At 28.0% G+C, this 72,089-nt stretch overlaps 9 protein-coding genes across 12 annotated transcripts; 4 read left to right on the top strand and 5 right to left on the bottom strand.

Annotated features, from left to right (window-relative positions):
• Window positions 1-4,727: 4,727 nt before the first annotated feature.
• LOC132921484 (tRNA endonuclease ANKZF1-like) lies at window positions 4,728-8,269 on the bottom strand. Its single transcript, XM_060984522.1, has 11 exons — window positions 7,638-8,269; window positions 7,394-7,570; window positions 7,033-7,181; window positions 6,854-6,965; window positions 6,642-6,790; window positions 6,360-6,585; window positions 6,131-6,286; window positions 5,492-5,849; window positions 5,266-5,407; window positions 5,030-5,191; window positions 4,728-4,964 (listed from the first exon to the last, which is right to left on the bottom strand). The coding sequence occupies exons 1-11, from the start codon at window positions 7,771-7,773 to the stop codon at window positions 4,791-4,793; spliced, it is 1,941 nt and encodes a 646-aa protein (XP_060840505.1). The 5' UTR covers window positions 7,774-8,269; the 3' UTR covers window positions 4,728-4,790.
• Window positions 8,270-9,555: 1,286 nt separating this feature from the next.
• LOC132921485 (serine/threonine-protein kinase PLK1-like) lies at window positions 9,556-15,015 on the top strand. Of its 3 annotated transcripts, none has more exons than XM_060984523.1 (10): window positions 9,556-9,892; window positions 10,447-10,676; window positions 11,942-12,186; window positions 12,383-12,580; window positions 12,703-12,798; window positions 12,851-13,152; window positions 13,220-13,423; window positions 13,792-13,945; window positions 14,006-14,252; window positions 14,327-15,015. In XM_060984523.1, exons 2-10 carry the CDS (start codon window positions 10,581-10,583, stop codon window positions 14,513-14,515), a joined length of 1,731 nt encoding a protein of 576 aa, XP_060840506.1. In that variant the 5' UTR covers window positions 9,556-9,892; window positions 10,447-10,580; the 3' UTR covers window positions 14,516-15,015. The 3 variants fall into 3 exon arrangements, with proteins under 3 accessions (XP_060840506.1, XP_060840508.1, XP_060840507.1); XM_060984525.1 differs by lacking the exon at window positions 9,556-9,892 and adding an exon at window positions 9,912-10,166; XM_060984524.1 differs by lacking the exon at window positions 9,556-9,892 and adding an exon at window positions 10,173-10,312.
• A 2,162-nt stretch (window positions 15,016-17,177) lies between these two features.
• On the top strand, window positions 17,178-20,649 carry LOC132921578 (U4/U6 small nuclear ribonucleoprotein Prp3). The gene is made up of 11 exons (XM_060984673.1): window positions 17,178-17,483; window positions 17,594-17,805; window positions 17,875-18,033; window positions 18,116-18,478; window positions 18,593-18,753; window positions 18,826-18,911; window positions 19,194-19,336; window positions 19,424-19,638; window positions 19,702-19,848; window positions 19,938-20,034; window positions 20,361-20,649. The coding sequence occupies exons 1-11, from the start codon at window positions 17,333-17,335 to the stop codon at window positions 20,496-20,498; spliced, it is 1,872 nt and encodes a 623-aa protein (XP_060840656.1). The 5' UTR covers window positions 17,178-17,332; the 3' UTR covers window positions 20,499-20,649.
• On the bottom strand, window positions 20,528-23,850 carry LOC132921580 (galactosylceramide sulfotransferase-like). 2 transcript variants are annotated; one of them, XM_060984674.1, is made up of 2 exons: window positions 23,621-23,850; window positions 20,528-21,693 (listed from the first exon to the last, which is right to left on the bottom strand). In XM_060984674.1, the coding sequence occupies exons 1-2, from the start codon at window positions 23,725-23,727 to the stop codon at window positions 20,646-20,648; spliced, it is 1,155 nt and encodes a 384-aa protein (XP_060840657.1). In that variant the 5' UTR covers window positions 23,728-23,850; the 3' UTR covers window positions 20,528-20,645. The 2 variants fall into 2 exon arrangements, with proteins under 2 accessions (XP_060840657.1, XP_060840658.1); XM_060984675.1 differs by having other exon boundaries at window positions 20,528-21,684.
• Window positions 23,851-25,513: 1,663 nt separating this feature from the next.
• On the bottom strand, window positions 25,514-27,516 carry LOC132922657 (cuticle protein 76-like). The gene is made up of 2 exons (XM_060986282.1): window positions 27,358-27,516; window positions 25,514-26,291 (listed from the first exon to the last, which is right to left on the bottom strand). Exons 1-2 carry the CDS (start codon window positions 27,370-27,372, stop codon window positions 25,719-25,721), a joined length of 588 nt encoding a protein of 195 aa, XP_060842265.1. The 5' UTR covers window positions 27,373-27,516; the 3' UTR covers window positions 25,514-25,718.
• Window positions 27,517-30,252: 2,736 nt separating this feature from the next.
• On the bottom strand, window positions 30,253-32,138 carry LOC132920649 (uncharacterized). Its single transcript, XM_060983198.1, has 3 exons — window positions 32,052-32,138; window positions 30,457-30,621; window positions 30,253-30,366 (listed from the first exon to the last, which is right to left on the bottom strand). Exons 1-3 carry the CDS (start codon window positions 32,136-32,138, stop codon window positions 30,253-30,255), a joined length of 366 nt encoding a protein of 121 aa, XP_060839181.1.
• A 1,548-nt stretch (window positions 32,139-33,686) lies between these two features.
• On the top strand, window positions 33,687-40,814 carry LOC132919211 (coatomer subunit beta). Its single transcript, XM_060980601.1, has 15 exons — window positions 33,687-33,931; window positions 34,160-34,389; window positions 34,707-34,876; window positions 34,959-35,166; window positions 35,235-35,372; window positions 35,427-35,619; window positions 35,694-35,842; window positions 35,912-36,187; window positions 36,649-36,991; window positions 37,802-37,971; window positions 38,042-38,339; window positions 38,422-38,583; window positions 38,653-38,798; window positions 38,859-39,095; window positions 40,586-40,814. Exons 1-15 carry the CDS (start codon window positions 33,841-33,843, stop codon window positions 40,655-40,657), a joined length of 2,883 nt encoding a protein of 960 aa, XP_060836584.1. The 5' UTR covers window positions 33,687-33,840; the 3' UTR covers window positions 40,658-40,814.
• A 66-nt stretch (window positions 40,815-40,880) lies between these two features.
• LOC132919213 (uncharacterized) lies at window positions 40,881-45,226 on the top strand. The gene is made up of 4 exons (XM_060980603.1): window positions 40,881-41,061; window positions 41,178-41,451; window positions 44,632-44,706; window positions 44,769-45,226. The coding sequence occupies exons 1-4, from the start codon at window positions 41,020-41,022 to the stop codon at window positions 44,882-44,884; spliced, it is 507 nt and encodes a 168-aa protein (XP_060836586.1). The 5' UTR covers window positions 40,881-41,019; the 3' UTR covers window positions 44,885-45,226.
• LOC132919212 (uncharacterized) lies at window positions 45,223-63,988 on the bottom strand. The gene is made up of 5 exons (XM_060980602.1): window positions 63,830-63,988; window positions 51,277-51,460; window positions 50,287-50,392; window positions 46,783-47,035; window positions 45,223-45,529 (listed from the first exon to the last, which is right to left on the bottom strand). The coding sequence occupies exons 2-5, from the start codon at window positions 51,446-51,448 to the stop codon at window positions 45,428-45,430; spliced, it is 633 nt and encodes a 210-aa protein (XP_060836585.1). The 5' UTR covers window positions 51,449-51,460; window positions 63,830-63,988; the 3' UTR covers window positions 45,223-45,427.
• Between the last annotated feature and the right edge of the window lie 8,101 nt (window positions 63,989-72,089).

The following is a 72,089-nucleotide window of genomic DNA, read 5'->3' as shown; positions in this document are numbered from 1 at the left end:
GCGACAGAGAGGCATGCGTTAGGTACGGCTGCTCGCGCGATATTGGTAAACTTATAAATTTTATTATTTTGCTAAATTTGTGTTTCATATAATAAACAAGTTGACACATGACAATAAGTGATAAGTGACAAGTTAAAAAAAACCTGGAAATTATTACTAAAAAACTTGTTTTTTTTCATAAGCAATCATAACTTGTACAATATATTGAAAATATAATAACAATTTGACTCGTCCCCGAAGTATATTTTTCTTAGTGACAATTGTTATTAATATAATTTTATATTTATTCTTAAACATTTTAAGAATTATTATTATATGAAGTTGGAGCATATTGTCAGTCGTATATATAATTAATCATACAAACAGAAATCATGCATTATCCTTATTCATCAAATACATTAATATTTAATTATGCTTGCATTTTTTGGAAAGTGGTACTCGGTATCAAGCTATCGGTGACATACCTAGTGTATTAAAAGCTACTGTTTGTCGTGTAATAAGAAGTGTGAAAAAAAGCTATAAATGAGGTACTTTTTGCACAATTGATACGACGATGGCCTAATAATATGATAATAACTGATGTTCAACGTTTCCATGGTATAGCTTAAAGCTTCAATTCCTTTAGTCCTAGGTTGTATTGATGAAACTTTAATTAAAATTCATGAACCATTATTGGTAAATGAACCTGCAGTGTTTGTTGGTAGACATGACAACCATTTTATTACGTGTACAGCAGTTTGTAGACCGACTATGCAATTTTACAATGCTATATAATTCTATATTCAAACTGGCCAGTACATGATGCCAGAGTCTTACGCAATGGTAATTAGGTACTACTATCCTAAGAAATTAAGAAACCCAAATTATGCAATATAAGAATCTAGATAAAAGTTTCTTCTATAAAAGTACTCAACTTATTGCGGTGGCATTGTTGGTGAGTCCGTTACGATACGTCCAAAAGCGTATAAATTTAAGTTTGATATATAAATAACCAAACAAATACATAGTTTAGATTCCGAGTAAAGCTATGTATATTGATTTTACATTGACGTGTGTTAGCATATTATTCACGCGTATAATATAACTTTATTTCTCCTCAAACGATTTTTGATGTTTCGTTTTAATTAAAAAACGAATAATCGTAGATACTCGAAAAATTAAAAAATATTTGAAAAATTTGTAAGTTATTTATAGACATTCGATCATATATAATATTTATATATAGTTTATTTTTTAATTTTATTTCTATACATTTCGATAGATACCAATTATTTATTTTGGTTAAAAAGCTTGACAATTTAATTCAAGATCCAACCTAAAATTGTTCTTGTAGGTGAAAAAAATATTTACACTGATATAATTTATTGTTCTACTTTTAAAAACTGACATTTTTGTAAAAATCACAAAATTTTCAAATTTTTTTACTGTTAATAATGTATACAATGTAAAATTTTTATGGCCAAGAATTAAAAATGTAATACAAAATTCCTTATTATAGCAGCTCATGCTGAAACAAAAAATAATAAAATAATAATAGAACAGAATATATTCTAAGCTAAAATTTAGATTAAGTTGCATATTTAAACTATGAATATCGGTATTTATATTTGTGTGTACCTACACCAATTCTACTAGTAAAACCGTTCAGAAAACGGGCGGTGCATTGTTATTTCCTCGCGGCGCTCAGGATATGCATTTTAGTAACACCGCTGAACTGCACTGGCCACTGATTCTACTGTATTGTCGCAAGAACTGCAGTATACCTACAGATTATAATCATTGATATTTTTATAAATATTATAATGTAATTTTGATTATTTTTTTTTTTTTATTTTTTAAAATAGCTATTTATTCATAATATTTAATTTGAATTATGAATATACGAAGCGAAATATTTTTAGAGCATTATCTGGATTTTGTACACATAGATTTATACATAATAAATTATTAACATTTTAATTATTTAATTATAATTTTGTATGATATGCCTTTTCATAATTTGGGCGTTACGTCATTTGATGCTCTGCTTATTATTTTAAAATCATATTTACATTTTACAAAGTATTATCAGTGTTGATAAATTAAAGGGAATTCAGGGAATGTTTTAGCAAATCCATGAAATTAAACTATCAAATGTATTGTGGAATTTTGAACAGTCTATTTTCTAGTATCTATTTCGAGTAGTAAACTTAGAAACTAAAGAAAACTGTGATGGATATTTTTTTTTACTCTCTAATGAAAACCATTAATAATTATACAAACAAAAAATATAAGTTATTTAATATATGTACTAGGAATATACCGAATAAGAAATACAAATATAAAAATTAAAAATTAAAAAAAGAAGAAGATCTATAGTGATTGGAATGGAGGTATGCTCACTAGTGATATTTATATTTCTTACATTCTACTACTGTATTTGTTTAAGTAGGGGGATTCCATTAATGATAATACTATACTTTTTTACTTGTGTTGCTTCTTCAATAGAATTTGTATTGTACGATGTTAATATATTGAATTTATTATATACGTGAACTAGGAAGTGTTTTAAGGAAATTTGAACAATTTTGAAATCAGTAATAATAAAACGAATAAATCAATGATAAATAATATGTGAGAGTGCTTGATGGTTTTATTCCAAAGAAAAGATAACTATATATCTTATACTAAAGCACCAGTGTTAAAATATGCTTTTCGGCTGTTTTTATGAAATATTTGCGGATGGAATATGAATGTTATTTTATTTTAATTATTATGAATTAATTTAAATGAAAAAAAGGGTGGATAAGTGGGTATCGCTCTGCTGTATAGTAGAGATGGAGAGTAGGTCACTAAAGGATGTGTTAAATTTGAATACAACGACAGGTATCATTGAATAGGTACAAAAAACGATTTTGAACGGAGATGATTTGTCAATCTAGAATAATTAGTAGGATATTTCAATTGTAACATATCGTTATTTTACACGATTCCGTAAAAAATTTAATTTCATATACGCTCATAAAAATGTTTCTATATTGATGTTTGAATTTTTTTATAGTTATTTGAAGAAAAATTTATAGAGAACCTTGTATTGGGTTTTTTAACCTTAGGTTAATCACAAAAATGTTATGAATTTTCAACTTTTTTTTCCTTGCAAGTTTTCCCAATTTTGATATATTTCGTAAACATTTGATTAGATGCTTATAAACAAAAATTGTGACTAACGACTTTTGATTTTTTTTTTTTTTTTACTACGATAAGCACAACTTATAATAAATCTTGTATTAAATTTTAAATATTTTTTGGTGTGCCAAATTATTTTTATAGGCATTTCAAAAAATAAAACTTAGAAATATTGAATATTGCAATTGTCAATAAATAGCTTAAAAAATTAAATAGTAAACAGATAACGCTAATATAAACATTTGATGAAAATTTCAAGTATTTACAATGATTTGTTTTTGAGTTACAGCAAAATAAAAAAATCAATTTTGTCAAAAACTGGTTATGTATAAAAATTCCCGTTTTTCCGTTATTTTTTAGATTTTTTCTGACGCTTTAGAAAATTACTGGACATTTTTTACTTATGACCCCCCCTCCCCCAATATACCAACTAAATTAATTATCAGAGTTATATATATTTAAATTTTAGACAAGCGGAGTATTGGACAAACATTTTGCGGGGTAACCCCGTACCACTCCACTCCGCGCATCTAAACTTTAAATACTTATAAGTTATTACTCATAAACTACTCGCCCTAAATTCGATTGTTATGTATCAAAATACTCAGAAAATTATTATGCTTAGGAATATGAAATTAAAACTATGTTGTCCTTTAAAAAAGTATAAAACTTAAAAAAATATAAGGATAAAAAATATTTAAAAATATAATTTTTTTAATAAAAATGTTGTTTTTTAATAACTTGAAACTATGTAAAAATCAAAATTTTAATATATGCATAATTTAATAATAATGGGGTGAGCATGCTTAAAAAATCACTTTGCGTAGGTAATAATAAGAAGATGGCTATTGACACTGTTTGACAGAGACAGATAGAAGAGAATGGTGGTTGCGACGAAGATCAAACCGAAAAATGTTACCCTCATAGATAGTATTTTTGAGTATCAGTACAATACTAAAATCGTTATTCTTCATTTAAATATCTAATTTTTTCGAAATATAAACTTCAAAAGAATAACTCATCAACAGAAGTACATACATACGCTACACATGAGTATATAAAACATTTAATAAAATAATTATTGATATCAAAGATAACTATACTGTTATTTCTATCTTGTGTTAATGTAAATGTAGAAAAACTGACATGGAGCATAATGGCAGATTTTTTTATGTTCTACAATTATTTTTAGGAGCTAAGCAAGAGATCGAGATGAGTAGTGAAAAATAAATGAGCTGGGAGACCAATATGATTCACTATTCACAGATATTTATAGACCTAAGCGGTTGTTACACTCACCAAAGTTTACAATAAATTAGTTTTTTCTTAACACGATAATAAATTAACAGTAGTAATACTTTTAAAAACATGACATTTACAGGAAAAATTTCATAGAATATAATAAATAACTATACTCATGCAAAATAGATTTTTTGTAAGGCCACAGAAAGATAAACTAGCAAATATAAACATAATTCTCAGTGGTTTTAATTTGATATTTTAGTTGGAGTTGCAACGTAAGTAAATATATTTATGGATTTTTGGTAAACACAAATCAGTCATTATAGAAATCATAGAATTAAGCACTTTATTTATTATAATAAAATTTTTATTAAAACGCAATTTTAGTTTACAATATTTTTTTGTCTATGATTTTTGACACATTGAACGCTGCAAAATTTATAGTCCATATATTCAAAAGGATACTTTTCTTCTATATTTTTGCCACAATAGAAGCATCGCAATAATTTAAATGTCCCTTGAACTGCCATCAATCGTTTTTCTGCTGCTATCGCACACTAAAATTTAAAAAAAAAATAGATGATCTTATTCTTATATATATTTCTTTTAAATAAAATATTACTTTCTCCCGATCTGATAATTGAAGAAATTTCTGCTTTTGAATTTCTTCTTCTTTTTTTAATTCTTCAACCACTTTTCTTTCTTTGGCTCGTTTTTGTTTAGCTTTTTTTCTTTCTTTTAATTCCTCTTGTAATTCTTCTGTTAATGGTCCTGGTAAACGGGACTGCATAGAACATAATCAAATATTTCAGTAAATAATAAATCACAATGAAAATATTAAAAATGTGTATAATTTACTTTATCGTAGTCATATTTATCAGGGAATACAGCCATGAATTTCCTAAACACTTTTCTAGTTGACTTATCTGGTGCTAATTCATATGGTGTTTTGGCGTCTTTATTTTTATGAATTGGATTTGATCCATATTGTAAAAGTAAACTATTAAATAAAAAAATAAATTTTATAGTGATAGTAATTAATATTTAACTAAATAAAAATATTGAATAATAATATAGTCTTTACTAAATATGATTGTGCAGACAATAAGTAGAAGCTAAATGAAGTATAGTATTATTTGATTCATCAATAGGTTCATTTAAACTTTTTTCTAGATATTCTTTTGTAATCGAACTATTTGAATCTTCCAATAAAAGGCATTTACTTAAAGCTTCAGAATCTTTTTCTTTAATTGTTTGCAATAAAAGTTTTTTTACTTCTTCAACTTCAGCACATTTCACAGTAATTGTAGTTTTGGGTTTCTTCTTCCTCTTCTTGCGTTTCTTAGTTGTCAAGTCATTTGATAATATGCTACTATTATTTTCAAATATTTTACTTTCCGGAGATTCTACAATTTTATTTTCACTATCATTTTCACTAGAATCTAAAAGCCCAAAGTAAAAGTAAATATATTGACATTACAAAAAAAAAAAAATATTTTTTTTTTTAATAAATTTAAACTAAATATGTTTTTTAATGTATTTATTAAAGGTTTTCTTTTTATGCATATAATGAAATATTTATTTACTCAGAATGTATCAAACATAAAATAGTTTTGATTTGTACTATTTTTGATTAAATTACAAATAAAATAATAATTAACTTCTTATATTATTTTAGATTTTCAATAGTATATAATATAACTAGTATAAAATTATATATTACCTGACATTGAAGATAGTCGAATATTTTCATTTGGATTTTGAATGTCTTTAATGGGTTTCTCAACAATTTTTTTTGTTCTAGATTCTGTATTTTTTCTCTTTTTAAATAGCTTTAATACATAATTTTTAATAGAATTATTAATAATATCTTTGGAATCTGCAAGAAAGTAGATACCATTCAGAATTCTTATTTTATAAATATTAGTTCATAATTCTATCTTTATTATTACCATATACTAAAACTGTTGATAGTTGATTATAAACTTTTTGAACTTCTGCAAAAGTTGCCTTTTTGGTTCCAAATGGTATTTGACATAGTCTACTGTCGTTTTTATTTATTAATGGGTTTGAACCACCAAATAGAATATTTCGATTGTTCGGACCAATTGCTCGATAAAATATAAGGTTACATAATTTTATATGATGTAACCATGATGATAATATTTCTTGAATATGCTAAATAAAAACTTTTTAAATATGTATGACATTTAATTAAATTAAAAATACTTTACTTTTAATTGAGATGCTTCATTATATCTACGTAAACTAGCACCAGCACTTTTACATCCACCTTTTGATCGATCTTGTGTACTTTGAGAACCACCTTGTTTCGCTCTTACAGTATATGAATGAAAAGTTTTATGAACAATTACTTCCTCTCCTTAAATAAATGAAAATTAATAAATCAATCACTAAGTGTAAAGTTAATAATATTCTGGTATACCTTTAAATATGGCTGCTGAAAAACGACCACCGCCTAACATAATAATAAACCACATGGGTTTAGTGCTGATAGATTTCAATGAGTTAACCACAATCTCTTCATTTGGAATGTCCTATTTAACAGAAACCAATAATATATTATTTTTAATTTTTGTTTTGATACTGTAAAGTAATTATTACTTTTTTATTAGTCAATAAACATCTGTACACAGAAAAAGCATTACCAAAATTATTCTCAAAAAATAATTTTGAATCAATTGAAAAATATGAATTGTAAGCATTGATCTCATCATCACTTTCACAACTGGATGAGCTGTCATTAGCTTTATCTAAATTAATATAAATATACAATGTATTTCAAATTATAATATAGAACTATCTTTGATTATAAATACTAGTATTTCTAATCAATGGTACTATTTACTTAATATCCCATAACAAATAATTTAAATATAGATAAATGACTATAAAAAAATAAGATGAAATAAAATGATAGGTAGATTATATTATTATTGTAATTAAAATGGACAATTGTTAATACTTTCTAGAGCAAGAAACTTTGGCTCGTCAATTGTTTGTCTGTTACGTATTTTTTGCTTTAAATTATACCGATGCCAGTCTGATTTATAGTGTGCTTTGTGTTCTTCAGACAGTTCGAATGCTATTTGACACGTAGTACAGTGCATGCCTAACAAATAGTTTTTATCAACATCCAAATCTGAAATGCAAGTTTTCCAATCATTAGTTGAACACGATCCAGGTACTAAGGATGTTTAAAATGTTACTTTTTAACCCGACTGCCGCTGTGTCTTCTTTTCTTGTCAATCCCAAGCTAATGAGTCGCACTCCGTCCAAGAGCGACTGATATTCGGGACGACCTATTAAGACCGTTTTACTAGCAGAGGGTAAAATCGTCGACATTTTAAATACTCGTCGTCTCAACAAAATAGTAAATATTAGAAAAAACCCACTAAGTACTAATTATTTTAGGTTCAAAGACGATGAAACGGACGTATATTGGCCGCTGTCCACGTTTCGCGAATGTAAGATGTAACCCATGCGGCCACTCAGCCGCTAGCCATGCTCGAACTTGTTGATAACAACTACTGAATATTGATAAGTATCTGAACTCTGATCTATGAAGTCAACGTCAACGTCCTCTAAAATCCCGATCATCATGATATCATGAAGAAAAAATATAACGTTTTATTTGTCCTCGGCAATTACGATTTAAGAAAAATATTACCTACGTCGTGTTCGCCATTTTTTTTTCCGAAAATCACGTTTTACAACATTTACTTACATTATTGTCGCTATTACGGAGTCGGGAGCAGTAGGAACTAGGAAATCACATTTGAATATCGAGATAAAAAATATTTTATTATTTCCTTGTGATAAGAGTTACCACCATTTCGCAATGGCAAGAATGAAGAAATTCCAGAAAAGTATTAGACCCCATTAAAATCTGCATAAAAATTCGTTTTTTTCTAATCTTTAATGTTTTTTTTTCATCTTGTCGTAATTTTTTTCTTATCATCAAGACATCAATAATAATAAAAATAATACATATTTGCTGTATGGATTATTCATCAGTATCAAAGTAAAATGCATTAAATGCAACAAGCCTGAATACAAATTAATATTATAATAAAATTTAAAAAAATATATAATAATAATGAAATATACCTATCAATAAAAATAAATCGTCATTTGGTATTTTGCCATTTTGGTGATGATGCCAACACTAAAATTAAAATTAAATTAATTTTTTAAAATATGCTAATTATTACTAGTTTATACTTAAATATTTTTAAATAAAATTACTTCTCTAAGATTTTATTATTAAGAAGAATGGTTTTTAAAAATGTTGTGCACATTGAATTATTTTTCATAATGTTACAATGTTACAAACAAATATTAATCAATTGTTGACAAATTAAAGTGATCAATGAACCCACTCATGATTAGGAACACCGAAATTTACATCAGTTAGTCAATTAGTGTATGAGTGTTTGCAAAGAAAAATGTAAAAGTACTTTTATTTAAAATACTTTTCCTAACGTTCAACAATTAATAATTACATCAAAAGCAGATTATAAATAAGTAATAACACAAGAGCTTGAAAACCATATCAATTAATAGTTTTAAGGAAAAAATATTAAATTTAACAAACTGTTGTTATTGATTTCATTCCATCAATTAAAATATTCTTAAAAAAACCCAAAAATCTCATCACTCTCATGCAAAACTCTTCCTGGAAACCCTACACGTCGGTTGAAACGAAAATGGTGTAGAGACTTACTCAAATAAATCCACAATAAAATAATTCACGTTGGGTTCTATCAATGGATAGCCTCCCTCCTCATGTTAATCATCTCACCTGTAAATTATTATCACATTTACTTATTGTGCTGCATAGCATAGATTGTTTATTTTAAAATAAAAAAAAAAAATTGTTATTTAATATAAGCTAGAAATAAGCAAACTCAATGGCTTAGGAACCATTGAAAAACAATTTTTACTGTTGAAATGAGCAGTTAAACAATATGTACAAACAATTCTTATAACTGTTTTACATTTTTATAGATACAAAATCTGTTTCAGAGTTACCTGCTACCTCGATTATCCAAAATATATTTAAATATTTCCAAGACTTTTGGTTATATCGCAGAAAAATCGACTACCTCGTTACGGAGTACGGAGTAAGATATCTTAAGATAGGTAGATATCTTACTAGCTTAGTCCGTGCACGTCCGTGACCCATGTACTTCATATAGGGAATCTGATTCTGATAACAAACAATAAATGAATAAAATCGTGAATCTATTTTTATAATTTTATATTTCCGCTTTGTAATTATTTGTGTCATCATACAACATATTCTATGGTATCATCAATTTAATTGAAGTCAGAAGTTTGTACAATTTGCTATAGCCACGTATCTTGCCATTAGATCATTAACCAAATATGTCGGTATTTATTTCGTCAGTCAGTCGACACTTGCCACTTGGACAGTCTCCTGAAAAGTGCATCTAAAGTTGTAAGTTTTAACCCTAAATCCTACTCCTATATAGTCACGAACTCATGAATAGGTTCATTCACGAATATTTATTTCTTGACTTCACGTACATTATAATTTGTGGGTTCATTGATCATTTTGTCAGTAGTGCACCAATATAATTGACGTCTGACAGTCCTTTACAATTAAAATGTTATGTCTTATTTCAAACGTGCATGAAGCGACACTGACGCCTGGAGATAATTATAAACTGTCATTTTGTATTAATTTTGACATTTTATTTCGATTTGAGACTGTGAGTACTGACTACTGAGTGAGTAGTAAGTGTAACTTGCCAATTTGTTGGTGTGTATGTCATTGTTCTATTCTATAGAATTCCGATAATATATTTTTATTATTGGTACCTATCAAAAATAAATACAGGATCACATCTGTAATACAGTAATATTCTATTTTGTTACAATTATTATATTTTGTGATGTAAAGGTTTTATCATGCGTTTTCGATTTTTGTGTCATCTATCGTGACAAAACAAATATAGTTATTCTTCTCATTCTGCATTTATACTTGCGTAGATTATAGGTTCTTTCTATGGTCAAATCGCACACGGCATAATAATAAGATTTCATCAATAGCCGTACTCCGAGTTGCAGTTCTAGTTCAACAATAACAACACAGCATAATATAGTAATTGTTATTGATCACTAATATGTCCAAATCAAAGGAAGACGAGGTCAGAATTCCGGACGTGATTATTGACAATAAGAACAACAAAAAGTATCAGAAATGCAGCTTTCTAGGAAAGGTAACAACAGCAAATAACAATCAACGATATATCAAACATACTTTGTGTTGCACTTTTGTTTTGACTCCACTGTGTGATTTTTATACAGCCTTTTTGACAATAATAGTGTGTGAGTTATGTTACTCCTGATTTTTATAGAACTATTTTAAAATGTCTGTAATACTTTCATAGATCTCTTGAAAGTTTAATCCTAACTTGCCTATTTATATAATAATTTCTAGGTATGTTTTGATTGAAAAACAATTAAAACATTATGGGCCGGTTGCACAAAACTATATTGATTTAATAAATTGAGTTATTGAATCAATAAGTTATCAACCGTTAATCACTATTAATTCATTAATTTATAGGCCTGATTTTGGTCCAATAAGTTTTATCGGTTAAATAAAATAAAGTTAATGAAAGTATCAACATAATAATGAGATATTTGTTTTTTATTATTTTTGAATAAAATGTAAATTTGCATATAATTTTATATTCCTAAATATAATATAATATAATAATATAAACAATAATTTGTGCATCGAAATATTTTATCAAATCGATAAAACTTATGGAGCCATTAAATTATCGGATCAATAAAATAAATATTGGATGTTTTTTGTACAACTGGCCATATGTTCATTTTTTGTATTTATGTGTATTTACTATTTCTTAACTATAATTGATTTATAATGTATTAATGTGTAAGATAATAATATATTATTATTTTAAAAATTATTCATGCTAGATAGAAAATATAATGTTAAAACAATATTTATTGGGTCGAGAAAAGGTAAATGGGGGGTATAATATATTATAGTGCTATCATTGGTGATATAGTATCTTATTTTTCTTTGTCTTTCACTTCTAACTATATTATGTCTATATAAAGTTACTTAGTACTTACCATTTTTGCTCTATACCTACATAGGACTCAGTTCTTCACCCCATCATTATTCTCTCAAGCTATTTTTTTTTTGTCATTTTCTCTATCCATTTCTCCAGTTATCCATGTTTTCTTAACATTAATTTTCATAGCAACTCATTGCCTCCAAATCATCTCTCTTCACAACACATCCAAACCATCTCAATCTTTTTTCTTTGTTATGTCTACAATTAGTACCATTCATATACTATCCTTAATGGATTAATTTCTAATTCTATTCTCCTTAGTGAATCCATACATCTACTATAGTATTTTTATCTCTGCTACATCCATTCTTTATTTTGTTTTAATATCTACTGCCCAACACATTTATAATATTCTTAATTAAATGTTATAGGGTGGTTTTGCAAAATGTTATGAAATTATTGATATGAAAACCAAGGAGGTATTTGCAGGAAAAATTGTGTCTAAAAAATACCTTTTGAGACATAATCAAAAAGATAAAATGACTCAAGAAATATTTATTCACAAGATTTTGAAAAACAAAAATATTGTTTCTTTTCATAGTTTTTTTGAGGATAATGATTTTGTTTATATTATCTTGGAACTTTGTCGAAAAAGATCTATGATGGAGCTTCATAAGTGAGTAATTTCAAATTTGGCACTTTGTACACACTATTTAGTTATTTATTAGTTTTAATAAAAATGTATACGAGTAAGTATTTTGGTTTAATTGTTTGTTTAAACTGAAAGTTTAATTACTAGTTAAATTTATGATAGATGTGTATTAAAAATGAATTTACAATCCCTGTTATAGTAACATTATAATTTATAACAGGAGAAGGAAAATACTTACTGAACCTGAAACTCGTTACTATGTGTATCAAATTCTTGAAGGCACATTATATCTACATCAACAAAACATTATTCATCGGGATCTAAAATTAGGAAATTTATTCTTAAACGATGAAATGGAGGTTAAAATAGGGGATTTGGGTTTAGCTGCTAAAATTGAATATGATGGACAACGTAAAAAGTAATTATAGCCATTTTTAGTTTTATATAAATAAAAGATATGTTTATATATTTTTTAAATAAACAATTTGTATAGGTAGCATTAATGTACTTTAAAAAAGTAATGAAAGTATTTATTTTTAGAACATTATGTGGTACTCCAAACTATATTGCTCCAGAGATTCTTAAAAAAACTGGTCATAGTTTTGAAGTGGATGTATGGTCTATTGGGTGTATTATGTATGTAATCTAAAATACTATTTTTCAATATTTACAATAGATTATATTTAAGGTATACACTGTTAGTTGGAAAACCACCATTTGAAACAAACTCTTTGAAAGAAACATATGCTCGAATTACGCGATGTGATTATAACATACCATCTCATTTAAATAAGAATGCCAGTACTCTTATTGAAAAAATGCTTCAATTTGACCCTAAAAAACGTCCTTTAGTTTCTGAAATAATGAAAGCTGACTTCTTTACAACTGGTTATATGCCTAAGAAGTTGCCACCATCTTGCCTAACTATGGCTCCTCGTTTTGATTCTATTAAATATAGAGAATCAATTTCTAATCGTAGACCACTAATTGGTAATTATTAATTTTATAGCCTTTAAAAGTCTTATATACTTTTCAATTTTAATTTATCAAATTTTAGAACTGAATAGTCCAAAAAATATTGTTATTAAAACTGCTTCAAAACCTCAAGACCCAGATTTTAAACCCTTAGTATTAAATTTACCAAGCAGACCTGGAAATGGTGTATCTGCAATTGATTGTAAAGAATACATGATTTCTCTTGAAAAAGAATTGAGAAATGTATTAAAGAGTAAATCATCTAAAACTAGAATGAGAAATATGGGTATGATTTTTTAGATTATGTTTCTTATGTATTAATAATTAATATACTTAACACTGTTGCAATTACCAGGTGTGCAAGGTGTATGCCGTATACAAGTCCCTTCTGTCTTTTAAATTGTATACTTTTATAGCTAACTTTAAGTTACCTATTATCTTTTGTCAATTAATTGTGTTTTATTAATCCGAAAAAAGGAATATTGTTGTACATAATTATAGTTGACAGTAGTTGAAAGTTGATTTTTCTAAGAAGTATTTAAATAATAAAATTGTATTATCATGATAATATATTTTTAATTAACTGTGATTATCAACATGATCACTGAAAAAAATCAAAACAGAAACCTAATAAATTATAATTATTAATTTTAGAAGAAACTACTGATCCTGTTGCTCAACCTTTAATTTGGGTTAGTAAATGGGTAGACTATTCTGATAAGTATGGATTTGGTTATGAATTATCTGATGACTGTGTGGGTGTCATGTTTAACGATTTTACTCGAATTGTACTATTGGCAAATTTAAAGTAAGGTGTTTCTTAAATTGCTATATCATTAAAATGTATTTACAAAACATATTATTTTAGGGATGTTCACTACATAGAAAAAAATGGCTCTGAACAATACTATACTATTGATCATACACCTCCTACACTAGAAAAGAAAATGAAATTGTTGATGTACTTTAGGCGGTACATGAATGATCATCTTGTTAAAGCTGGAGCAGATATATTAGCTAAAGATGCAGATCAATTAAGTCGTACTCCATATTTGTATCAATGGTATAGATCTACTTCATCAGTTATTTTGCAACTCACGAATGGGACTCTACAAGTATATAATGAAGATAATTTATACATGTACTATATAAAAATTAAATATTGAAATTTTATTTTAATTTTTATTAGATAAACTTCACAGATCATACAAAAGTCATATTGTGTCCACTAATGAATGCTGTGACCTTTGTCGAAGAAAATATTTTTCGTACATACCGGTTTAATACAATTGCAGAACATGGCTGTACTCCTGAATTTGAAAAGTGCTTAGTATATGCTCACAAAAAAATTATTTCTATTTTGAAAGATAACCAATAATAATTTAGAAGTATATATTTTTTGAAATTTAAAGTAATATTTATGTTTGAAATTTATAAGTTAAATTTCAAAGGCTTTCTATAGATTGTAAATAATTTTTGTTATAAGATGTATTATACTATAATTTCTAATTATTAAATACTAAATTCATATTTCTTTAACAATAATTTTGTTTTTGTTAAAACTTAATAACACTATGTTTTCAAAAGATATGAAAAAAAAATTATTCAAAAGTTAATATTAATATTGCAACATAGAATCAAAGATATTTTTTAGAATTAATTGTAATAATCAAGTCTCACATAGGGTATTAATGTCTTGAAAATTAATTTTATAAGTTATGATTTATTCTTATGTATAAACTATAAAAAAAAAAAAAGTACTAAATAGTTTTAGGTTTTTGTTTATGAGTTATGACTAGTCCTTATATATTTTTCCCTTATTTGTTATTGTAAATATTATTTTTATTTCAAATCAATAAATTACATTTGGAAAAAGAATTAAGTTGAGGTTAATTTATAAATTTGTTTCTGCTAGGATTTGTTTATAATATTTGTTTAAAACACAATACAATATATTCTTCTCCCTTAGTGACCAACCATATTTTGCATGCACATATCAAAACTGGTTGTAAGAAACTAAAGTAAAATCGTTCTTTTAATTGTCTAGAGAACTATAATTTTGACTTAGTTTACCTCATACGTATATACCTATCCTTTATTTGTCGCAGACATTCTTAACTTAATTTCATTGAGAATGTTGTATTGGTTAATTTTAACTACCTGAATGTGCTTTAAGTCTCACTTACTGAAAGCTATGATTTCTTATGAACCTATGAGGTTTGAGTTTTCCATTGTTTTAGACTAAATTAGTTTAGATTTTTTAATTAAACCATTCGTTATTGTTATTACTTCTATATTCCATTTATCAGTATGACAATATGTCAATATCATCTGCATAACAATATCATCATGAATTAACATAATGTACTAATGTCTATTATACTATTATAAAAAGAATAATGACTATATGTAAGGTTTAATGATTGGGCACCTTCCCCTTTTATATAGTGTAGCCAAGATAGCAGTTGGTTGTAGCCTTGTAGGCATATGTCGAGTGAGGTCAGACCGATACCTATGTGTTTTTTTGATAGAGTTGTCCATAGTTTATTTTATTTTGAGCTATATTGACATATGATTAGATAGGTAGATACCTAAAGTCAATAAAGTATATTGTGTAGACTGTAGACATCTTTCACATAGGTACTTATATTTTTTATATTATTTGTCTGATTGTTAAAATATACTATAATATAGTTAGGAGTAGAAATTGTGGTGGTGAACGGTTATTAGAATACATGGGTACACGGAGTCCAGGTACGAGAGCAAAAACTATATTTAAGCTCGTGTATTTGTTTATCATTACCCTAGTATATTTTATATTAATCCAGACATACTTTAAATATAAATATTTATAACAATATAATGTTACGTATATTCCAATAATAATTAATTGGTCATTAATTAACAACAACAATTGTATAGCTGTTAATTACCTACTTTACTATTCTTTATTGTTTAGAGATATTATAAATAGGTAGTTATTAATTACCTATGCTTAAAAATTAATCAGATCAGTGGCGTATTTAAGGGGGAGGAGTTCCCCCCAGAGATTGATGATTTAACAAATAAGAACAGAAAGATTGATTACATTTTATAATTTGACTATATTTATACATATAAATATATAATGTAGTAATGTACTTAATAAACTTTTCAACCCCCCTCCCCACCAAAAAAGAAAAAAGTTTTAAATAGGTCATTGAATAAAATACATTAGTTTATCGTATTGGTAATATTGTATAGGTATAATGTATAAACTATAAGCATATAATAAAATAATAATATGATTTATTAATATTATTAATTGATAAATGTGATTGCGACATAATATACCTACTATTAGTAGGGACTATAGGACTTATGAGGACATAATATAATATGAAAGTGGAGCAATTTTTCGTCAAAACAGCAAAGTAGTGACATTTGAAATACGATTTTATTTATCTAAATATAATATTCAATAGAGTATTCAAGCATCAAGCATTTTTATTACACGAGCTTTAACCCCTACACCTCGTCATAGGTAAAACACGGGTACCCGTGTAGTTCATTACACGTGTAATCGTGTAAAAACCTTAAATATAGTCGAAATATTTTGAAAATGTTTTGTAAATAGAAAACGATGATATAAACATTTGGTGAACATTTTATGTATTAACTATTATTCGTTTTTGAGTTACATAAAAAAAAAAAACAAAAATGAATTCGTCAAAAATTGTATTAGCGTAAAAATTCCCTTTTTTCCTTAATTTTTATTATTAATCAATTTTAATATTAATTATTATCCCCTAACTACGTCTGGCCAATTCCTAGAAACTTATGTACATATCACAGAGATATAAAACAATATATCTGTGGAGTGTGGACTGTGGACATACTACATTTCTACATTAAATTTGAACAACTTGATTTTGGAACAACTATTTTGTGGAACAAAAGGTAGTGATCCGATTTTTCACATCACCATAATCTCATGGCCCAATAACTTATTTTCCATATATTATTGTTTAATCTTTTCACAGTGATACTGAATACTGATATTCTGTTATCCAACCGCAGGTTTAAGTAGTCTAACGTTTACAAACGTTTCTCACTATTCAATTTTCATTATTCAATAATCGCTGGGGATAAGTTATTTTGTTTCTATTTTATTAGTATAATAATAACATACCATCTTATTTAAACAAAAAAAAACATGGCATTATCAATTAGTAGAAAAGAAGTTGAAGACATCAAGCCGTATTTGGAGAAAACTGTTTCCAAGTTTTTGGGATTCAGAGAACCGTCTCTGGTGACCACATTGATGCATTGCTTGTCGTCTGGATACGACAAGTTTAAAACCGCAGGTAAATATTTTTTTATTAAATTAATTATACAAAATACAAAACTAACACAATTATTTATTATTTGGAACTTTGTTAAAAATAAAATTTAATTTTGCCATAACTTCTTCTAGATAAACTTCGGTCTTCGCTGTTGGATCCAGGTAAGGCATTATCCTTAACTGATAAGGCATTTGATTTGGCTAAGGGAATGACAATGAAGGTTAACAATATTCCTATAACTACTAAGCGTAGTATTAAGACAGAGTATGACGAAAATAATATTAAACGTAAAAAAGAAGATGATACAACTGTAGTCAAAGAAGAGGCACTTTCCATGGGACAGGTACCTAACTATTTTGTTTTTTTTTTAGATTATGTTTTAATCATTTATTATTTTTTTCATCTTAAATAGATCAAAGACATGATGTTGAATGCCCAAAAAATGATTGAAGAACGAAAAAAAGCACTGTCCATACCATCATCAGGTGTTCAAAAAAATACTAATGGCAAAGATAAAAAACCACAAATAACAACTGATTTTGAGAAACAAGCTAAAATTGCTCAATTGCAGGTTATAGTTTGTTTATAAAATATTCTGTCTACATTATAATATTTATGATACATATTAATATTAAATTTTTTGGAATATTTAGGCTCAGATACAAAAAAAGTTAGCTACCGGTATTATAAAGACAGTTCCAAGTGTTCCCAAAACTCTGAGTTCGTCTGCAGAAAAACCAACACCTCTAATTCTTGATAGTGAAGGTCGTACAATAGATATTACTGGTAAAGAAGTTCAGCTAACACAAGTTATACCTACATTAAAAGCCAATATTAGAGCAAAAAAACGTGAAGAATTTAAACAAACATTCAGTGAAAAATCTAATGATGATTCTTCTGAATTAAAGTTTTTTGATCCACGATTAACATTAAAAACAAATATCCGTACAAAACGATCATTAAAGTTTCACGAACCTGGTAAATTTCAACAAATTGCTGATCGTCTACGAATGAAGGTATTTTAAAATACGATTTTCTCATATTTAATTTATAAATTCTTATAAATTAGTTATGTTTTATATTAGTTCTTAATATATATTATACGTATTAATAATAATTTTTGAATATAGGCTCAGTTAGAAAAATTGCAAAATGAAATTTCACAAATTGCTCGTAAAACTGGTATTTCATCTGTAACAAAAATGGCATTGTTAGTGCCCAAAGAAGAACAATTAACTGAACATTGTCCTGATTTTGAATGGTGGGATAGTGTTATTTTGGATGGAGCATCGTAAGTTTGTAATTATTCATAATATATTTTACTTAGATGTTTTACTATAAATGTAAATTACTCAAATTTTAGTTATTTAAATGAGGCTGGCGAAGTTCAGTTTAAAAGAAGTAATATATCACACTTAGTTGAACATCCATTGCAAATGAGACCACCAAGTAAGACTATTAAGTATAAGTATATCACTAAGTTTAAATTTAAGTTTAAAACTTAATTAATTAAAAATGTACATAAACTGATGTACTTAGTTCAGAAAAAAATATTTTTATCCTTAAATGACATAAATTTGATTCAAAATATACTTTAGTTTTAAGCATAAACATAACAATGTATATAATTAATAAAAGAGTAAAACCGTTTACATTTTCTATATCTTCTTATTTAGATCACTGTAATTTCAACATTGTTTAATACATTGTAAAATAATAAATAATTTTCAGCTGATCCATTGAAACCAGTTTTTATGCCAGTATTCTTAACAAAAAAAGAAAGAAAGAAACTACGTCGTCAAAACCGTCGTGAAACATGGAAAGAAGAGCAAGAAAAAATTAGACTTGGTTTAGAACCTCCAGCTGAACCTAAGGTATTTAAATTATAAACTTTATGTCTATGTCTATCTTCATATTATTTTTGTCTTACATGTTCTTAATTGTATGACATTTTAATTTAGCTTCGTATTTCAAACTTAATGAGAGTATTGGGAACAGAAGCAGTTCAAGATCCAACTAAAATGGAATCTCATGTAAGGGCACAAATGGCAAAACGTCAAAAAGCTCATGAAGAAGCTAATGCATCACGCCGATTAAATCCAGAACAAAGACGTGATAAAAAAATGAGAAAGTTACAAGAAGATACTACATTAGGTGTTAACATTGCTATATATAGGTAATTTTGATGTTATTGGAGTTATTGGAACAATTGTATGTAAATTTAATGTATGCATTTTAGAATAAAAGACCTCAGTAATCCATCAAAAAAATATAAAATAGAAACCAATAGCAAACAACTATTTATGACTGGTTGTGTGATTTTATGTAAGGACTGTAATGTTGTTATTGTCGAAGGTGGCCCAAAACAACAAAAAAAATATAAAAGGTAACTAAATCATATTTATTTTATTGTTAAATTGTATTAATAAAAGATTATTAGACAAATTAACAAACAATATTTATGTATATATTTAGATTGATGTTGCATAGAATGAAGTGGGAAGATGATGTTATTAAAACTAAAGATGAATCAGAACCAAAATCAAATAATAAATGTTCTTTAGTATGGGAGGTAATAAAAAAATCATAAAAACTTATAAAGTTACTATTAAATATTAAATAAAATGTAATTAGCATATAGTTACACAACTGTTTATAACTCTATTTTCATGATTCAACAATTATTATCTCTAACTAAATGAATATAATTAATATTTTTTCATTAAATTATTTTATGAGGTAAGACAATATATTATAAACAATATTTTCTTAATTTTCTTACTGAAGAAACCATATTAATTTCTTTACAATTTGTATTGTAATTTAAATGTATATATATTTTCAAAAATGGTATTGTATAATTTCTAATAATTTTTATATTCTGTGATTTCATTTCAGGGTATGTCGAAGCAACGTAATTTTGGTGAAATAAAGTTTAAAGTATGTGCTTCTGAAAAGTTGGCCCGTGAACAATTAAAAAAACATGGAGTGGAACATTATTGGGATCTAGCCTATAGTGATTTGATAATGGACTAAAATATTAGTGTAAGAATAAATGCATTCAATAATTTGTGAGTTTTTACACTCAACTAATTGTATTTATCTTTTATATGTATATATATAAAGATATATTTATAATTCAACAATGTTTTTCAATTTGTATGATAATATATTTTATAATATTTAATTACTATTTATTAATTTATCCAATTCATTATATTTCTTTTGTTTCTCATATTGTATTTCTCTTAGGTATGATGTGTATTTCAATTCATTTATTGCAATATATTTGCATTTTGCATTTGTATTAGCTTTTAATTTGTATGATATTGTTCTAGCATAACCTTTATTTGTCACTGATTGCACACACATTTCTAAGATTTCTTCATTTATGCTCATAAGATGTTTAATTCCTTTTTTTAGCTTTTCTATTCCATATGTTTTTATCGTTTCTTTAAATTTCAGTAAAAACCGTTGGTATAACATGTTATCTGCCATATTGATTTGTTGTAACCGGTGAACATCATCATTTGATAATATTTCTTTGTATGTATTTTTTCTACTGTTGAGAGGTAAGTAAGCCATTTTCTCTAATGGCCATTGCATGAAATGTGCAAACAAAACAAGAGATGCGTCTAAATATTCAAATATCATTACGAAATCAAAATCTCTTTCAATTATATTTATATGTTTATTTATCATATCGACGTTTTCAAAATCGTTTGTAACCATTCCCAAGTCCCAATTCATTTGATTTATTCCTAATTTGTTATTGTAACGTTTTATATGGTTTGCAGATGATTTGTTTGAAATCCTAGTGGTGATAAACTCAGTTAAATTACATTTATATTTTTTATCAAAATGGTAAAACGAGTACAATGATTGAAATAATGCTGTGGGTTCCCGAAGAATAGTGACGTATACTGTACCGGATCTCATGACGGATTTTATTTCTTGGGAATACCTGGTATGATGGACAAACATGTCAAATTTTCCATCCACAGTTAAATATTTATTACTTATCATACTGGTGTTAAAATGCATAGGATTTCCTATGTAATTATTCATAGTTGGTAACAAAAAATCAAGGTTTTCCATATGACCAAAGCGCATCAGTATATTTTGAACAGTAGAGCTTGCACATTTATGTGTTTTCAAAAAAAATATACGTTTCTTCTCGATTACCGTTGCAGGTGATGGTGACTTGGATTCAATGATTGTCCTGAAAAAACTTGTAAAAGTTTTTAAATAATTTGGTTATTTACCTAACATCAAAAGAAAAAATATAATTATTTTTGTGTTTTAATAATTTCATATACCGCACCTGTTGACAACATTAATCAAATTAACTATTGTAAATATATTTTAAGAGTTGAAGTCCCTACTATACTGATTTCCATTAAGTACTTATTTAAATTGTAATTATGTATGTCGCCCAGAAAGCATTTTGAAAATATGTACCCACTTAGAGACCTTAAAATTATTTAGAAAAATTTTAAATTTAAAATGATAATTTTTTTGTTTATTTATTTAGTAGGTATATACATACATATTACGTAACCACTTAATATAACTACCTAATATACATACCAACATCTACTACGTACCTCTACTATTTTGTGAGACTTGTCATCACTAATCACCAATTCCCAACAGTTTAATAATATTATAATCTGTAATATGCCTAATTAGTTTTATGGATTTTTATTAATGGTATTATTTAAATTATTAACGACTAAATACTAAACAGTTGTTTTATATAAAACAGTTAAGAAAAAAAAAACGTCTTAATCAATAATTTAGAATTACCATTTGGAGGGCTACTAAATTATTTAGGCTATCAAGAATACTATTATAGTTATGACAGATGCTTATACTATAATATGTAGGTACCTATACCTATTAGCATATTAAAGAATAAAGGGTACCTATATTATTTTATTATTACACTCACCATATTTCCAATAGCATGCAGACCATATAGGCGCAACTTAGACGTCTAAAACGTGGGGTGCTAAAACTGTTGGCAGTTTACCAATTGATAGTATTTCACTTAAATAATAATTGTTAGGTATAAAAAAAAAACAAGGGGTGCTAAAGACCTTTTTGCATCCCCCTAGTTGCGCCACTGGTGCAGACCAGTATTTCTTAACCTTTTTGATACCACGGAACATCAAACAATGATAATTTTGTATGTGGAACCCCTATGAAAATTATCTTAAAAAAGAGGGGTACACAAAACATGAAAATAAACCCTTAAGTGATCTTTGCGGAACACTGGTGTAGACCATGTAGTATTGTAGTTTGTGTTCGGAATTTTTATATTATTTAAAAATCAATAATATTGTATAGGTAAAACGATTTCAAGTAGTTTTAATAACTAGGTAGGTGGTACCTACCTAACAACACTGTAAGAGTGTGCAGGGAAAAAGGGTTAAGTGATGTAGGACATCAAAGTTACAGACATTTTTCAGCACCAAATTAGAAAAGATACATCTAAAATTTTGTTATTAGTTAGGTAATATTTATTTATTTATTATTGTTTACTATTTTATTTAAAATGTATTTTATATAATATTGAAAAATGTACATTATTTTCATTGCTTATGTAAAATCTGAGCTTCCCTAGAAATAATATATCAAAATATGTCATACTAAATAGAATACTAAATATGATATTGCCCTAGGGCGCTAATAATATAATATAATACATTAGTAGTTAGTACAGTACTGCAGCACTCATCTTAGTGTGAAGAGTAAAGACGTGAAATTCTTGTATATTTTCAACTATTTTGTATATTACGATACAACTTGTTAACTACGTGGAATACACAGTGGTAACTGGTAGTATAATAGTACCTACTTACCTTAACTCTAAAATATTAATTTATTCGTTGATTACAATGATTTGCAGATCTGCAAACATTATATTATCAAAAAATTCAAAAGGACTACCTATATAAGGTACCTAATATTATAATATGTATAAAAATATAGCACAATCGGTATCTAAGTACAATAATTTATTTAAAGTGTGTATAATACACATAAAAGATATAGCTAGGTATAGTCACACATATATAATAACACGAAAACTTGAATTATAGTTTAAACATGAAATTAAGAATTTATAGTTTATTTAACTTATGTATACATACCTATGTTCAAATCCAGTTGGTATGAAATTAAAACTTATTAAAAATGTTATTAGCGTCAGTAAAATTACAATATAGGCAAAACAATATTTTATTTTTATAAACCGCATAGTATTTATTAAAAAAGACCGAATGTAATTAATTGTGTAGGAGTTACTGGATTGTTGACAATGTATTATACATATTATGTGGTAAGTGTGGCATAGGTATTATTATATGTATAAGCTATACAATTCAGATATCTGACCCAATACTATATTATTACTCGATCCATTGGAATTATTGCTATAATTGGTTACCTACCTATGTCTATCTTAATTTCGAAAGATAATTATTTATGCAGTGTTACAGAACTACACACAATACACTTAAATTTTATTAAGTGCTTTTGATTATATATATATATATATATATATATACGTACATGTTATATTGTAAACATATAGTCATTGAGTATTTGACTGTTTCAATAGGTACCATGTTTTAAATTATGATATATTGTCATAATCTTAAATCAACATTGTTTTTTATATCATATGTACATATTTGATATCTATATAGGTAATATATAATAATGACATAATGTATCTAGGTATTCTAGATTATAAGCTACCTTTATAAATGACATTGTATGGGTGTTCAATCAATAGTTTTCCAGCATTACGCACGTGGTTATACAAACGTACATTGTTAGGTTTACCTGTTATTTGAATTTAATTTGATTTTTCATTTTTGCACGGCTGTAAAGTCTAATATAGGGCATAGGCTATTTAGTATACATAGACTTAAAGGGGGACGCAGGGAGACGTAGTCCCTCTCTCTCTCTCTCAAAAAAATAAATATTTATAGTAGTTATCCTTTCTAATTATTATAACCAGATCAATAAGACAATTTAGGTAATACACATTATTTTTTTCTTTTTGCATTATTTTTTTTCCAATTCAAGCACTATATACTTATATTGGGCTTTAAAATAGTTGATCTTATAAATTGTATAAATAATAAAATAATAAATTTAAATAACACCTATAGGTGCTGCAGCCTGCAGGCCGCGGTATTCGGCTATTATATATAGGTATAGTAATGGAGGTATTGCTAGTATTAAAATGTATCTATATTCTATGCGGATATATAATAGGTACATATTATTGAATTACAATTTAATTTTTGTCATCAGCCAATTACAATAATATATCGCGTAAAGTTATTATCTGTTTTACTTGTTTTATATTCTAAGCGGAGCGAGGACTGTCAAGTGTTAATTGTCATTATGATTATTGATTATATTAATATATAATAATATATTGGTTTTACAATGATTAAATGATGTGTTTTTATAAACTATACGTTGTGTAACTATCATCGGGATTCGAGGGTGCTAGAACAGAAAATTAACTCCTGATCATCTGCATTGTGTGTGCGGTCACTGCAGCTGGTAATTTGTATAAGAAATTAAAAAATCCGGTCTTATTGGATAATAAATAGATAACTAGATAACTGTGCTTATATTATTATGCTTCTGACTTATAATTTACAGTCATCGTGACCAGTTGCGTGCTGAATAAATTTCAAACCCGAAGAAAACTACCATCTGACCACCCTTTCACCATAAGCTTTTAATCTGCATTTTTTTTCTACTTATTAGTTAGTTATTATAAATATTATTATAATTAACACATTTTTATCGCACTAAATCCGTTTCCCAGTATTCACCTACCCAGTTCCCACTCACCCATTTTGATCACGTTTTGATTTTTGATTTTTCCTAAATAAAAAGCTCACTTCGGTGCACGTCACTGCAGGTCACGAATTCGTGAAAATGTATCATAAATTCATAATAGAGTAGGTATTGTCTAATAACTGCCACTGAGACGTTATTGTTTTTAAAAACTTCAATTTTCGTAGTGTATTGTTTTTAAATATATTTTTTCGTCACATAATGTTATACAATAAATAAATTGCTTAAATTATAATAAAGAACGTCGGTACAACCATTATCGTCACATTAAGTTAATAATTTAATATACATATTACATGTGTAATAATATTACAGCCCGGCCGAATTGTTCGCGATTTACTAAACAAATACGAATCGCCCAAATCACCGTCTGTACGAGTAGTGGGTTCCGTAGGGTCCGGAGAAACTGGCGTGCGAGACAGAGTGCGGAGTCACGACGGTGGCACCGTGGCCGTACGGTGCAGCTACCAGCCCATGATGACTACCGTACGGGACGGCAGCGGTCGGACCGTAACCGTACGGGACTGCGACCGGTCCGTGGCCGTACGGGACTGCGACAGGTCCGTGGCCGTACGGGACGGCTGCCGGGCCGTAACCGTATGGGATCGCGGCCGGGTGATGGTGATACGGCAGCTGCACGTCGTTGGTGTAGCGCACGTCCGACTTGTGCGCGGACGAGTACGGCGTGTCGACGGTTTTGTGGACGGCGGACACCTGTCCCCCCGGATGGCCGAGCGTCCGGAACACGCTTGTCGACGTGCTGGCCACGGCGCCGTCGTACGGGCTGTTGTAATGCACAGGGCCGCCGACCACGACCACTGGTTTCGGCGGCAAGTACGCGGCCGAGTAAAGCGACGGTTCCGCCACCGGTTCGTCCGCCGCCACTGACAGTATCATCAACGCAGCCACGACGCCGAAGCACTGCACATTCAACACCTGTATGGACGACACAAACACAAATTCGTTTTTTAACTTATTTAAATATTGTACTGTTATACAGTTATATTGCCACTCGTAAGTGTAGTTAATCATTAACAGTGTTTTTTATTTTTTTTAAAAGGTGGACTGATGACCATAAGACATATTAGACATAAAAAGTTTACAGATAATTTATACATCATCATGTTACATCTTAATTCTTACATCTTACTTTCTTACTTTTATACTAGATTTTTATAAGTTTGAGTCTTGTGACTTGTGACGAAAGTAGTCAAAAACACAAAACCGTATAGGTAGCCTCCTAATAGGTAGGATGTATTCAAACGTAAGATAACGATCTTAGTTATTTTATTGTAATTCAAAAATTATATTAATCGCACAATTTTTAAACATTATTCTATATAACTATATTTTGTATTTAATTTGTTTTTTTTAAATTGAGCGCTTCGAGAGTTCATTATAGTTCTATATGCTATGTATTTTATTTTATCGATATAATATGATACACTCTGATAAAATATTAATATGTATGTTTTGCAAATATTTGTTTAGAAAAACTGTATGGGTTAAATTGTTATGAATTATTTTTTTGAGTTAGGTGAATTTTTTTAATTTTTTGTGTATTTACACATTTTTGTAACAGATGGTTTTTTTTTTCATAAAACCTACAATAATTTGCATTATTGTACGATTATAAATAAATAAATTGATAAATATTAAATTTAAATATATTCATACATAATGACCATAATGCCATGCTGGCCGCAGAAATATTATATATTTAACTATTTAGATATATAAAAATATTGAAATACATAATAATATATAATGTGCACCTGCAGAAGTCTAGAAATCTTGATCTACGGTACCTATTATATGGTGTACTTATACTTAACTAATCTTTGCTAACGGTGCACTTTTAAGTCTTTATCGTATCAAATACTTATGTAGTTATGTCCTATTCCCTTAACTTTGAGTGTCCATTATTTTTTATTATTAGTAATATGTATTATGTGTAATATAAATATCAAGTTATATATTATAATTTATAGGTGCAATTTACCTTAAAATTCTGCATGATATGGCGATATAATAGAGTCAGAGTAAACTGAACCAAGTATTGGACACGTTGCTGTAGATATTATATGTACTGGCCGGTTGTTGATATATGGTATTTCAGTCTGTAGATAATATTACATTGAGTCTGAGCGTAATCATTTATGTCTTATATACACCTCGACTTCTATGTAATAATCGGTGGGAAATCATATTACCCCAAGGGGCGAAGTGTTTTTTCAGCTACTCCCTCCTTATACAACAGGCCGATCGCTTTCAAGTTAAAAGGTTCTATTGTTAATATAAAATATTACTATCGATTGTTATACACTATACATGATATAGTTTTGCCATAGCCGTTGTGTGTAAAATTCATGAACAATTTCTAAAAGTGACCTTAAGACTACTTTGCAACGCGTGTAATAAAGTAAAATAAAAATATATATAGGTATATAAAATGCAAATATTTTTATGTAACAATGTTCTTGTTTAGGTTCAAAACAATGCATAGTCTTGCAGAATTGCAGAGGCCAAAGACAAACAAGCAACGATGGTCATATTTTATTAGTTATTAATTATCTATTATATATACCTACTTAGTACTTACCCAGTGACTATTGTACGAAGTTCGTCATGTTTCGAAATGAAAGACCGTTGTCAACAGAGTAAACATTTTCGGATTTTTACTTTTAATTTCTAAAATAATGTATATGTATACCAGTGTCCAGTGGTGCAACTAGAAAAAAATTTCGGGGGAGAGGGGAATTACAATATTACAATATATATATACATAAGATAAGTACATAGGCTATTATACTAGGCCTCGGAGAAGTTTCGGGAGAGGTTACAACCCCTTAACCCCCCCGCAGGTTGCGCTACAAGTAAATACTAATTACTTGTAATTTACTTACGATAGTTACCCACTTAAATAAGAGGCTTTATTTATGCCCTCACCCATTACATACAACCAAATTATATAGTTGATCAAAATACGATTAACTAAAATTCTATGGCGGTTATATAAATTATAAGTATATTATAGTAGGTATATATAGACATAATATATGTAAGATGTAATTGTATTTTTTTAAGTTAAAATGTTAAATAGAAAATTAGAAAGAGTGCATAAAATTTTTAGTATAAAAATGTTTAAATATATATATATATATAATATATAATTTAATGATTAACATGTTTAAATATTATTGTGTGACTTTATAGTTTATATAGATCATAGAATATACTACATACACTATACACTATAACTATATACACGTGACACGTCCTAATTATAATTTAATTGACTGTTAATAAGTATTTGACATACAAAATGTGTATGTTAAATCTTAAGTCGTACCATTATACATTTATATAATTTATTTATACTTATAATACCTATATACTGTAGGGAAAAATGAAAATTCATTGAGCAGTTATCATAATGAATCGTATTCGTATATATTGAAAAGTATTAACTTTTTAAATAACTGATAATTTTCATACTTTTTAACGTTATTTTTTTTTAAACATTATCACACTTCTATTTTAAATATATTCTGTTTTATAATAATACAAATTACCCTGTATAAATAAAGTATATAACAGTGGCTAGGTACTCCGACATTGCGGAGAAATTAAAGTTTAGAATTATTTATTAAACGTTAATACGTTATAGTCATATATAGATACTTATTACCATTTGGCTTTTTCACTATCAAATTATAGTCATATATTAGGTTATGGTAGCCAATTAATATAATTGGTATTATTAGTGAAAATGTTCAAAGTTTGTAGTAATAGTACTCTATACTGGAATTGGAATATAAAAATATAAAAAAGATTGAAAGTCGCTAACCTATAATATAATTATATATAATTATGTATTAATATGTAACATATAGATAATACTAGAATGTAGTTCCCGTTTCATCAAAATAATAGAGATTTTTGTATGGTTTTTTTCTTTTAAAAAAACTTTCCATTGTTCTCCGAAGGTTATTGTGTGTAAGAATCCAGATCGTCCATAGAACACATTTATTTTACGAGTACCTATATAGATCATAGATATGTAGATATACTTACATGCAATTTATATAGAGTTCGTCTATTGTCTCGGAGAACTGTGGACGACTTTGTAATATAATAGTGTGTATGTATTGAAAAACATAACGTGATGATTATTGATTGATGACGTATCCTTCAAGCCTGATTATTTGTGGCCGACTCTTTTTGCAACCTCAAGAAGGTCGTTCAAATAATATATACAAATAAATTTTTAAAATATTTTCTTAACTTCTTTACTTAAGGTTAGATTAGCCAAATTTTCTACCGCAAAACATTTATTCTCAAAAATTGTTGTAGAAATATAACGGATACCAATATTTTTGAATAACATTTTTTTAATAAAACTTCAGAGAGTAATATATTTTTCGTAGTAATGAGAAAAATCTAAATTCTAAATTACGATATATTTATATGATATATAAACATTATAAACTATAAAGGAGTTTATTTGTTTAACATTCGCTCAAAATGCAAAGGTGCATCATGCCACATGAAACTGTGGGTAAAGTTATATTCGAAAAAGAGGGAACATATTATACCTAACAGATTACCTTTTTTATGTTTTTAAATGAACTATGAAAGTTTTTCTCTTTAATATAACTATACGAAAATTTTATTTTTTATTATTACCTTACTTTTATAGTTATCATATGATTTTTGAACTATGTAGGTATAACGACATTTATACTTTTATTATATCTACTAATTATTATTATTATCAATTTATCATGGTCCCTGTTAATGTGTCTGCCAATGCGCGAGTATAAAGACGTTTAACAGCAGAATGTAAAAAATACATTTTTTTTCTTAAATATTATATATTAAAATGTTTTATTTTTTATTTGTTATTTTCTTCCTTACATATGTAGTTGTTTAACAACCGTCCTTCCAGGTTTTTGAGACGATGGCCAATAAAATGAGATGTTACCACAGGCATTGTACGTTGGTCTTCCTACAATAAAATCACAAAACAACGAATATTTAAACTGTTTTATTACATGGATACTTAGGAGCTTTATGTCGTAAGTATATTCATATATACTTCTTTGTAAATATTGTCACGTATTTCTTTTTGACTTCTCCAACTATCTGTTTTTGATTTCGGATCGAACGACTTATTCGAGTTAAAAAGCAATTCGTACTGCAGTTGTTGTACAACTGGTTTCTTGATACCAAAGTAGTTTATTAGATTTTCTTCTGATATGTCCTAAATCACATTATATATACATAAATAGTAGTCTACGAATACTGAATATTAAGGATGCTTAAACGTTAAACATTGAGTAAAATTGATAAATACTTTATCATACAAATAATAATAATAAAACAATTAGATCATATATTTCTTGTATTGATGACAAATTATATATTCGGCTCCGACTAGGTATACTAATATAATACATTAAAAAAGTATAAATAACTGATGGCGTTTTAAAAATAACGAATAACGAGTTGATATAATAATCATATCGTTACATCATACTTATATTATGGTTAAGAGGACGTTATACCTGCATGTATTGTTTCTCTTTTACTAATGTAAATCATAGCAAATTTGCGTTCAGCAGAACACATTTTGTGATGTTAGCTTTAATATTAGAGTAAATTTACATATTATCAAACTTAAAGGTAATAATATTGTCTAGGGCATCTCATAGGTTTTTATTGATATCTTAATTTTTAAGCGAATTACGAGCATTTTAAAGTTTTAATATTTTACATAATTAAAATATATATATATATATGTTAAGGTGTATGACCGCAGTAGGCGAATGTTGACAGTCACCGGTGTATGTCGATATTTACCAAAAATCGTAGTGAATGTTGACAAATGGTCTTAACGCGTTTTTACACTGGTGATTGTTCAAATTTACAATTAATGTTGGCAAATGTTGACCAGTGACCACACATGAAGCACGATGTAAATCACTATACTAAAAGGTATTTTCTTATTATTTTATAGAATTAAGACGTTATTGTCCAGTCACAATATGCGTTGGAGACGTTTTAACGTTAGTATAATGTTATGGCATGATTGGCATGAGATAATCCGAATGATATTAAGGATAAGCTAATCGTCCCGTTGAAACTAAAACTATTCATTATGTAAAGAACGAAGAACTACTCAAAGTTCGTATAAAAAATATGATCAACGAATTGCGGAACCAATTCAAAAATATATTGTAAAAAAATATAATACAAACAAATGTAACTGTATAAGAATGGGGGAATACTCTGTAACAGTAAATGCCACGATAGTTAACCGTGTTGTAATAAATATAACTTAAAAAATTAATACTACTTAATCTATAAGTTAAAAAATTAGTTTGTTAAACTACGAGTATATTTATTTATGAATTTATTACCTATATATTTGATTATATATGTTGTCAGACATGTCAATATTCAGTAAATAACTATTGCGTTTATCAACAAACACTGGTAAAAGTCTACATTCTAAGATATTTGTAAAAATTGATAACATTCACTAAAATGATCGGTAAATGTCAACATACACCGGTGACTGTCAACATTCACTGCCATGCGGTCATACACCTTAACATATATAAGGTATATCTAAAATATTAAAAGTGCAATCTCATAAAATTATTGATTTGGACTATAAATGTATAATACCTTTAATGGTACAGTAGACTTTTCAAGTTTCGTCCACATGGTTGCTAATGCTCTTTGTACCTGTGTCGGTGTATGCCAATCGGCCATAGTGTTCACCTAAGTATATTATGAAGTAATATTATATAAGTAATACGCAATTACATTTAATATTTACGACAAGTCTAAAGACTAATAAAGAGTAGGTACCATTAAAAATTAACTTGATATATGCAGTTGTCTTATATAATATGTGCAGTAGGTAAGACAAGACTATTAATACTCAATAATTTGTAATATGTACACAATTTTACAATGCACATTAACGATAAAATATAGGTACCTAATGTGATGTTGTATTTTGATCAATTTTTACCATAGATACTATTTTATAAATATTTTAATAGATAGGTATATGTTTTTATTTTTTTTGTTATTTTTAAATAAATATTTACAATCTGTATGGAAATATACATATGATACAATGTACGGTTTGAGTGGGGTAGCGTCCTGCTAGTCCTGTAGTAACGCTAGTTCACTGATAGCCGCATATATAGGCGGTACTAGACCCTCTTGGCAGGGGGGCAGAAAATATTTTAACTATATATTATTTTATTTTTTTTTTGGGGGGGGGGGGGTCGTTAATGGGCGACTAAAGCGGCCCGCATATATATTGGTACCTATTTTTTATAGATAAATTATAGAAATGCGTTGTATAATATGTTTATTGTTTTGTTAAATTTTTTTTTTAATAACAATATTACCCATAATTACTATTATTATTTATATAATATCAATTGCGAGATTATTAATGCGACTTCTGTACTATAAGGTTACTGATGATTAGTATTTCATGATTAATAGTGTGACTTTCAGACGATGTATTAAATTAACACGGTGTAACTCGAGTTCTGCAGATTTCTGCTTACAAAATTTTAGAATACAATTTAAGATATTTGGCTATACCTTTATCATTTTATGGTTTATAAATATTAAAATTACGTAGGTTCTAAAGTTTCTTATTAATTATTACTTAGTTATTTAAAGTTTACAAATTGTATTATACAAGTACAAAAAAGCTTTGGGTTACCTTGATTGGGACTTAAAGAAATTATAGAATTTACATGGTAGTATGGTACAGGCTGTTATATTGTAACAGTTAAAAATGTATACAATTTTTATGAACAAATATATCTATTATTATGTACTGACTACTGTGTCTATTGTTTATATTTACGCAGGTACAGAGTGATTGTATAAGAACTGTGCATTTTTAGTAAATATTTCAAACTATTGCCACGCCGCGCGCGATTCAAGAGAAAAATTTCATATTTATGTAAAATAAATTAAATAAATTACGACTGATTTCAATGATTTCATTATCCATTCGAATTTTGTTTCGTTGCCTTTTTAAATCATAGACTTTAGATCATATAGTATAATGTATATGATCTAACTGATCTAAGTCATAGACATATTATATTATTAATATTTTTGATAATATGTCTATGTTTTAATTTTAAACATGCAATATTGCCGCCGGGCGGTAAACTCATTGGTTCTTACCAACACCACGGTAAATGTTCATTGTATGTATCGTTGTTCGTATCATATTATGACGTGTTATCATAATTAAACAATATTGGATTTTATTAAAACTTTGTTATAATATACATTATACAACGATTTTCTGATTTATTAGTTGTAGTGACTTATACTTATTTTTTTACTTACTTTTCGAATGTCAGCGTTTCCAGTTAAATAACCGTTTGGATTGTATTTTATTTGTGAATAGTTTTATTCTCCAGTCACCATGTCAACGATAGAACAGCCTTGCTATACTTTGATCAATATCTCTAGTGACTATGAGATGCCAAACGAAATGCAACTCAAGTCAGATCTTGGTTAGTATTCAGTGTTTATTTCAGGGGGGTGACCGGGAAAAACCGGAGAAATATGTATAACATATTTTTACTTCCTTTAATTATTATTTACTCCTATGTATACCCACTCAAAAATTTACAATACCCTCCTGGGATAGAAGGTCTGAAATTATGTTAGTATTAAACATCCGCCGTGGTTGTGTATTAAATTATTCTTATTAATGATATTTCATTTTGGTATGTGTATAGAAAAAGGTGATAGCAAAACAAAAATCGAAGCATTGAAAAAAGTCATTCATATGATAGCCAATGGAGAACGTTTGCCAGGATTGTTGATGATAATTATCCGTTTCGTTCTACCATTACAAGATCATACAATTAAAAAACTGCTTTTAATATTTTGGGAAATAGTACCAAAAACTACAGCTGATGGAAAATTATTACAGGAAATGATATTGGTCTGCGATGCATATCGTAAGGTAAAAAATAATTTAACTTTTTTTTTATAATTTATTTTACCTATAGTATATTTATCATAAATTAAAATGAAGTGGTATATTTAGTATTTGCCCATGGAAAATTTGCCATGCTGATAAATCAATTTATTATGTTTGAAAATTTCGATTTTTATTTATATAGTAGCTGTTAGGTATGTTACATCATCTTTACTATATTTTATTCACTGATTTTGAGGTTTTATATGTTTTTTAAATATTGATTTTTATTTTTAGTTTCAAATACTAAAAATGTTGATATCAATTTATTGTTCTAAATTTTATTTTATTTTATATTTTAGGATTTACAACATCCTAACGAATACTTGAGAGGGTCAACTCTTCGTTTTTTGTGTAAATTGAAAGAACCAGAATTATTAGAACCACTGATGCCTACTATACGTTCATGTCTTGAACACCGTCATTCATATGTAAGACGTAATGCTGTACTTGCAATATTCACTATTTATAGGTAATTTGAATTTTTATATTCAGTTAAACAAATTATTTTTTATTTTAAATTATAATTATGTTATTAAAAACTTGTTAAATAGGAATTTTGAATTTCTGATACCGGATGCTCCTGAACTCATCGCTAATTTTCTTGACGGAGAGCAAGACATGTCTTGCAAACGTAATGCTTTTATGATGTTACTACACGCTGATCAAGACAGAGCACTTACATATCTGGCTTCTTGTCTGGATCAAGTAGCTTCTTTTGGTGACATTTTGCAACTAGTTATTGTAGAACTCATTTATAAAGTAAGAGAATATTAAATAAATCAAATGATGACTATTAACAAAATATTAAAATGTTTTACTAAAATTAGGTATGTCATGCAAATCCATCAGAACGATCCCGTTTCATACGTTGTATTTACAATTTACTGAATTCTAGTAGTCCAGCTGTTCGTTATGAAGCTGCTGGAACATTGGTAACCTTATCAAATGCACCTACTGCTGTGAAGGTATGTTTTTATTGCATTTATAGATGTAAATATTAAAATAAAAAATGTATATAGGCAGCAGCTTCTTGTTATATTGAATTGATTGTAAAAGAAAGTGATAACAATGTAAAACTCATTGTATTGGACCGTTTAATTGCTCTTAAAGAACACCCTTCACATGAAAGAGTACTTCAGGACTTGGTCATGGATATTCTAAGAGTATTATCTAGCACTGATTTGGAAGTTAGAAAGAAAACATTGAATTTGGGTAATCATTTATGCTATTATTTATATATAATTATGTAATTAAAATATAATAATGCGTTGTATCTATTTGTATAGCTATGGATTTGGTATCATCTCGTAATATCGAGGAAATGGTGTTTGTCCTTAAAAACGAAGTTGAAAAAACCCATAATTTAGCTGAACATGAAGATACTGGAAAGTATAGACAATTATTAGTGCGCACACTTCATACATGCTCTATTAAGGTGTGTTATTATGTTATAAAAATGTGTTAATTTTTTAATTTTATTTTTTACTCATATAATTTTTTATAGTTCCCAGATATAGCTGCAACAGTGATACCTGTACTCATTGAATTCTTGTCAGATAGTATAGAATTGGCTGCCACGGATGTTATGGTATTCTTGCGTGAAGCTATTTACCTCTTTGAGTCATTACGTCCTCTCATAATTCAGCGTCTATTAGAAGTTTTTCAATCTATTAAGTCTGCCAATGTACACAGAGCTGCATTATGGATACTTGGTGAATTTGCCAACTCGCAAGAAGATATCGAAGCAACAATTGAACAAATAAAAACATCACTTGGAGACGTATGTTATTGATTAGATTTATTTTTGAAACTTAAATTGATTATAACTATTATAAAAAATTAGCACATATTCATCAATATAAATTGGGTTAAAATTTGGCAAATGTATTTTAAATTATCAACCAGAAATTTATTCAAATAATTCATTTCAAATAAGGATTGAATTTAAATTTGTTTTAGTATATTCCTGTATAATTTATTTTTCTGGATATTTTTGTTCATTGGTTACATTGATCTCAAAGTTTCCAAGTAAAAGCCGTATATATTTGAATACATTTTTTAAAAATAATATAAATATTATTCATATTATTAAAAAAATAAATATTGTATATTATATTAATGTTTAAAAATATGTTAGTTCTAATTAATGATGAAAATAAATATTTTTGCTTTATAACTTAAAATTGCTGTCATGTATAACAGTTTAATATTTAATAATAAGAATATGTTAATTTATTTTAGATGCCTTTAGTTGAAGATGAGTTAAAGAAAGCGGCTGGAGATTCAGAAAACGTTGAAGAATCTGGATCAAGTGGTTCACAGTTAGTTACATCTGATGGAACATATGCTACTCAATCAGCATTCATTATAAATACTCCTCGTAGTGGTCAGGCAAAACGGCCACCATTACGTCAGTATCTAATTGATGGAGATTTCTATGTAGGTGCTGCATTAGGCACTACATTCACTAAATTGGGCATCAGATTTGCTGAAATCTGGGAAGAACAAGATTCTATAAAAGCTAATCAATTTTGTGTCAAACTAATGTTAATTTTAACTTATATTTTGAAGCTTGGAAAATCGGGTAATTATAATTAAAAGAAAAAAGTACTGGTTTTTAGCCATTCAGGAAGTATTTTGCGGTTTCTCAGATATTGGTAAAGCTACGCCACTTATTTTTCTCATAATTTCAAATGTCTTAATCATTCATTAAAAAATTCATACTTTGATGAATAAAAAAGTAAAAAATAATAATACATATTTAATTATAATGTAAATTGATAGATTATAAAATAAATATATGTACAATTATACATAATTATTATATGTTATAAAAGTGAAAAAAATATATGTGAATAAATACATAAACTCATGAAAATCAATTAAATCATTTACGTTGTCAAAATACGATTTATCTTTCAATATATTTTCTTTTAATAGATAGTATTTATTTGATTTGCTTTGTCATATAAACTGCTTAATATGTATTGAGGATGTTTTTTTTAGTCTCTTCATTTTTTTTGTTCCGCATAGCACTTCTTCACATTCTGTCAAAATTATGTGTGTGAGTTCCACTTATAGTGTTTACAATGTTATATTTCTGATCAACTGTTGAGTGATTTAAATTATCAGTATTGCGGTTATATTATCTCGTAAAATACTATTATTATTTTTATCAATCATTATTTTTAAAATATCTAATAAATGAATTGTATATGAATTTAGTATAAATGATACAAAAAAAAAAATACATTATAAATAAGTGGTGTTACCTTAAACTGAGTGCTGGGAATATACTTCTTGTGGGGTGTTAACTAAACTAATATCAACAATTATATTAATATTTGTAATGTTTACTTATGTATTTTATATATTTGCATGTTTTTTTATCTAGGAATTTGTTCTAAACCAATTGGCATTGACGATGGAGACAAAATTATGGAGAGTATTAAAATATTAAATGATAGGGATAGCGAAATCGAAGAAATTTATACCAAGGAGTGCAGCAAATCATTAAATGAAATGTTGGCTGCTAAAGAAGATGAAGAAAGCAGCAATAAAAAAGTAAGTTAATAATTTATAAAAAAAATTTTTTATCATTATAAAGGTATTATAAATTTATAATATTTTTTAGGCTAAAGAAAAACCAGGACATAAAGTAAATGTCGATGATGCCATTGTATTCTTACGTACCACTAGTAATGGTACAGAAGGTACAGAAAATGTTTTTGAACTTAGCTTAAATCAAGCCGTTGCTGGTGGTGGTTCTATTCACCAAAATAGTGGTGATGGTGCATCAGGACTTTCAACCAATAGTAAACTTAATAAAGTTACACAACTGACTGGATTTTCCGATCCAGTGTATGCTGAGGCTTATGTTCATGTCAATCAGTATGATATCGTTTTAGACGTATTGATTGTTAATCAAACAGGTATAAAATTAATTATAAATTAGACATGAGTACAAGTTATTTATAATCTTAATAACTAACAATATATAATGTAACATATTAGGTGACACATTACAAAATTGTACGCTAGAGTTGGCTACAATGGGAGATCTAAAATTGGTCGAAAAACCACAACCTGTTGTTTTGGCTCCTCATGATTTCTGTAATATTAAAGCTAGTGTTAAAGTTGCATCTACTGAAAATGGCATAATATTTGGAAATATTGGTAAATTAAATAAGTTTCTTTATTGTGACTGGTTATTACTATTTATTATTTATTATTTATTTATACTAGTCTATGATATTGGCGGTGCAATTGGTGATCGAAATGTGGTTGTATTAGATGACATCCGTATAGACATAATGGACTACATAATGCCTGCTGTATGTAACGACTCTGAGTTCCGTCAAATGTGGACTGAATTTGAATGGGAAAACAAAGTATAGTTCTTTTAGTGTATTGTATTTAAGTATTTAGATGTTAACTATAAATTGTTTTAGGTCTCTGTTTCCACTAGTTTGACCGATCTTAATGAATATTTGGCACATTTATTGAAGAGCACTAATATGAAATGCTTAACTCCAGAAAAAGCATTATCAGGACAGTGTGGATTTATGGCTGCAAATTTATATGCTAGGTCAATATTTGGTGAAGATGCTTTGGCTAATTTAAGTATTGAAAAGGGATTAGATAAGCCACAAGTTATTGGTCATATTAGAATTCGGGCTAAAAGTCAGGTAATTACAAAATAGTACTAAAATGTTATTTATATCTCACAATAGTTTATATTTCAGTTTAAACTGAATGTTAAGTAATACATTTCATGGTATTTAATTTTTGTAAAAAATGTCTGGTCAAAACATAACATATTTTATGTTCTGTATGTTGTACAGATTCTTATAGTATTATGTAAACATAATAACTTACCATGTTATGTTATTATGAACTGATAGTGAATGAAGTATTGAAAACAAATAGTTTATTATACATAGAATACTGCTTAAATAATATTCTATTATTGTAAAACTGAGTCATTGGATTTTAAAAATATTCTTATAACTATGGACAAAAATACAAAATTAATCATCACAAACATTTTATTCATAAAAATACATTAGAGATGCATAACAATCGAAATTTGAATGAGAAGTTTAAGAATTATAAGTATTCAATGCTTAGATGAGCGAAGTAGTAAATCAACATTGTGCGGGGTATCTATTCCACTGCTCTCACTTAAACTTTAAATACTTATAACTCATACACTACTCATCTGAATTTAAACAATCCAAAAAATTATTCTGCTTTAGAATATGAAATTAAAAATGTATAATATTGGCATTCAAAAATATAAAATATAAAAATATTGTTTTATTTCGACTGGAAATTATGAAAATATTTTTTAGAACATAAATAGATTTTGAAATGAGTAATAACTAGTATTGTTTGATAAAGGAATTATTCAGCATTGTCATTGTATATCCATTGTTAATTCTCTGATATAATTTGGTAAATAATAATTCATTAATACTAATATTAATCAAATTAAAATGTATAGTGTTAAAATAGCTTGTGAATGATATTTTTTAACATTTTTCTATAGAGAATACTTTTGATATCATTAAAAGAATGCGTGTAAAATATTTGAGAAATAATCCTTTAATAGTAGAATTTAATAACAATGAACATAGAAACTGTAAATGTTAGCCCTAGTTTACTGATAACATCACAATGGTACAACACCACAATGTAATTGAATATAAAACTTAGCAAATTTACATTATACCTGATTTATAACAATATTATAACAATTATTAAATAACTTTTTATTGAATTTGGCATTTCCGCATGTCAGCTACCTATAGTGAATCACAAACATATTTTTAAAATGAAAAACAAATTCATGATTACGTTTTTTTTTTAAGCTGTCTAAGCGAGCAGATTATGAATATTCTTAAACAGTAAAAATGAATTTAAGTCTGGATTATATGAAAAAAAAAAAATGATATTAAATTGTAGAGAACTGTTTATTATCAGTAGTTTAAAAACTGTATTTAATTATATACTTATTATTTTACATAAATAGAAAAATTAAAATTTTTTTTTCATTTACAGTGAAATTTAAATTCATGATCAGTTAAAGTTCTTTCTGTAATTTAATAATGATGACTTTTGTTCAAATTTAATCCATAAGTATATTAATATATTGTGTTATAAAATTTGATTTTAGGGAATGGCACTCAGTCTTGGCGACAAAATAAATATGATGCAAAAACGACCATACAAAGCACTTGCGGCCTAAGCTCTACATTGCAGATTCAAATAAAATCATCAACCTTAAGAGTTTATCTTTATTATTATACATATTATATTTATATTGTGTTTTGAACTACGTATTATCAATAGACATTTATTTAGAAAACGTCTTTTGTTTATAATAAAATATTTTAAAATAACAATGTCATCGTTCGTCTATGGGCAGGAATGTGCTATTTATTTTATTTCTATTTTTGCGTCGTGATTATATCACATTTTTTTGTCGTTTAAAAACACGTCTGAACAATAAAAGAATAGTTCTAACGACACTGATAAAATAGACTAAAAAATGCTATTTAAGGGATTCATCTGTTAGACAGTGTGTCAGTGTTGACGTTTCGTGACTTGATGAGCACTTGTGGCGAAACAGAAAGTAATATGATGAAAATTGTAAGTTTTTTTGACCTATACCTATATACAACTATATTAAAGTATCTCTATTTTAAAACAAACGTCCGTCTACTTCACTTCTATCTGTTGTGTTAACGTTATTTGTGATATTTTAGACGATCGCGACGTTAGTGCAGGTGTCCGTCTTTTTCGTAATGCAGGTATCCGTAGAACCGTGCAACGATAAATACATCAAGGATATGATAGTGAACGTTTGTGGAATGGTTGGATTAAAACGCTCATTCGACGATAACAGCAATCCTGGTTTGTTGTTCGGGTTGAGTATAAGGAGAATGTTGGACGACACCGAACGCGAATTCGAACACCTGTTTGGAGACACCGCCGAAGCAAAGTTTCAACTGAAAAAATCTAACGAGAACAAACCAAAAGGTATTTATTGCGATGTGCTCCGCTAATCGTATGGTAATGTCTGTACGTTCGGGATAGTAATCCTATGAGTTATACAAACTTTCACAAAAAAAAAATCGGAAATAGTTGTTAACTCGCGAAAACACAATTAGGTACGTACCAGATTGTTTAAGTTTCGTGGTTGTTTTTTCGACAGACCAGTAGAAAGATACTACTATAATTGTCGTTATCGATCAGCGTTGATTTTGTTTAAAAAAATGAATCGAATTCGGTTAGCAGCACATTTCATGGGACACGTGCTCGAAATTAGGATTTGGATAGAAATATGTACAATTCCGTCAAAATACGTAATAATTTATTAAGCATTTATAGAATTGTGAACTATTATATATTTTTAAATTTATTACAGCATTACTTCATGTCTGGGCAGTTTTAAAATAATGTACAATATAACGACACGCTTTGCTATAGGTACTTACCTACTCGTATTATTCTTACAGACAATAAAACTAAATCGGCCTCCGGTATTATAGAAAATTCAAAAGTGTAGTCAACTTAATGAATATCGTTTGTACGAAAAATGATAATTTAAATAATGGCGGAAGTCTCAAGATCTTACGAACGATATTTTTTTTAATTATAACAACAAATTAAAATAAATGTTGGAACCTGGGTTTTCGTAAATTTTTTTAAATTCTCAGCAATGAATGTACTTATTAATTTTACCTATTGATGTGAGTGTGTGTTATTATTTTTTTTATTTTTGTGTTTGTTTATTTATCATTACTTTCGGAGGTAGTAAGAATGCTGAGATTTTTAACTTTTGGGTTTGGTTTTCGGTTGTAAATGGTCAAAAGTAAAACATTCTCAGTGTTTTTTAAAATAACTGGAAAAAATTAATGAATTACAGAAATCTTTACGCAAAATTGGAATTTAACAAAATTAATTGGGTTTTTTTTTTTTTTGTGTAACTCAAAACTGAATTATGTATACATATATGAATTTTTGGTACGTTATTTTAGCATCTGTACTTGTAAAATCATACATTTCAATAATGCAATATTATCATACACAGATAAAAAACATTTTAAAACATTTATTTATACGATCAGGATTTAAAATAAATAAAAAAATTTAAATAAATTCAACAATTTTAAGGGTATTTTCTATATTTTCCTAATTTTTTTAGTGTTATTTTTTGTAGAAGCTAAATTTATTTTATTTTCTGGTCCATAAATTAAAGTTATCATGTGAAAACTAACTTAATGTTAAATAAATTGGAATAACTAACTAACTTAATGTTGATAATTTATAAAATAGTGATAATTGATTACGAAAATTGTCGCGAGGGAATACGTATTTGTCATTAATTGTCGTCATCATTATTGAAAATAGATTTGGACGATTTGGTGTAATTAATTTGATTATTTTATCATTTTATCAAAATTTTTTTTTATTTCTGGAAATCTTCGAGTTTAATTCCCGGACAATACTGCCTTTATCTTAGAACACAAGGAGTCAAAGACCTTATACTTAAAACCGGTGCAGTCTCGGCCAAACCGTGACGTATGCCGTCTTAATGCTATTATTAATAACTGTTAATATTTAGTAGCTATCAATTAAAATGAATAACAAGTAGTTTGTAAATTTTATATAATATACATATTATAAGTATCTCCTGGAACTCGTAGGCCTACAATTTGCACCATATCTTAGAAATTATGAATTACTTATTATGGATATATCCATCTCGAAAAACAGTCTGCTTAGATATAATGCATATTTTTCGTGAATTTTGATTTGAATGGATAGCTTTATCCAAGTTTAACTATGTATACAATTTTTTAATTGTATTATGTTATACCCGAGAAACTATTGGCGTTGATTTTACGTAAAATTCACGTTTTTAAATTTTTTTTTTTTGATTATTTTGAAAGTGGTTACTGGTAGTAATTTTTACTATTGACCTTTCCTAAGTACTAACTAAATTAAACTTTTTAACAGAAACTATTTTTAAAATTGAATATTTAAGAATTTACGAGTAGAACAAAAGAATATAAAATAATATTGCTTTGCTCAATAACCAAATTCAAATTCAGAACACGTTTGCATTTCAATTTTTTTTTTACACTGATCAACTATATTAATCAATATTATCAACTATAGTCTATTTTTCTCTACACGCAATACTTTTTTTTAGTGTATGATTACACAATATATTTTCTTATATTCATCTTATAATTTTTAATTATTATAAAGGTCAATGACAGACCCTGGACTGAATACTGGAGTTGAGAGTTTCTAAAAAAATACTACTTACTGAGCAAAAATAAACTTAATAAAAAAAGTGAAAAGGTACATAATATTTTATTAAACAACTTATTAATAAAATGTTGTATCATATTATGTCTACACAACACATTACTATATTTAACATAATATTTAATAATCAAACCAACTGCAGTTATGGTACCTAAAAATTAGAATACTAATAGGTAATACAAATAGCTTTGCATATTCTGAATTATAATTTTATATTACAGTTTTTAGTCAGGGGCTAAAATACTGTGTCCCCTGAAAATCAAACTGTGTTCCAAGTTTTTAGTTTTCATTGCAGAAATAAGTAATAACAAGCATTTAGGAATTTCAACACAATTTAAAATATTTTGAACTTATACTTGTATTTATTTTATGTATCATGAGAAATAATATTAATGTGTAAGGTAAGTGGTACCTAAAAGAGTGGGGATTTTGTGAGTTACCAACTCCACAGGTTTTTTTTGTTATAGAAATCTGTCAAAGCCCAAAGGTCACAGTTAAATTAATAGTGTGTCCCTTGAAATCAGATGTATTTTAGGCCGTGGTATTAGTGTTAATAATAGCTGATATTATTCCCAATCGTTTCAAAAATAAGTGAAATACATTTATTTATTGATAATTTTGCCAAATATCATGAGAAATTAAAAAATTTGGTGGTGATAGGTAATGGTGATGGGGGGGAAGACGTGATCCCTGACTGAGTCTCTTGGATCTGCCGCAGATATACGTATATCCGATATTTTAATAAGTATTTATTAACAGTACTAAATTGAAAAAATTGTAGTTCTTACAAATGTCAATGCTGCAGTAGTGCAGTGATATCGTATTCTTCGTTTGTATAATATATTAATATGTATTAATTTTAATTTGTTTTTTGTTTAGAATTAAACGTTACTCCACTTCAGCTTCCAATTCACTTACCAGGTTTCAAAGACAGATCGAGACACGTGAAAAGACGTATGATTCAAACATTCTAGTATTAATTGCATATTAATCAATTTTTTGAAAATTAATTTCAGGCGATGATGTCGGAAAGGCCACGATTATGAAACGGGAAGTAATGGCCAAGCTCAAAGAGTGTTGCGTCAAGAAGTGTACTCCCAAAGATTTACGTCATATATGCGAGAAAAAATAAACAATATAACCAATAACATTTTAACATACCTTGTTTTATTATTAAATTATGGGTAATAATTATTATCAGTAGTCAGTACGTATACATAAAAATACACAAATAATTTTTTGTATTTTTTTTTTAAATATTATATTATATTTTATGTTCCATATAATGGAGCGAATATATAAATTGCCGTAAAATCACAGACTTGTTTTTATAATAATTTTCTAAAAATCGTTATTTATATTATATTCACCGACAATCGTATATCGTGAACTAAAATCGTGCAAACTTAACACAGGAACTAACGACTTATTATACTTATAAAAATTAAATTAAAATTAACACAGCAGGACTTTAGTCAATATTTTGTTTTTAATTCTTCGGTTTTGCGCGGCGCTTTGTTACAAAGAAAAATAAAACTGTACATGAAACGTTATACACGACATATTGTATACGTATAGTGTAAAACCAAACAGTGATAGAGATTTCGATGAGTGTTGACAATGGAAAGTCAAAATGGAAGACGAGCTGCAGGCGCCGCAGTGTTATTCCCGAGTTTCAGTGTTGCGTGGTTTTAGTAACGATGACCGATGGCATTTTGTCAAAATATGGTGTTACAGTTTTCACTCGTCCTGGCACCGGGTCCTGGACGATCACCGCCTGGAAAAACGAAAAAACAAATAATTATAGATTAAGTATTACTATTATAGAATGAAAGACGGGTCGCGTTGTGAAAAACGAATTTATAGCTAGGCACCTATAACATATGGACGAATAATAATGTATAATATGATTGTATAACGTCGAAACACTATACCCGGCCGTGAGTATAATTAGTTATCATACGTACGGAAGGGTATCTTATATTAATATTATTAATTAGTGTAATAGTGTTACACGCATTCACTTGTGCGTCTAACGGTTTACAGATGCATCTGCATTGTGCATGCATAAAGCATAATAATAATATGCAGAGTGTGTCTCGAGGATTCGACATTTTATGTTGTTCAAGTCTCCCCCCGCACATGTTTAAACGTAAATGTAAATATACAATATTTATAGAGTTTAGAAAATTCACGGGGCTAGATTTTAGTATAATATAGCTGTTTTAGCCTGTTTGTATATGTATATTCGAGTATATTTAGAGTGACCCTCTGCAACGCCGTCTATCACACGGTACACTAGCTGGTACTCACAATTTTATCACGGTACAACTGCAATGACTTAATGTATGGTCGGTTGGTAAATTGATAATTTAATAATATAATTTATACAGGTAAGTGCATTGAAGACGGTTAAATCTATAATGCACTTATTTCACTTGCACTTATGCCGAATGCACTCAGCTCAAATGGTTCCTTTTCTTTAAATATGATTTGATTTCATGGCCTGTAGGCCACGAGTGTTTCATTAAATTTTAGTGAATCATTAAATTAATAATTTTTTTAGAGAGAGTGGTCCTGTATATATTTATGTCTGTTATATTCAGGGCACTGTCTGTATGCATACACATATCTATAACTATAGCCTATAGGATTGTCAACGCGAACATATTACGTGTTTAGCAATATTCCCGTGTAATAGATTCATCAGGTCTTCCCGTTCCCAACACACCCTGCACATCGCAATTTATATATGTATATAATATAATATGTATAGTCCTATAGTATAATATATATATATTATTATTGTTATTATGTTTATACACAAAACAAAAATACATTATACACTTCGTGTACCTATAATAATATTATATTTATAGAGAATCGAGCGCCGCTATTTAGCGATTCTGATTGGTCGCACATTACTTTTAGGTTGGTACATTTATACATATTACTATTATCGTCGTTGTTATATTGTATTATTAGAGAGTGGTTGAATTATGTTATTATTATTATTGTCGTTTGGCTTACTTCTTTCTTTGGGACGTACGAGACCGTGTTGTATTTAATAGTCTTAATGTTGTTTTGCCTACCGAGCTCTCTAGAATTGGGTATAATACTATTAGATTTCGTTTTGGCAGTCGTGTGCTCAGTCTGCAGCAGACTGTTGCTTTGGCTTTGGGACAGTGTGTTACTCGTGGGGTCTTTCTGGGGTTTCACGTTTTTGTCTACCAAGGGTTTCTCTACAGACGCGGACGGTTCCAAAACACTCCGAGTATCAGACCTGTAAATCATCGTAATAAGATATATATGTGTTTTAGAAATGAAGCTATAAATGTATTTGTACAATTGTTCATAGGTCAGACGATAATACAATATTGTATTGTAGGTACAAGACCGCGTTCATTTAGAATTTGTAGATGTACGAAATACGAAGTAAATTAAAAGTAAAATACGTACAAATTTGGACCGTATGAAACGGTTATGTATCTTTGATTTTTGTGTCAATATTTCCACTCGTTCACAAAAGTATATCATGTAATAATAAATTGTATTGTGCATACATAGTGGTGAGTGGTCTATCGACTTATCACGAGGATAAGAATACAAAAATAATATATGATATTTGTGTGATTGTTGATGAGAAATGAGAATGAGTGTAAAACAGAAGCAGACGAAATAAAATAATACAATGTACTTAGGTAGACAATAATATACAGAAATAACAAAAAAAGAAACCGTAAGACTTATATTATCTGACGTGGCATAATTATTATGTGATACATTAATGTATGAGAGTTAATGCGTGGTGCTTAAACATATGTATGTGTGTATTATGTATGGGTATACGTGAACATGAATGTGTTATTATAACAATGTAATTGGGACGATTAAAATATGATTTTAATAATATATAATATATATATATATATATATTAAACAGCCAATCAGAATCCCTTTTATATACGTGACTCCAGATGCTTATATAATAATATATGTTATATACTTAATGGTATATATAGTTGCAGTGATTATATTATAGCGTGTATTCGATAAGACTTGCAATAAGTACCAGGTAGTGTACCTATATACAATAATACAATAGTTTAATATATATAATATAATATTGTCATAAGATTTAATTTTATTCGCTGCTATAACGCAACACTAGATTTTTAACATTTTTATATCTTTACAGAAATGCGTATTGTGGCACGGCAAATTTTTTTTTGTTAAAGAGATTTGCATTTCCGCCACGTGACGCGTTTGATGATAGAGGTGATTATTATTAGGAACACCTACGTAATATAATTTGTCGCGTTCGACTAATGCCGTAAAATCAGTTATCGCGTAGGTATAATAATAGTTGTCAATTTTATCAACGCTGTCCATTAAAATGTATCGACTAACGCGCGTGTCGTTTTTTTAACTGCCGATTTATAGAAGAATAAAAATGATCGCAATCGATTGTTCCCGCAGTGAGTATCCGATTTCATTTCGAACAATTTATTATTTTATAAAAACATAAAAAAAAAAAAAAAACAGTAGCTATTATTATATTTACAACTTAGATGCTATATATGTACGCGTTTAATAACGGTTATACAATATTATAAGCCCTGCAGTTCTATTTCATCGTAATAATATTATATTTACGATGATAACAACCCAGGAAATCGAATGAAAAGATAATGTTATTTTATAGGTATACTATTTGTAATAAGATCTAAATATTGCAACAGCGATGCGTATTAATTCCTACTAAAATACTGTTAAGAGGAAGTGCATTGATGTACTGCAGTAGAGTTGCAAAAACTTCCTGTCTCGATTCAGCGAACAATAATATTATAATACGATGTGCGTGTTTTTTTACTAATTTTTTTCCTTTGGATTATGTTCGGATAACTTTCGTGAATGGTTACATTCGGCTAAATAGAATTTTACGCTTGGGTTCTTATAATACTCGTAGTATGTTATGCCCATTGGTGCCACTAGAAATGAAAATGCGTTAGGATGCCAATAAACTACCAGACTTAATAGTTAATATACTATATAATGTTTATGTCATTCTGATATGATTTGATTTTTTAGAGCGCCTAGTAAAAATTGGTCCCGAATTTTCAAATTGTACGTATACATATGAATAACTTGCAAGTTTGTTTTAAATTATATTTAGTATCATTCAACAATGTCCGCACAAGAGAGCACGATTAGAATATACGATTTCCGCGTTATACCTTCTATAGGTTAGTTTTGTATTCCAAACATATTTTTTTTTTCATCAAATAATTTGTACGATTAAATTATATCAGTTGGAGGATATCTACACACAAACTATTCTTTTGTTTTAGCTATGCATATACTTATTTGTATTTAAACATAATTTATTTTTAAACAATTAGTGTAACCATGTTTATGCCACAAGCAGGTGATATTTATATTGTTAGTTGATATTTTGATATTTTTTAAGCTGAGTTTCTTGCAACATTCCCAGAAAGACGCATACATGACGTTTTCCATTAGGTCAATTCAGATAGTATATTAATATCATGTTATCAATTAAAAAAATGGCATCGTAATGGTGAGGTATTTTTTTTTTTTTATAAATTATTCAATTATATTAAATATTTGCTTACTACGGTATAATAAATAATTATACATGTACCTATAGTATAATATAATACTACATAAGTAATAGTATAATATTTATTTTACCAATTCAAATTTTCAATATTATACTATTACTATAGCTAGGTAGTCTATTCAGAAATTGTCCTTTATATACGGTGTCATATGTTATTGTAATCAGTGGTACGACAGTACGTAGAGTATAGCTAAAGCTGCGCTGAGGGGGCGAAGCCCTTCACCGAAATTTCAGAAAAATTACAATAATTATTTCTATGTTCTGTGAATATACTTACAGATGTTACTGTCTATTTAAGTTGTGATTTGTATGATGGTTACCGAAATAGTCATGCATGTCATCATTAAATTCCAATGTTATGTATAAGGGATTATAGTCAACCCTTTCCTGCATTATAAATTATCACCAACCCCCCTCTAAACAAAATCCTGGCTATGAAACTGATACAAAAACTTATCCCGCTACCCAGCTGCATATTTCAGCCGTGAACGCGTACGCTGCAATTAATTGGAACGACCAAGGTTAGGTTAGGTTAGGTCGAACAGACTTACGCAGTTTCAGCGAACAAGCAAACTTATCAATACATATATATATTATTAAGCGTTGATATTAGTCATGTTTAGACGTTAGTTACAGTATAAATTATGATTTGTGATGATAATATAATGCGATTTTGGTTAGATATTATACAGGCACAGAATATAATACAATATTATAGCCATTCATCGGCGCGCGAGTGGAAACGAGACACGGAAAATACAGTCGACGATAGTGTTATTTTATAACACTATCGTCGCGCCTGTAGGCCGTGTATATTTATATTGATTTATTGATTCGTATTTCGATATCGTGAACAAATGCAGTTAAATGTTTTCTTTAAGTGTAGGTACCTTCGATTTTCCCAGCAGTAGGATTTTAAGTGTTTTGGAGTGCAAGTGTTCTCGCAGCACTCTTCGACTATTACTCTTTTTCGACGGCGGCTTGGGACTGTAACATCTGAAACAAAAAAATAAATAAACAAATGTATCGACTACACTTTGCAAAATTGCAAAGTTTAAAAAATGGAATATTATAACATAATAACTTTATATTATAATGCGATAATCAACAATAACAATATTAACAATGTTCGTTATTGTAACAGGACGTATTATATATAATATATATGTACCTAAACATATTATAGAGGCGCTCGTATATTATAATAATCATATAATAATAACTTAACGTCATCATATCCGATCGTGGTTATAGACTAATTGCTAGATATTAATTTAATATGGTCAACTTTTGCTCTAATTTTTGTCCACGTTGACGAATTTGTTTGAAATTGCACTAATCTCCTGATCGCTAGGTGTTGATTGTTTTCAGCAAGTACGTTACAACACTAACAAAATACGTTTTTATGCATTCCATACAATATGCCGAAATGCATCACGCGTAGCAAGTAAAAAATATGTTATGTTTTTAAGTTTAATTTTGGGTCAAAAATGACCGCAGAAGGTCGTATTGCAGTGCAGGCGAGTATAAAATATTTGCTTAGAAAACTTAGGCTTATAGAATAAAAAATCATTTTTCTAATTAAAAAAAAGGTTGTGTTGTCAAAGAAAAATTCACTGGTTTTATGGAATTGAAATTAGTAACGAATACTAGTATATTAGTCGTACAATATGACGTAAGATGCATTTTTGTGCTCATAGTTAAAAAAAGTTAAAATATGCGAAATAAAAAATAGATCATTTGTACCAATAATAGACGAGTTGTTAACCACATGTCTATTTTGTATGACAGTGTAACAATCTACGGTTCTCGCTGAGAAAACATTAATTTTACGGAATCTACATAGAATTATTATTATATTATAGTGGATTCGGACTTACCATCACTCGCCGGATGGAAATTGTATCCATTGCTGCAGATCAACGCCAATACGTTGGCGAGTTGTGATCCACAAAAATGCCTCGGCGTGTCCCACGAAAAATTTATGATTGGTGAGCTGCTAACGTGGCTGGCCAGCAACATAACTATTACCAATACCACAGCTGAGTTCATTGCAAATCACACCTGAAACACAAAACGGTAAACATATTATTAATATTATATTATATTAAATTGTGTTCCAACTTAACACTCTGTTCGCGCGCATATCGCGCCCTGTTCAAGAAATTTGGAAACTTATGTTATAGTCGTTATAGATAAAAAAGTTGTGGATATAAAACGGTTTCTAAACTTTTTGACCGCCTTTTATATAGGTCGGGTAAAAAAATATACTCATTGGATATGTAAACTTGGTCTATCACCGTGTTGTATATATATGATTTTCGTTACATTTTTGCCGAGTTATATTGGAGCGAGTTGCAGTAGCACGTATTATAGTTGTCGAGCAAATCGTACGCGCTCTGTAGTTGGTTTAAAATAGTTCTGCTGAGACTTGATAAAAATCGTCGATGTAAGAATATGTTGTTATAATAATAAGTAAATTATATTATACTCGTGGATTGGCGTGCAAATTCGAAATAATAATTGTACAATTATACTGTAATAATAATATATTATACATGTCGTCTCGTAAAAATACGATCTGTAAGTACTTGCGAAATAGGAACAGTGATGACAATTATTGCGGGCAAGTACCTTTTATGTAGATATTATTACGAATTCGTGTTCGTTCCCACCGCGCACAGACATAAACTAGATTACAGCTTTATGGTTCCCGCGGAGTAGGAATAATTAATATTTAATAATAAATGGTCGTTACGAATGGGATATTGGTGTTTATTATATATATATGTACAATTTATACGCGGAATTCCGATTAATATTGACCTATGTCCTATTGCTTATATGCGTGGGCTATTTCGTCAACTTTTTAAAAACAATAACAAAACTATGCGTGCCGCGACGACGGTAAAGTCCATTTCGGGCGCGTCTCGGTTGCAGCTTTAACACACATTATGACCAGCAATGACGCATTAAGTGTTGTTTTGACGAAAACGTATTCTCAGACGACAGCGAAAAATCCACAGGTCGACGCTACCTCTAACCTAACCGCCTTAGGTCTTGAGAAGACGTCGTATCCGCATAATGTGATGTCTCCGTCTTACACACGTACGACACGGACAAAACGCGTTTACGCAGTCTGAGTAGAACTCGCTCGATTTCGGTTCCAGACTAAACATACCAATTATAAAATTAAAATATTGCAACATTTTGGAGGGCAAGACGATGATGAGTTTTTTCCATTATTCCCAATATAACGTTCATTATATCGTTTAAAAAAATAGCGAAAATTTCAAAATTTTTAATAATCTTTAACTTTTAAAAATTAAATTTTTTTTTTTTAAAGCTCATCGTCTTGCTCTCCAAAATATTGTCATGTAAACGCGTTTTATCTATGGCATACTTGTGTAAGACGACGACAACACATGCTGGTGCGACGTCCTCTTAAAGTCTTAACGTAACCTATAGGTACTTTCCGCGTGAATACGATAGCTGTTATAAACGTCAGTTTTCCGAAAACCGTACTCATTGATTTGATTTGATATTAGTTTTTGTAGGGGCTAGAAGATACACCTAAAAATATGCTTTTAAATCTTTTGATTGCGGTTATTTATATAATATTATTGCTGAGTACTAAATATAGGCTAATATTAAATTATGTTTATTATTAAGTTTGTATTTGTCGTTAAATGGTATATCGATAAGACCTTCAGCAGTAAAAGAAAATGCCTTAAAAAATCAATTGTTATATTAAAAATATGTAAGTTTATAAATGTTTAATAGCGGGATTCCTCAAATGTAATTTTTACTATTTTTTATAAACATGTAAGCTGTTCTGTCTCTTTTACATGTGTATATGCCACGTAAATGTGTAAAAGTTTTCCGTAATGACCGTAATCGAGATAAAGATAACAGATGTCTGTGTCTTTTTAAGTATAACATACGTATGTACAGCGGAGTGGATATGAAATAAGAAATATTTTCAGGGCCGACTTAAGCCTCTAAAGTTATCATTTAAATGTTCATCAACCTGTATTCTTTTCTTATTTTTCGAAGGGCTTTTAGGTGTAGGGGGCTTAGCCCCCAACACCTCTACTGATTGAGCCTGTGAGCGTATGCAAACCGTATCATAATAAATAAATTAATAATATTATGCGCGTTACATTTTACATAATAACGATACGTACATGTATAACTACTCTTATGTTGACATTGATGATATAAAATCGATCTTTGCTCCTAAGGATACTGCACAATACGAGGTCGTAAGAATTGGTGACATAATATAATAATAATAATGCTATTTTTTGAACAACATAATATAGTGTTGTTTCTATAATAACTTTCACGACAAACACGAATATTATATGATATTATATGATATATTTTTGTTGAGTAATGTGTTTCAAATATTTGACGTATGGAAATCGATAAATTATTGTATAATGCTGATTATGTATAATATATTAATATGTGAGTGGAACAATCGATTTTCCTTTAAGAAAATGTCACAATACAACGGAATATAATCAACGTCGATCAGTGACATTAATTGTATACGAATTGCACGAATATTATTTATTTGTGTTCTTAATTTTTTTACTACACAATCAAGGTCATCAGAACATTATTTTAGTATTGGCTAAGGCTTTCGAAGGTAAAACCAATAGTATGTCAAAAAATAAACCATTCCAAGGACGGATTTGTGGATTATATTTATTATAGCTACTAGTATTGCGGGTTGGCGGGAAGAAATTATTGTTGTTCGGTTAGTCATATCGATTCGTGACATCCCCGCGCCGGTGATGGGGCTGGATCAAACAAAAATCGATGGAAGTATACGCGGAAATACAATATTGAATATAGTTGTAATATTATATTATATTAGGGGTTTTTTTGGGCGGGGGGGAGTTAACGATATTTGCATGCTTGAATTTGAGTCAAATGTGTTTTATATCTGGAGCGAGGAGTTCTTTTGAAATTAGAGATATATTTAGGTAAGATATTTTTTTTATTATGTTTATTTATTGCTATTCGAATGCTTTTCCAACCAAGGAAATAGTTCGTTGCCTCTCGCGAATAATGACAACTTTTGATCGCTGTCGTTCTATTTAAAAATTGTTTGACGGTATAAATAAATAAATATATATTTATATAATATCAAAATGTCCCTCAAAAACCATCTCGCTTCGACGAGATAATGCATTAATACTTAACCGCCGTCTGTATATTGTTATACAATATAATAAAATATAATATAATATACAAATGAACAGAAATTCCGTTTCGTATGGCAATGGCCCGTTCAAGGGCGCTTTAGTTTCAATAAAAATTCGTTTACACGGAGCATTATTTTTATTGTACATCATTTATATATTGTATATGTGCATATAAATGTATAAAGGAATTATATGCGAGGTGCCCATAACGGCCGTAACCACTTGATAGATGAGGATTGATGATTTTTAAATTGTGTTACGCGGAAAGGTGTACCTATACGCGACCACACCGAATATATTAATTAATAATAAACGTACAGCTGCACCGCGGTAATACCGCCAAAAAGACGTCGCTCGTGCCAGCAGGGCGTCAGACGGTCTCGGGCACAAAATAATATAAAGCATAAAACAACCGCGGCGGTAATCATATGATTATTATAATAATATTTTGTTTGTTGTTTTCGCTAATTTTTTGAACCGTAGGGTGCTCTTGCGTTGGCTACTCCGTCACGCACACCGAGCTTCTAAAATTATAAAACCGTAGAGTGAGCATTTATAATAATAACCGAGTTATAAAATACTACAGTAAGATTTGAAATTTTTGGCTTAAAACCGAAGAATCGAAATCAATTTTTATAAAAGCTATTCATCTCGAGTTGTGTTTGACATACGAATTAACCGTTTTATCATGTGTTTCGATATTTGAGATCCAAGTAGGTATACCCTGGAAAGTCGGTCAAACAATTAAGTTCAACTGCAGCCTACAGGATTTTACAATGTATAGATACCTACAATCTTGTACGGGATCACAAGCCGAGTGTAAAAGATTGTTTCGTTCTCAGCGAAGGATAATAACCTGAAAGTGTCGCGATTCGCGTACATTAAAACGTCCGGCGTGATACGCGCGCGGCGGTCCTATTTATCGACGTCCCGTTTATAAATAAAATAATAATTATCAACCGGTTATGTCGGAGGTTATAATATTATCACGATATTATATTTAGAGGCTAATAATTTTATAAATGTTAATTTTTCGAGTACGTAAGTCCGATAAAATGAGCCATGAAATTTGGTAATCGGACTTTCGAAAGGTCATTCAGCTGATAATATTATATCGGTATAGTACTAAACGCGCGTATTATATGGTTTCAAGTTTGTCCTCAATTTAGCTCGGAATCGCATACAACCATTGCCTTTGTATGATGACTGTGCACTATCGTTTGGCGGTCGATAGTGATATTAATTATTTTTAATTCTCGTTCGTTATGCTTTTTGCCACAAATCAACATAGACAGAACGTATAATAAAATATTTAATATTAATCTATATAGTTATTACTGTTAGCGTGGGTCAATAAAAAAAAGTTTTCTTCCTACGACCGAGGTACTTATATAGATCAACGATTGCCGTTGTGTGCATAATGATTAATGAGTAATAATAATTATATGATACGAACGTTTAATAAGGGATGACGTTAAATTATAATATTATTAGCAAACATAGTTTGTATATAATTAAAGTTTCTGTACGTATTTAAACGAGTCGATATGACTGAATGTATACGTATTTAGATGTTGTCGTGCTTGGCTAACACCTAACCAATGAACTGGCCAACTCATCGTTTATAATATGATCGGAGTTGTAAAAATTCACTGAAAAATCTAGAGGAAGAAAAAATCGAGGGAATGTAAGACAGAGATCACCAATCAATATTTTTGGAAGGTCACTTCAGAAATATACAAAGCATTAGGAGCTATTACAACTGAATGTGTATGTTCACTTGAATAAAATAAAGGTAAAATCAAAAATGAAAATATCATTAAATTTGTCATTAAAAAAAAAAATTGTTGTGAGTGACCCAGATTAAGTTTGTCAACGGGCCGACATTTGGTGACCTGATCTATGGTCAACACGCTGTAGAGTGTAGACGAATTTAAGTCGAACATGGATTTATTATATCCTGCGCGGCGACGGTTTTATAATATTATATAACACCCGTAAGCTGTTATAAATTGGAATACAATAATACCAAACTTTTTTCGTATATGACTGAGCAATTCTCATGCTTGTGCAAGTACAATGTATACTAGTATACTCTTGATCACGGTACAATATAAGAATAAGACACACTAACGGCGAAAAATACGCATACAAATTAAACATCAACGTTTTCAAATGATTTATGCGGCAGTAATATTATGAATTTTATAATATATACATTATGAAGTTTTATATAATTTTATTATATATTTCATAAGTCACGAGTAAAATCAGTACCGGTTTTTACTTTAAGGGGGGGGGGGGAGTTAATGTTTTAAATAGGCACAAAAAAGAATGTATTTTTCTATTCTCTTATCGAAGCTTTTCCAAGCGTGAACTTGAATTTTATTCTTGTTATATACATATTAAAACTTTTATAAACATTTATTTTTACTGTAAATAATTGCCATAAATTATTATTTTTAATATTTACCTAGATATCAAAAATAATTAATAAAATTCTAAGAAGGGGAGGGGGTCACTGAGAATGATACAACATTTGACGAACTTTCTATGTCATAATATATGATTGGACATCTGTCGTAATTTGTTTTTCGATAATGGCAAAAAACACAGTTTGGCAATAGTGAATTCAAAATGAAGTCTCGTATAGTACATAATATTATTAATTCCTAATACACCGTATTAAATATTTATGTAATTATATAGATGAATGCTTGTTGAAATTTTAAATTAGTCTTAGTTGGGTCGAACAGCTTTTAGTGTTTCTAAAATTCTAACGGTGGAGTTTAACGAATTGTAAAACTGTGTTAATAATTTTTCAAAATTGTTCGGTTTGAGTAAAAAGAGTTTTTATTATTTAGTCTAATCGAAAATTGTTGAGATACTCAGTTGCATTGTTATTATTATATTTTAAACTTTATTCGACCTGTACCGTATTAAATAAGATCTTGGTTTATATACGGTAGGTATTTAATAGACATAATATAGTATATAGCATAAAAATATTATATTAGTATCAAGATATTATCATATTTAGGTGACGATGACCTCGCAAAATAATAAAATGCTGCAAATTTTTGACAACGTCATGCCTGCAATCTATTTTTAACTGAATAACATAATATGCATAATATTATTATAATACATATATAGGGTATACGAGTTTATATTGTAGGGATGATACAGTAATTATATATTATGCACAATGGTTTATAAAATGATTAGACGACAAAAATGAAAATAGAATATAACAATAGTAGTAATAATAATATTATATTACAAAATAAAAAAATAAGGGCTAAGAACAACATATTGTATATCAATTTAAATCATAATTTAAAATGTATTATGCGATTATGTAATCGTGACTCGATGATTGGTCTGTTTGCTCGGTAAACGTTTTTCAGTAACATAATATATATAATGTGTATATTATAGGTACTTTGTGGCTCGCATTAACGTCGTATTACATTTTATATAGAACACACACACAAACACACAAGCGCGATATTTTCACTCCAAATATTATACTGTGTAAAATAATATAGCCTTTATTTTTCCGGTGATAAGACGGAAGGAAAAAGAATAACTCTGCTCTCGTAATTGTTATCGTTTAGCGGCTAATATAATATTATACAGTAACGATGTGAACTTTGTGTCGCGGGGTCAAAGACGAGGAACCGCATAATTTTATGAAAAAAACATTTTAATTACAAATTATTAAAAACGTGTGATAATGGTTTTGATTTAAAATTTAAAATTATATATATATAGGTATGTATAGCTAGGTACTTACTATAAAATCATCATTTGTTGCAGTAAGGCAAGTTTCGCGAGCATATTATTAGAATATCGTTCTAGACGAAACACGTGTCGGCGATCCGAACACCAGAAATAGTAAAAAACGACTAAACAACAATTATTATTGAATTATACCCAATATTATACTTTATATTTTATCAAATCACATTAAAATGTTTTAATAATTTGATAATTTTTACAGCTGTGTGTCTGTGTATAATCGTCATTATCGTATAGTCTGTTACCTAATTATAATAGGTAGGTACGGTAAATTATATTCATATAAGTCTTTTACGATGAATAATATTATATATTTATGTAGGCATTGAAGTCGTAGTGTGGTTTTCGATTATAACGAAAATTGGGGATGCTAAAATTTAGGAGGAAGGACATAAGAGAATTGTTTACACACTGTTCTCCATTGAATACATAACAGCAAAGTGCACATCTACATACGGACATTAAATCGAATTTGCTTAAAATGTAAGTCGTTATAAATGCACCTTATTTTGATTCTTAATGACTCAATGAATCAAAATCTCATTAGTCGTATGCCGTACATACAAAGTCTTCTTTTAAATATTGTTTTCTACATTACATATTAATATTTAACCATTATGATCACTGGGTATAAAATAACTATATTTAGGTATTATTTTTTAATATTTTATTTCGAGTATTATATATAGTTTTAATACATATGTATTACTAAGTACTCTTATGTTTTAGTATCATGTGTCTTACCGGTGTCCCGATTGTATTTTTGTCTACACGAAAGTACCTATTCTATATGTTAAAGTAGTTGAAACTCTGTCGAGTTACCTTTGACTTGTCGTTTAATTATCATGGCGTTTCCTACGGTCAATAGCAAAATACGCTGTTTATAACATTAAGACAATTGCAAGAACGTAATAAATAACTCTTTGATGACCAATACAAAATAAAATATTAATAACTAAAATACAACGTAACAGAGTCCTATACGATATTTTGTATGACAAAGAATATCAATAAGATAATTTTTCATTTTTTCAGAAAATTGTCATTAAACTATAGAAAAGTTATTAAAAACAAACTTTGATTTTTAAATATAGGTACCCGTGTGATTGTATTTTATTTCCAGAAATTGTTTTTGATAAGTTACATAATATACCTTCACGGACAATACCTTAATAGGTATAAATAGTGGTATGTACCTACTTGCAAAGAGCTGATGTTTTGAATATAGTCCGTCGAGTGGATTAGACATATAATTTAGATGAATAGTGATTGAGAAATAACTGTTATTACAACATATTTCATCATTAAGAATTTGGAAACAATTTGAACATATTGTATTACTTACTGGAAAACGAAAATACATTTAGGTGTTATTTGTGAGTTGCATAAAGAATAGAATGGATTTCAACATATACTGTAGTTATAATATCATTGTATTTATTCTTTTTCATTATTTTATGATTAAAAGTAATCTAAAATATAAATTATGGTGTATAATATATCAAATAAATAGATAAAGACGATGTAATTTATAATATTATTGTTACTTTTGTTTAATTAAAAAAAATTTTATATCTGTACCCGTATTAGGTTTTATACCTAATATTTTTAAAATATTCATTTTAATAGAACTAATAATCTTTAATAGTTTTATTCAATCAATAATGACTAAGGTTGTCCATAAAAATAGTTGTATTTCGAAAGGCCTTTGGTTTTTTATTTATGTTTAAATTCTTCAAATGGAATTAAATTGTGAGAGTAAACTTGTAGGGGTAAACTCGTAATATAGTTCGATTATACGAAGCAAATCATAATATGTATAAAAAAAAATTATAAAAGCACGTTTACGATAACTGAAATTAATCAACGAATATTGTTTTATATAAATTGTAATATGAAGAAATCATAATATTACTGTGTATACAATAATTATAATAATATTATATTATATTATCATATTTCTTGTCGTTTATTTTCAGGGGATTTAGAAATACATACGCAACCATCCCGATTTTTGGAATATATTTAACATATCAAGAGTAACGACAACTTAATTCATGATTATTTTGTCAATTTATTACGTGAGTAAAGTTAATTTTTACAAGACTAATGCACAACTCTGTTAACCTCTGCAATTGTGGGTATACTCATGTTCATAATGTTATGATTATAACAAAGAAAGCATTCGTAAATATATTATATTTCATGCTAACAAAATATATATTTTTTATAAGTATTCAATTTATAATTCAACAATTTACATAAATATGTATCTGATATAATATAACAATTTGATTTACCTATCAAATTACATAAAAATAAATAACACCACGAGAATAAATAGAAATAAACACTTTGAGTGATTGCAGTTCTTGATAAACTGTTAAAAATATAAAACTCTCAAGATTATGTTACGAAAAATTGACTTGGTAATTTTTTCAAAAGTTATTTCAGGATTTTTTTAGCATGGAATGTATAATAGCAATAACATTACAAGCCAGACATCATAACCGAGGAATTTTATAGATGCTAATTTAGAATATTATAATATTATATTGTTATTTTTATTGAAGAGTGAAGAAGATTTATAAATAGTTGACCTGGATTAACTCCTAATGAATTAGAAATATTGTGTCTTTGAACTTCGCCTCGTTATTTTACCCACCATGTAAGAATTAAAATAGTTATAATCATTATTTTGTGACATTACAATGTAGAAATCATTAAAAAAAATCATTAAAATGTTTTTAATAGTAAATACCTATGTATAATATATATCATTACATACATTTTAAATATGTTAATTACACGAGTTATCCATTATTATTTTTTAATTGTCGCCAAATTTTTAATATAAAATACAATTTTGAAAAAAATCTTATCCTAGATTTAGAACAAATAATATTATGATAACAATAATAATTTAACTGAATGCATAATTAGATAAATACATTAACTTAATAGATCTTGGAAATTGCGATGCCCATTTAACAGGTAGTTTTGCGAAAAATATTTTGAGAGTGAGTGACGTTTCTACACATAATATGATGATTATGATTATTTTATTTTAGTTGGTAGATTTAAAACGAGACGACAAAAGTTCATGCCAAAGTGCCAAAGTTATGGTTTCGTATTATTTCATTGTCTCTAAATACGCAAATACGTTAATATTCATTAAATTTATTCGTCTAAAAAGTAAAACAACCATACTGCAAGTTCTTCAAATATCAAAACATAAGTTTAATAAGCTAAATATTTTTAGTTAAACATCTGTTTGAGTTTTTAAAAAATAAAATTAATATAAGTAATAAATTTACATCAAAACAATTAGTTTATTTATATTAGTTAACTAAACACTTTTATACGCATTTAATATTTTTTATAGGTATTAAAAACTAGTGTTAAACGTTGTATTTTAAATATATTTTTATTTGATAATTAACAAAATTAAAAATGAACACTTTTATATATGATTTATATAGAAAATAATCATACTTCACATAAATTACATAATCGGACTTCTCTGACCTGAAAACTTCAAAAACCAAATTTCTGATAAAAAAACTTATTTTTAAATTTTAAATTATAGTTACTCTTTAAATTTCTATTTTTATATAATATATTTGTTGTTGTGATGACAGTATAATCAAATGTTTAAATGATAATATCATCAATCATTTAATGACTTAAACAAAGATCTAGTGATATGAAACACCCCTTTTAAGAGGTCTGTTGGTCAAGAGTAAATTATTTACGTAGATTGTGCGCGATGTGTCTTTAATTTGTTTAGTCTGAAGCACGAGCCAATAAAGCTTATTACATGCAGAAACGAGGGAGTTGAAGGCCATAAGATAAATCTAATATTATTAACTTTTCAAGTCATTATAGTTAGTATTTTGTTAAATAGTGATACGTGTAAAATATTTGTGTTAAGCTAGAGAATAACTCGATCAAAGTCCCAGTGAAATTGTTTTCTACAACTAATTTTAGATTCTTAGTAATGAGCAATGAATATATTGGTTATACAATAATATGTATGATGTATCAAACCTTTTGGAGTAGTTAAAATGCTTCAGCCTATAACTATGAACATGTTTTTTGGTATACAATTGTATCTAGTACTTTTAAGTAAAAAAGTTTGCAGTACGTTATACGTTATATACTATGTAATGGGGAAAAATATAAAAATATATTATAGAAAATTAATTTTTGTTTTTGTTTTTTTAGTTTTAATTCAAAAATAAACATCCCATTTAAATATACTAAACTTGACATTTGCTCAAAATATTTATTTAGATAATATATATATTTTATAAATTTATATTAAAATTTTTTTCGATTTATGTTTTTTTCTCAATCAAAAATATTGTAAAGTTGTAATAAAGTGCTATAATAATAGGTGTTCATTCATCAATTAAAAAATAGCGATAATACATAGTCACTATTCTTATTTAAAAATAAATTATTTATAAACATATTAATAAATTATGAAATACTAATAATTTGAAAAAGATGCCGCCATTCTCTAATCAGAATCGCTTTTTGTATGCAATGATTATTATTGAATTCAAATTTTATACACCCATAATAAAGTCTTACTCAATGACGAAATTTACTCTAAATCTACTGTATACATTAGAATAAATTCTTCGGTTTCTTTTCATTTAAATTTGTAGATTTGTCGAAGTTAAAATTTTTTTAGGAAAATCGACTTTACAAAATCGTCAATTCAAATTTTTAAATAGCAAAAAAAAAAATATAAATAATAATAATATAATACACTTACTAAGATACGGAAAAAACGAATATGATAAAATAATAATTATATTATTGCAGTGTGTATAATCTGGTAAATAATACAATTTATTTATTTTTGAATCTGCAAATTAAATAGTCACGGTTGATCGATAAGATGGTTGCGAGTTGATTTAAATAAGCTGGTAGAGAATTACTGGATTCTTTGTAAAAATAAAACCCTTATACGTTCTTAATTTTTAACAGTTTGATTTACATTAAGAAAAAAAAAATAATAATACTATTATAGCAGACTGAGACGTTTCAAAAATTTGAAACTCGCGGAAAAAGAATGTGTCGTCCGAATTAAACACTTACAAATTATGCAACATTAAATAATTTGATCGAAATCCACGAGAAAAAAAACTAATGTTATCTACCCCGTATAACACCCACGAGATCTGTCGGCGTTTGAGTACCTATAGGGTATACACTATATTGCAATATACCCGATCGTAATGTCGATCGCGTAAAACTAAATGCACAACGCGTCGATGATCGAATAATACTATAATAATAATAATAATAATAATAATAATAATAATAATATAATGATAATAATAATAACAATCGCATATAAATTTGAAATCATTGCCGTTGTTATTTTTTTTATTACCTGTAATTCGTGGGTAATTATTCTAGCCGAGATCTAGAATTGCCGAGGTATCGGACAACGCGGTCGGTCTGAGTAGATGTACTCCGGTCTTGAGCCATTAACTAACTGACTGACTGCTGCACATGACCGGCGTTGTCGGCTTTCCGTCTGCTCTCCGTATCACCCTCTATTTATCCCATTATTATATTATTATTATCATCACCATCGCGGGCCGACGGCATGTATGCGCGTGTGTGTGTGTGTGTGTGCGCGCGCGCGAGCTCGTTCGCGTATATTCGCGTATTCGCACCGTAGTTGTGTGAGTGCGTGTTGTACTATTATTAGAACGACTTACTATTTAATATTATTATGCTCTCGAGAACAACGACGAGCGTTATGCGATTATAATAATCATCACTATAGGTGTAAATTGTAATAATATAATAAGCCAGCCAAGCCAGGTCGCACGAACAATCACTAAACATTTAGTATGAATTCAGTGCTGCGCTAACGGCCCCTCAAATGTGATTTAATGGCCCACAATTGGTAGGTACATTGATTTTTAGCAAACCATCGGAAAAAAAACATGTTTTTATGCAACTCAAAATTATAATACCTTTGAGATATTATTAAACTTTTTACGAGATTATAATTACATTATTTTTTTTTTTATTCGCACTTGCTCTTTCCAATTCCATTAGAAAATTAAATAGACTTGTTGGTCTGCCTATAGACTCGCCAATGAGTCATTCCAAAAAAGTTCAAATAAAATTTTAGAACAAAATATTGTTTACGCGATTGAAGACTATGAGATGAAATATTGAAGAACTGAAACGTTGAATCAGTAGCCAATAAGTGAAATTTACATTAGGTTTCGATCGACAGCTTAGTGCTGCAGTAGGTAATAACGGTCAGTAGACTACGATTTTACTTGTGCCTGCTTAGTGCTTGCACATAATTATTGAATGATACTACGTGTAATGAAAATAAGTGAATGTTTTACGTATAGAGTATCTTTACAGTATGCATTGGTTATTTTTATGCGCTTAAGAACTTAATATATTTTAAACCACGTTAGGTATATTGTATATTTGAGTATTTAAAATTTCATGTAGTAAGTATTTTGGACTATGAGAATAATTCTCTGTCTCAAATTTGGAACGTGATCTACAAAAATAGAGGCGCCTGATTAAAGTGTTGAGGTTTAAAAAAATATTTAAATAGTTAATAATAATAGTTCACTACCTATATGGTAACTAAATTAAAATTTAAAAAAAATAATATTAGAGAATTATTAATTTTAGAAATGCGTATATTATCTAAAATTTGAAAGTTTCAATATATACTGTTTACGTATACAAAAAAAAAAAATACGATTTTTGATTAGGTACTCCAGAAAACTATGTGGCCTAATGATTATGTAAATAACAGTTTTTAAATATAGACCACACATATTAATCTCTATAAAAATATTAACAAATTTATTTTATTTTTTGAATTCCGAATACAATCTTGGAATTATAAATATATCGTTGATTAAAATAATGATGCCATACGTAATTAGTCAATTAGAAAATCGTATAGTAAACCACATATACGTACAATATACATGTACACAATCAGACATATAGGTACCTATCAGACTTAAAGTCAAATTATCTTTCGGGATTATTATTGGTCAACGTTCTAGGCAATAACACTCATCGTATAAATTTATTTGCAAGTGCAATAATAATCATGAAACATAAATACATAATAATAAAACTATTTTATTTTTTAATTATTATTACCTAATATATTATATCGTTATTAGTTTATAATTGATGTATATTAGCGAGTTTACTTATCGCGCGTGCGAAACACCGTATAATATAGAAATTAGCCTCTGTACACGTTACTGTACCTACTACCTACTATATTATTAAACGTACATCATATTTCGACACGTGTGAGGTACATGCGGTAATCGGATATTTTGTTATTTCTGACATTAAATAATATTTCTATAATAAATTAGACTTCCGTGGCGACCTATCGCGCTGCTTAGATTAAATTAACTGGCCGAAAATTATTTAATACAAGAATAAAATATGATAATGTTCATCGTGGTTCCTCCCAATAATTACAAAGGTTAGGTTATTTTTTATATTAGAATTTAATATTGTTATATAATTATATATTGAAATATTATTAAATAGTTATATTATTATATATTATAATACCATTATATGATTATTATAATATTTATATTCATGAATATAAATAATTAAAATTATTACTTACCCGCTTAAATCTGAGTAATTATAAAATTTTAAATCGTTTATTAAATATAAAAATTATTTCCTGTAGCATAACTATCTATTTTGTTGTACATTCGATATGCTATTAGGTATATTATGTTTGTATTGATGAATGTACCTATATTGTCAATTATTTTATTATTTTAATAGTTTTAAATTAATCTAATCGTATATACAGAGTAATTCACCAAGCAAAATCTCTCCATTTTTCATTTAGTGATAAATTTATTAAATTTATATTTTTGTGAGTTTTAAAATTATACATATTTTTCGTACTACTTTGTGGTGATAAAAACTTATATTTTTAAAATTACAACTTCTTCTTTTTTTAATGTAAAAAGTAGATAATTTTACTGGAATCGTTTATCAATAACTTATTTCAAAAATTTGAATACGTAGTTTGAATGTTATTGAAATATTTATACTAAAAGTAATAGTCCTAAAAAATGGTTTCACAAAAGTATAAAATAGATATAATACTGCATCCAGTGTTTATTAAACTTGTCAGTGGTGGATTAAGTAATTTGCCGTCTACAAGCAGGACATTTGCCGTCATCTCAAATTATAATAAAATAATATTATAAATACATTGTATTTTTCAAGTGCAGCAAATTTGCAGTTTCAATCACCTGATTATTTTGCCTGTAGGGTAACCCGATACGTGACGTTGATACTTATACAATTTTTACAAATTATAAATGTTGATTGATTAGTATTAATTATTAAAAGTAATATTATAGATATGGAACTTAAAGGCAATAAGCACAGTAATGAAATAAATATTTAAATGTTATGAAATAACACATGAATACTCAGAAAATTGGTACATTGTTTTCAATTAAGAAAATGAGAAATTTGATGTATAAAATTACTTTGAAAACGAGCGGGTCAAGGTAATCAAAATATTGTATTATATGTTTCTTAGACCATTTGAAAAAGACGAAGTATCTTATTGTTGTTTTTAGTGTTCTATAAATTATCAAAACATAAAAATCTTAATTTTTATTATTTATTGATTTATATAATTTATACAAATCAGGTATACAAAAATAAATGTAATTGATATAATGTTAACGGTTTAACATTAAAAAACCTAATTTGGAAGAGCCATTCACTTCCTAGTGTTTTAGATAAAAAAAAGAAAGAATTATCAGGTGAATTGGTAATTGGTTACGACACCAGTATATCTTTCAAAGCTCATGAGAAGATTAACAGGAATTAGTTAAAATAAATTTTTAAGAGGGTATTTGAGTAGCTAATTATTATGCAACAGATTATTTTGGTCTCAAAAACTTTATTTTACTATTTATTTATTCAGAGGAATTGCAGATAATATCGTGTCTCAAAAAATTTATATTTATATTGAAAATGGTTAAGAAACTACAGACTTAGTCTTCGAAATAGGTACAATATTCTTGTACAATCAGTTTCTGTAGAGCTTTAGTTAACTGCATTATATCTATATATATGTCATACCACTTACTAGAAGACGCGATTAACAGTGTCCACACTGTTCAATGTTTGTGTATGTTAATAATAAATTTATACATTTGATAATTTGACCAAATATAATTTTATGTGACCTTTTAGGGGCTACACTACCCACACCACCCTTAATGGGTAGACTTTATAATAGATTATACGAAGTATAGCTTTCAAGAGTAATAAGCAATATTATTAATTTGTTTGTTAAGAAAATAATTTACATAATAAGTATAATACAATTTTTCTTTTAATTATTAATTACAGGTAATTTTAAAATAAATATATTATTCTAATTTCTAACTTTTTGACTACTCACTCAAGAGTCAAGATTATTCACAACCCAAAGTGGGTTAAGATATGCTGTTATAAATAATTTGTGTGTATAATAATTCTTATTTAAGAGATGATATTGTTACGATAATACATTTATAGAATTATATAATATATATTATATATGAACATACTACAGATAAATCCAGAGATTAGAATGATTAGATATGAATTCAATGACGTTAAATATAGATTTAACTTAAATAGGAGCATCGTAGTATTCGCTTAAAAAAACTGTTTTGAATTATTTCTATTTAGAACCTATAGATATTAGTTAAATAAATCATAACATAGACATTTTTAGATTTTTAGTGGAGTGATGAATGTATTGACTTTACCATGATTTGTTTATTTTTTGTCTGTCATCAACTTTTAGGGTATTAATAATGCTTTGATTTTCAAATTTTGGAGATGTTTTTTGGTAGAAATTTGATCTAGTTAATACTTTAGGGCATTAAAAGTAAAAATTCACAGTATTTTTTAAAATAATTGGGAAAAATAATAAAGAAAACCCCATATTTTTACGTATTTGACACAGTCGATTTTGTTGTATATTGTTGTAACTAAAAAACAAATATTTATATATGCTTGAAAATTTTACTAAATGTTTATAGCGTTTTCTATGCGTAATAAACTTTTCATTTTTTTGGCATTTTTTGAGCTTATCATAGACGTTTGAAATTTTCGATTTCAATACAATGGTGGGTGAGCATCATGCTTGATGAATCGTCCTATATATTATAATAAGATAGTGGTAACAAATAATACGAAAGTACAATTTTATATATATTGTATGGAAATAAATGAAAAGTCAAAATGTATTTCTTATTTAAAATGTATATATATAATAATATATATCATATCTTTTATAAAAAAATTCTTGAAAATTTGTTTGTTTCTTAATATCTGTTAAAACATATTAGACTATATTTATTTTAAATTGTTTACAATTATAACTTATCGGTTATTACCTACTACGTATATATAATTATAATAATTAATAGTATTAAGATTTAGATAAATTGCAGACGAGAATAATTTTCATTTTAAACCACAATTTTTTACTCGCATGTAGTTTTTTGCGTCAAGTCGGGATAAAATAAATAATCCACAACATGATATAGTTTTAAGGCTTTAGGAATGCAAGTTGCATAATTGTATACTTTGAATTGAAAATAATGTATTACATGTAATCAAAAGTGTGTAATGTAATAATGAAGAATGTTTATTTACGGATCACTTGTTTTTGCGTGACTCAGAAGAAGTTATATTTTCTTTGTACAAAAATGATAATTTAATAATTATTAATATATTATTATATACAAATGAAAATAATATACCCACAATTTAAAAACATGATGTTTCATTTATCACGTTATACTGCTGAAGATATCGGAAGATTTTATTAATGAGAAATTATACATATGTATACATTTTTAACGTTGATTAAACAATATAATATAATACTTACAGTAAGTAATCTGGTAGTATAATATTTTTTAATAGAGTTTAACGCAGTTCGATACTATGGTACCAAGGATAAAAAAATAACTTAACCTGAGGAGGGTCCATAATTTGTATTAAACCGTTAAACAAATGTATTGATATATCAATATATATCGTATATATTGTATACAGTATACAACACAATACCACACCAGCTATGGCATGTAAAACTACGTGCGGATTCGTTTACGAAATATAGTGTACTGACTGAAAAGTTATATTGGCTGCTAAAAAGGGAAAGGTACATTTTGGCCGAAAAGGGTCCCGCCCAAAACTAAAACATCAAATCAGATTTTCTTGATTTTTTTATCTTGGGTATTGGGTAGGTATACATTTTTTAAACACCTATATTAACTTAATCTTCTTAATTAACGACGCGTACATGTTTCTAAGAAGTTGATAGGCATTGATGGATAATTTGTTGTTTTTTTTTAATCACTTTTCTGAATTATAATACACGTAATTTATGTTAATATTAACTTAATTTTCAGCTTTCAAACAACTATTTATTATATTATTATATTTGTAGAGATAACTCGAGTTTCATACGTTTGTAAGGACAATGCTATAACGGATTGTATGGCATCTACCGATAGCATATTATATTTTGATACATCACGATTCACGATAATCGAATGTCACCATTATAATATATTATAGCGCAGAGGTGGCCAACTTGCGGCTCTCGACATAGACAGATGCAGCTATCGGTCTTGTGCATAAAATCAAAATTTACTTATTATTATCATGAATTTTTCTTTTTTTCTTTGTATACATTTATTATTTGTAAAAATGTATTAAATTGCATAACATTTATTTATAAACATTTTGGCTTTTGCTATCAATATATTTATTCATGTGACTCGTGATCATATTCATGTTGGCCACCCCTGATATAGCGTATACTTATCGCGCCATAACTAGAACGCCACCTGCATGCACGCGCCACGCACGTCCACGCTGTTATATTATAATATTATTATCATTATTATAGTAATGTGATCCTTACTCCTCTGCTTGATCGTGTGACACTGCAAGACTTATAACAATATTATAATGATCGTACTAATCAACAATGCTAATAATGTTATGTACAGAGTGTTCTGACCTCAATATGTAGTTGACCCAATAAAACAAAATATTTATGAAGACAAATCGAAAAAACTATATTCATTATATGCACTTACGGATCTACGATTTCTTATTATCACTGCTGTTTATAGGTAACTTGCATCTTGCATTCATACGGCCAACTGAACCAAGTCATTTAAAGCTCCGCGGGTGCTCTTTGATTAACTTATACGTTTTTAATTTTGTACATCGAACAAAACTAAATAATTCAAAAGCTTTAATGACAAATCATTGCTACAATATTGAGTTCATGGGCAAAAAAAAAATGAAACGAACTGTCCTGCTCTTTATATTAATAAATTTCTCAACAAATTTAAAACGATTAGAAAATTATTTCATGTTTTTTTTTTTTTTAATATACTGATATTTGTTTATAGGTACTTTGAAATAATGCAACATTTTAATCTGATAATGAGTCATACTATTGTGAATTCCAGCCACCACTAATGCATTAAAATATATGACTTATTAATTACTGAGTGGCAAAAACATGACATCGCATTAATTGGTTTCAGCGATACTGTTGGTTTGCATCAAAGGTGTAAGCAGGTATAACGTGAATGTCTACAGTAGAAACATGCAGATGTGCCTATAATACTAAAATTATAATTAATATATAGTACTTATTTTTATTGTATAACAATTTATAACAAGGCATATATTTTATGCAATGAAAGGTTATAATTATTCATACCACATTATTACTTATTAGTGAATACTTTGTGTATGAGTAAGGTACGAAATAATTAGCCTTTGATCTTTCGAACGAGTAATGGTGAAGTAGTTAATCAATGTTTTATATAAAAATAAATTACACATACTGTTTATATTGAAGCTTTTGCATTTTATAGTGCAAAGCTAATCTCGATCGCAATATAGTATACTATATACGATTAGATACATTTGAAGGTTCTAGGCGGTACATATCAATTGAATTTTATTTACTCAATACCACTGAAATAGGTATATATGATAATTGATATTGTCGTTTGATTTTGACAGGTCGACTGAAACCAATACACGAGATAGGTTAAACTTAACAAAATATTTAGGCACGTGTACACATAATAACATAGGTGTTTATGGGTATTATGAATAATTGTCATCGTTTTACATCGTACACAGTGTTGTTGTGTAATAGTTTCTGTGTTATGTACTAATCTGTATTTGATCTGTATTTGGTCCATCAACCATATATAAACAATGCACGCAGATATGGATTTTTTTGTGTTTTATACGTATATCATTACACAGGTTGAATTTAATATATTATTAATTATTTTTATCCGTTTGGAAAACACAAAAAGTCATAAACATCAATATATATAATACAATAACAAACATCATATTATAATCATATAATAAACAATGATTGTGATCATCAAATAACTAAGATTTATACTTTTTTGCTACTTTAAACTAACTGCGGCTTTGAACGCCAACGTAAATGCACGAGTGTTATTTTTAGTTTTATGTTCATCGTGCTAATAAAACGATATTTGCTTAGAGCTTCTCGTCTTTGTATTTAA

This window comes from Rhopalosiphum padi, chromosome 2 (genome assembly GCF_020882245.1).
Source record: "Rhopalosiphum padi isolate XX-2018 chromosome 2, ASM2088224v1, whole genome shotgun sequence".
Taxonomy (NCBI): domain Eukaryota; kingdom Metazoa; phylum Arthropoda; class Insecta; order Hemiptera; family Aphididae; genus Rhopalosiphum; species Rhopalosiphum padi.
This window is presented reverse-complemented; position numbering and strand designations above follow the sequence as displayed.

What these genes read in the sequence shown, in the direction of transcription:
- LOC132921484 (XM_060984522.1), bottom strand. Translation starts at nt 7,773, where the DNA reads ATGTCGACGATTTTACCCTCTGCTAGTAAAACGGTCTTAATAGGTCGT. An exon ending in AGCGGCAGTCGGGTTAAAAA is followed by an intron (nt 7,571 to 7,637) that starts GTAACATTTTAA and finishes CTTGCATTTCAG; the next exon opens with ATTTGGATGTTGATAAAAAC. An exon ending in AATTATCAGATCGGGAGAAA is followed by an intron (nt 4,965 to 5,029) that starts GTAATATTTTAT and finishes TTTAAATTTTAG; the next exon opens with TGTGCGATAGCAGCAGAAAA.
- LOC132921485 (XM_060984523.1), top strand. Translation starts at nt 10,581, where the DNA reads ATGTCCAAATCAAAGGAAGACGAGGTCAGAATTCCGGACGTGATTATT. An exon ending in AATGCAGCTTTCTAGGAAAG is followed by an intron (nt 10,677 to 11,941) that starts GTAACAACAGCA and finishes TAAATGTTATAG; the next exon opens with GGTGGTTTTGCAAAATGTTA. An exon ending in GTACTATTGGCAAATTTAAA is followed by an intron (nt 13,946 to 14,005) that starts GTAAGGTGTTTC and finishes ATATTATTTTAG; the next exon opens with GGATGTTCACTACATAGAAA.
- LOC132921578 (XM_060984673.1), top strand. Translation starts at nt 17,333, where the DNA reads ATGGCATTATCAATTAGTAGAAAAGAAGTTGAAGACATCAAGCCGTAT. An exon ending in AGGCACTTTCCATGGGACAG is followed by an intron (nt 17,806 to 17,874) that starts GTACCTAACTAT and finishes CATCTTAAATAG; the next exon opens with ATCAAAGACATGATGTTGAA. An exon ending in AACCTCCAGCTGAACCTAAG is followed by an intron (nt 19,337 to 19,423) that starts GTATTTAAATTA and finishes ATTTTAATTTAG; the next exon opens with CTTCGTATTTCAAACTTAAT.
- LOC132921580 (XM_060984674.1), bottom strand. Translation starts at nt 23,727, where the DNA reads ATGCGGTTTATAAAAATAAAATATTGTTTTGCCTATATTGTAATTTTA. An exon ending in CCAACTGGATTTGAACATAG is followed by an intron (nt 21,694 to 23,620) that starts GTATGTATACAT and finishes AACTTTTACAAG; the next exon opens with TTTTTTCAGGACAATCATTG.
- LOC132920649 (XM_060983198.1), bottom strand. Translation starts at nt 32,138, where the DNA reads ATGGCCGATTGGCATACACCGACACAGGTACAAAGAGCATTAGCAACC. An exon ending in AGTCTACTGTACCATTAAAG is followed by an intron (nt 30,622 to 32,051) that starts GTATTATACATT and finishes AATGTGATTTAG; the next exon opens with GACATATCAGAAGAAAATCT. An exon ending in GTGACAATATTTACAAAGAA is followed by an intron (nt 30,367 to 30,456) that starts GTATATATGAAT and finishes ATTTTATTGTAG; the next exon opens with GAAGACCAACGTACAATGCC.
- LOC132919211 (XM_060980601.1), top strand. Translation starts at nt 33,841, where the DNA reads ATGTCAACGATAGAACAGCCTTGCTATACTTTGATCAATATCTCTAGT. An exon ending in CATAATATTTGGAAATATTG is followed by an intron (nt 38,584 to 38,652) that starts GTAAATTAAATA and finishes TATTTATACTAG; the next exon opens with TCTATGATATTGGCGGTGCA. An exon ending in AATTTGAATGGGAAAACAAA is followed by an intron (nt 38,799 to 38,858) that starts GTATAGTTCTTT and finishes AAATTGTTTTAG; the next exon opens with GTCTCTGTTTCCACTAGTTT.
- LOC132919213 (XM_060980603.1), top strand. Translation starts at nt 41,020, where the DNA reads ATGAGCACTTGTGGCGAAACAGAAAGTAATATGATGAAAATT. An exon ending in AAAGTAATATGATGAAAATT is followed by an intron (nt 41,062 to 41,177) that starts GTAAGTTTTTTT and finishes GTGATATTTTAG; the next exon opens with ACGATCGCGACGTTAGTGCA. An exon ending in TAACGAGAACAAACCAAAAG is followed by an intron (nt 41,452 to 44,631) that starts GTATTTATTGCG and finishes TTTTTTGTTTAG; the next exon opens with AATTAAACGTTACTCCACTT.
- LOC132919212 (XM_060980602.1), bottom strand. Translation starts at nt 51,448, where the DNA reads ATGAACTCAGCTGTGGTATTGGTAATAGTTATGTTGCTGGCCAGCCAC. An exon ending in TACTGCTGGGAAAATCGAAG is followed by an intron (nt 47,036 to 50,286) that starts GTACCTACACTT and finishes GATGATTTACAG; the next exon opens with GTCTGATACTCGGAGTGTTT. An exon ending in CGTACGTCCCAAAGAAAGAA is followed by an intron (nt 45,530 to 46,782) that starts GTAAGCCAAACG and finishes TCGTTTTTCCAG; the next exon opens with GCGGTGATCGTCCAGGACCC.